The sequence below is a fragment of the Amia ocellicauda genome, chromosome 4 (assembly GCF_036373705.1).
Source record: "Amia ocellicauda isolate fAmiCal2 chromosome 4, fAmiCal2.hap1, whole genome shotgun sequence".
Classification (NCBI taxonomy): Eukaryota; Metazoa; Chordata; class Actinopteri; order Amiiformes; family Amiidae; genus Amia; species Amia ocellicauda.
In genome coordinates, this window is record NC_089853.1 from 46,896,085 (window position 1) to 46,968,173 (window position 72,089).

The 72,089-nt window shown below is 40.6% G+C and overlaps 3 protein-coding genes across 16 annotated transcripts in view; 1 reads left to right on the top strand and 2 right to left on the bottom strand.

Moving 5' to 3' along the window:
• Positions 1-15,058: 15,058 nt before the first annotated feature.
• rprd1b (regulation of nuclear pre-mRNA domain containing 1B) lies at positions 15,059-31,667 on the bottom strand. 13 transcript variants are annotated; one of them, XM_066702618.1, is made up of 8 exons: positions 30,677-31,667; positions 29,446-29,575; positions 28,675-28,868; positions 27,623-27,673; positions 25,812-25,999; positions 25,312-25,492; positions 24,817-24,992; positions 15,059-19,731 (listed from the first exon to the last, which is right to left on the bottom strand). In XM_066702618.1, exons 1-8 carry the CDS (start codon positions 30,825-30,827, stop codon positions 19,582-19,584), a joined length of 1,221 nt encoding a protein of 406 aa, XP_066558715.1. In that variant the 5' UTR covers positions 30,828-31,667; the 3' UTR covers positions 15,059-19,581. The 13 variants fall into 13 exon arrangements, with proteins under 13 accessions (XP_066558715.1, XP_066558714.1, XP_066558724.1 ...); XM_066702617.1 differs by having other exon boundaries at positions 27,623-27,676; XM_066702627.1 differs by having other exon boundaries at positions 25,812-25,933; positions 28,729-28,868; positions 30,677-31,666.
• Positions 31,668-31,771: 104 nt separating this feature from the next.
• tti1 (TELO2 interacting protein 1) lies at positions 31,772-40,776 on the top strand. Of its 2 annotated transcripts, none has more exons than XM_066702615.1 (8): positions 31,772-32,205; positions 33,074-35,383; positions 35,767-35,943; positions 36,055-36,203; positions 36,309-36,449; positions 36,658-36,862; positions 37,909-37,996; positions 38,598-40,776. In XM_066702615.1, the coding sequence occupies exons 2-8, from the start codon at positions 33,109-33,111 to the stop codon at positions 38,779-38,781; spliced, it is 3,219 nt and encodes a 1,072-aa protein (XP_066558712.1). In that variant the 5' UTR covers positions 31,772-32,205; positions 33,074-33,108; the 3' UTR covers positions 38,782-40,776. The 2 variants fall into 2 exon arrangements, with proteins under 2 accessions (XP_066558712.1, XP_066558713.1); XM_066702616.1 differs by having other exon boundaries at positions 31,772-31,997.
• Positions 40,777-45,066: 4,290 nt separating this feature from the next.
• vstm2lb (V-set and transmembrane domain containing 2 like b) overlaps positions 45,067-72,089 on the bottom strand; it is a 38,946-nt gene continuing 11,923 nt past the window's right edge. The window contains exons 2-4 of the mRNA XM_066702631.1: positions 52,995-53,164; positions 51,789-51,833; positions 45,067-46,088 (exon numbers count right to left, since the gene is read on the bottom strand). Of these exons, the coding sequence (XP_066558728.1) occupies positions 45,753-46,088; positions 51,789-51,833; positions 52,995-53,164 (551 nt within the window). The 3' untranslated portion in view covers positions 45,067-45,752. The remainder of the gene's footprint in view (positions 46,089-51,788; positions 51,834-52,994; positions 53,165-72,089) is intronic.

Below are 72,089 nucleotides of genomic sequence, written 5' to 3' on the forward strand. Positions count from 1 at the left end.
TACAGGTGGAAATACTGAGAAATCACTCAGCTTAAATTCATGAGCTCTTCTAACTGTCCTCAACTGCTGCTGGTAATCTGGGATAATAAGTAGGAGGAGGCACTCTGTTTTAAATCAATAACATGCCCATCAATAGGCTTTTCTTGACCAGCATTGTAAAAAGAGACGTTGTGCTAGGTGGGATGAATTCATGGAAAATACAGTAGTTGTGTTTTTGTTAGTCTAACAATTAAGACTGTACAAGAGGTTTGAATTATTTTTAAATCTGTATTATTGCAAGGAACTATACACACCTAAAACACAATCTAGGGTATCAAATGAAGCTTTGAGAGGACTTGATTGCCCTTTAATCTGGCTGATTTTCTCTGTATGCAGTTGAGGTTTCCCCTGTTTTCAGAGCCTCCTGTTTTCCTTCAACAACAAGAGGAAAAAAGAACAATAAAGTTAACGTTGTTGAACACTGTTCAGGAAGTTTTCTTTCAGACTATACCAAACTCAAAAGGAAATACTCTTTTTTACAGATGTGCTGTTCAATGTGTAACCCCTGTTTATGTGGGTTCCCTTTAAGAGGAATGAGATGGCGTTCATTGTCCCTGCCCCCCCAGTTTTCTCTCGTGAGTATGTGCATTCTGTTGATGACGTGCAATTTAGAATCTAGAAGTTACAATCTGGAAAAAACTCCCTGGCTGAAAATTTGGGAATATTAAAAAATAGATTGGATAGGATCCTTGGATCAATTAGTTATTAATGGACACCAAACAAGCACGATGGGGCGAATGGCCTCCTCTCATTGGCACACTTATGTTCTTAATGGAAGTTACTAATACATAACACCTAGTTGATAATACCTTTTTGTATGTGATAGGGAGAAATGTACTCCCTCAATAAATACACGGACAAGGAATACTCAGGGCACGATTTAACTGAAATAATACCAAAATAGTTTATTCAGCAACAACAAATTGAGATGGTCAGTCGGCAAGACACATCAAAAGTTTTTCTGAAGAACATACTATCATATACAAGATGACTCCCTTTGGTTGCTGGGCAACTGCATGATGTCAATGAGGTGCCCCAAACTTTATCACACATGTCTCCTTTAACTTCTATTCTCTCTATAGCCTTGGATGAAAATGTTTTTCTAAAAATCAGCTACACAGAACTACTGCACCTGTCCTCTCTGGAGCGATAACCAAAGCTTAAATTCATACATGGGTTACACAATCTTGCTGCAACAATGGTGCGAATAGAATATATTTGGCTTAAATCCATACTTATCAACAGGTTTCACAGACCCAGATTGGCCCTAGTCTTGGACTATCCAATGTTATTTTATGTAGAGTTGTACTAATCAAGGTCTAAACATTGAATCATCCATCCAGTTGTAGGACAATACATACATGTGCACATTGTGCAAAAAGTGCAAAAAAAATTCAAGCCTGACTGAAGGTGTATAAACGTGTACCACAATGCACAATGTATAAATGAACTGATGCTTTTATCACTACAAACTGAAAAGTGGTAGACTGCCAACAAAACAATGCTTATCCCCAGCCATTCTTTACAATAAACAACAGTTAAGGCCAGAAATAGATTTAAAGGTGTTGCAGAGTTTGTTGGGAGTATTTACAAGGAAGTTAGAAATTGGTTTGCATGACTTCAGGAGCCTGTGGAGAAAACCACACATTTTATGTTTTTGCATCTCACAGGGCTCAGTGCTTACATTCCCATAGGGTCAATGCCATACAGTCGCTGAAGTAACAGCAGGGTTAACTGTAACTCATTGTGTACACAACCCTGTTGTAACTGATGAAGGCTGAAGATAAAGGTCTGACTATGGACGCCTCATATACCACCCACTGCATGATCGCTGTTCTGGTAAATTAGAATTCTTCCTGTAAATGTGTCCTCTGGGCCAGTTTTCTGTCACACTTAAACCCATTGCATGAATCAAGATCAAGACTTTTCTAAAAACAATCCTATCACTGCTCATCCTTCTCACAAGCTCAGACAGGTTCTTATCATTAAGAAATGACAGTACTGCTACAGAATCCTGCTGTGTTCGGACTGTTGGGGGGGGGGGGGAATGGTTGTACACAATAATCGGCCTTTAAAATTCCGTATCCACACACACAAGTCAGAGCAAGACCCAGATTCTGCAGAATGTATTTAAATCCGCCGTGCAAGAAAATGGTCAAAAGGAATGCATTAAGCCATTAAGTCAAGTCACTCAAGCAGTGTTCACTTTAAATTCGATGTAATTGGACACTGGACATTGATTAAGAACAGCTGGGATGGTTAATCCACAATATTCATCTGTTTCAACACTTACATAGGGCAAACTTTGAATGAACTGTGCATCCATGCCTGATCTCCGCAAGTGTTGAAATTACTCCATTGCTACACACTTGACACTCTTTAGAGTCTTGATTAACACTGGTCTAAAATGTGTGAGGTTCCCATGAAAGGGAGGACCTTTCAACAGGTTTGGACGTCAGACCTTATAGAAAGCAAACCGTCATAAAATGGGTTTGTTTGCATAATCACAGTTGTTAATGTAGTGAATTGAGTCCATTTGAATGTCCAAGAACACCAAGGAACAGCATTATAATACATTAAAAGTGTTAATTAAACAAGACTTTCTATAATGAACACATGGATTTCAGACCCTGGTCCCAGAGGATGCTGCATCTGCTGTTTTTCTTTCAAGCAGAACTCTCCATGATCTTAATCTCTTTAACCAGAATGCTTTGTATTTCCTCTGAATAATAATTAAAACAAACAGTAGAAAAAGTATGCTTAAGCCAAGCAAAATGTTAGTTGGAATGAAAGCAAGGGGACAGGGGGCCCTCAGGGCAAGGACTGAAGACCTCTAATTCAGAAATCAAACTTCAACCTTGTGTTTCACGGCTGTTAAGAACTGAGCAATTTCCAAGAATGAAAAGTAACACCTGAATTGCACTACATATCAACATATTGGAGAAAATCAGGAACAAGAGTTCAGTTCTTCAACCACAAGCGTGCATTCTCACCACAACCCATATTTGAACTTGTGCATCACTGATTACACTATGTAACACAATTTGTACAGTGTAATCGTAAATCTCGAAAAAATTACTCACTTCTGCTTGAATGGCACAATTTCCTGCCACACGATTAGCCAATCCCTGACCTAATTAAAATACTCAATAAAATAAATGAGATCATCATTTCGCATTCATAAATTTCACAAACACGTCTGCAGCAGATAAATAAAACATTAATGTTTATGTTGTGGTTAATATGTTAATATGGAGACTGGTTCTATAAAAAGTGACGTCAGCGTAGGTTCGTCCGAGTACAGCCGTTTCGCTGTACTCGGGAAGTAAGTTCTCTGTGTCTGCGTTTGTAATAAACATTCAAACTGCGTATTTCGGCTGGCTCACTTCATAGTGTTGTTCACCACCGTTTTTCGCTACACATCGTCTCTGTCTTGTGGGTGTTTAGTTATTATTGATAGCTAATCCCGATTCTGTCCCGTCCGCGGAGGTCCGGCTGCGCTTTCGGTTTCAGGCTTTTAAAAATAATAGTCGTGTTTATATAGTGCTATATATATTCCGACTGCTTGCTGTGTTGGTTTTTTTGTCCACAGCGCTTTTTCCTCCACAGCAGGAGCGCTAGCAGCGGCAGTAAAATCCGCAGCCCGGCTTTGTCTGTCCCAGGCACGGCGGGTCCCTGAGGCGGACAAGACTCGCCTCATGGACGCCCCTTTCTCACCGGGCTTCACTTTTGGCCCCTCTGTGTCGGAGGTGCTCTCGCGCACCCTTCAGGTGAGTCCCCCCAACCGCGGCTCCCAGGCCACAGACCGGACCACATTCCCGCCCACCTGCCGATCTTCGCTAGCGTCTCACTGGCAAGCAGGCGCCCCACCAGGCTCGCCGCCCTGGCCCCCTGTGGCCCACGGCAGCTCGTGGTAGGAGGGGACCCGGCCCGACCCCACCTCCTCCTCCGAGCCCCGCCAGGCGTTCCAGCAGCCTCAGAAAAAGGTGAAGGTTCTGGAGTGGCCATCACAGTCTCCTGACCGTAATATCATCGAGCCACTCTGGGGAGATCTCAAAGGTGCAGTTCATGCAAGACGACCAAAGGCTTTACATGACCTGGAGGCATTTTGCCAAGACGAATGGGCAGCTATACCACCTGCAAGAATTTGGGGCTTCATAGACAACTATTACAAAAGACTGCATGCTGTCATTATTGCTAAAGGGGGCAATACACAGTATTAAAAACTAAGGGTCTGCAGACTTTTGAACAGGGGTCATTTCATTTTTTTCTTTGTTGCCATGTGTTGTTTTATGATTGTGCCATTATGTTATAACCTACAGTTGACTATGAATCCCATAAGAAATAAAATAACTGTTTTGCCTGCACACGTTTTCTTAAAATAAAAAATAAAAAATGGTGCATATATCACCAATTCTCGACGGGTATGCAAACTTTTGAGCACAACTGTACCTCAGATACACTTTAGCTATGGGTCAATGGATCTGCTTATTATGTTACTTTAAATTTAAAACCTCCTTAATACTGATCAGACCAGTGGTCTTCTCTTCCAGGAATAACAGTGCCAAAGCACTTAAAAGCGACTGCAACTATTTGAGTTCGCAGGAATTTCACTTAACTTTTAACTCCCTTCACTCTGCATAAATCCTGTACAATGAAGCTGTCAAAAGATCTGTCAGCACCCTATTGCTCCCCGTTACAGATAATTCATTACAATAATCATTTCCCATTTTGCTCAAGGTTCGTTTTTTTTTCCAGGCATATGTTTAATGCATTTTTTCTTGTGAAATGTGAATGTCCAGTCTCAGAAGGATGCCATTGTGGGAGTTTATACCAGAGAGAAGTTTCCTCCCCTAGCCACACCTGCTACCAGTGTTCAGAGCCATTATTCTCATCTCAGCTCTTACACTCCTCCTGCACCTCTCGGGGCTTTAGTACATTATTCTTGCAGTCAGATTGCAAAGGCAAAAGCAGCTGTTCCTCAGCCCATCAAAGTAGCAATTAGAATTAAGCCCTGTAAATGCACCCATCTCTCCCCAGGCCCCAAACTTTATATAGAAGCATTAACAGTTTCCCTGAAGGTCAGCTGTACTCCAGAATTAACCAAGTGTGGTATTCCAATAATATAATATATATTAATAGTTACTTTTTATAACAAAACACACAGACATTTTATGGAAGATAAATGTATGGAAGTGTATTATATACTGCTGCAAATATTAAAAAAATTGAAGAAAATACATTTCAGTCAGGTGTAAGCAGAAGTAACACATAAACATGATCTTAGTTTACTTATGTATATTTTAGTAAGCATTCTTCCTTGAATTTATATATGGAATATATATGTAATGTGTAATAAATCTTATGAAATTTTGAGGCGGAGAGCAACTTAATTCTGTATTTAGCCTCAGTTGTAAGCAGCAGGATGCAGGGAGAGCGTCATTAACAGCAGGATGATCATTTTGTGTGTCAGCTCGGTCTGCACTTGAAAATAAGGAACTTGTGGTTTTTGCTTGTGAATGCATGCAGAGGCCAGCTCCTTTAGGAAACAAAAGCTATCAAACCAGGAAATGGACAGAAGAAAGATATGGGTTGCAACAGATCTAGGAAGAGACTTTAAAATAAGTTGGATCAACTTGGACTCCTAAGCAGAGGGTTGTGGGTTCAATCCCAGGTGGATGACATTGCTGTTGTACCCTTGAGCTCCAGTTAAAACACAGCTGTATAAATTGGAAACTATGTGAAAAATAATTAGATATAATTGAAAGTTGCCATGGTTTATGTTTAAGGATATTTAACTAAATTGAATAACTGGATAGGGGCGTCTACTAAGAAATTTAAAAAAAGACAAAAACTAATACGTCTACTGATTTTTCAAGGGGAAACAATACAGATAAAATAAACACTACTCGAAGATTAACAACAGCCAACAGTGTGGGCTGCTCAGAACTATGAGGCATTGTCTTAAGAGATATACATACACAATCTCAAGCTGATGAATCAGAGGGGATTTCAGTACTGCTGGTGACCTATCCAATCACATATTGTAACACGTACGTGGGTGACTTCCTTGGTGTTCTTTCACAGGGATTCAAACAGTATTAGACAGTATTTTTCTACAAATAACTATTACAATCTGGAACCAGGAATGAACCCCCCTTTTAGTTTCTCAGACTCTAGCGCTGCTTAAATTGAAGCATACATTTTAACTCAAACTGATCTAGCAGCCCAGAGAACACTTTTAAATCAATCAATCCATCAATTTTAATTTGTATAGCACCCTTCGCAGGGTAGCCACAGACCTCTATAATAAGTAAACAGATAAACATATACATAAACCATAAACAGTTGATAAAATAAAATAAAATAAACCATTAGGCACGGAGGAGAGAAAAACTAAAATTCCTTGGATGGCAGATTGTTATAGTAGAAAATAAATCTCTGGGGGTCCATGGCTTAAGGCCCAGGACTAATGGTTGCCTCCACTACAGGCAGTATAACTCTACAGCAGCAAGAGGATCAGAATGTTCTTAAATGTATATATAAAAATACATTGACAGATTTAAATTATTTTACCAATTGGCTGCTTGAAATAGTACCTTGAACATTCCAATTCAGATTTATTTCACTTTCTCAAATGAGATGGAAATATCATACACAAATAACTATAATGACTTTAAAGTACAGTCCAGATACCTCTCCAAAAAAAGGTTCAGTGTGGTTCCATGAAGCACATTTAAGTCCAAAGTCATGGTCGGGAGTTAAAGCGAGTGGCAAGGAATCAAATATATATAACAAGGAACAGGGAGAGAAAGCTTGGAGATGCAGGTAAACTGACAAGACTTCACAGTTACAGATAGTGAGTGAGGGGTTTACACCTATCAGCCATAACATTATGACCACTGACAGGTGAAGTGAATAACACTGATAATCTCGTTATCATGGCACGTGTCAGTGGGTGTGATATATTAGGCAGCAAGTGAACATGAATCACGAGTTCAAGGTGTTGACTTGGCCTCCAAATTCTCCAGATCTCAATCCAATCGAGCATCTGTGGGATGTGCTGGACAAACAAGTCCAATCCATGGAGGCCCCACCTCGCAACTTACAGGACTTAAAGGATCTGCTGCTAACGTCTTGGTGCCAGATACCACAGCACACCTTCAGAGGTTTAGTGGAGTCCATGCCATGATGGGTCAGGGCAGTTTGGGCGGCAAAAGGGGGACCTACACAATATTAGGCAGGTGGCCATAATGTAGCTGATCGGTGTATATATGGAGCAGAGGGAAGCAAGAAACCAGGTTTGGGAGCTGCAGGTATAGGTTTCAGGAACGTTGACTGATAGAAGGGAGCTGAGACTGATAAGGAAGGGTGATAGCAACATCTCAGCAATTGTAGAGGTGCTGGACAGAGCTGTTACATTTTTGTTATTACCCAATTCATTAGCCTTATCCAGGAGGGACTTACAATGTTGACTTACATATCACATTATTTTTACATTTACACCCATTTATACAGCTGGGTATTTACTAGAACAATCTAGGTATAGTAGCTCAAGGGTACAACAGCAGTGTCCCAACCTGGGATTGAACCCACAACCCTAGACACATTCTAGTGTCCAGAGCCCTAATCACTACACCACACTGCCACCCTCTGCTGTGTGTTTATACTGTACTTACTAAAATATGCTGACATGTTTAAAGTATTTTGTATACTCACACAATAGACCTCTTTCAGAAACTCAGACTGACATATTTAGCTGTGTTATTTGTGTTTATGAATAAATAGCTAAGGTTTTCCTGGCAGGGGCTGCAAAAGGGTATAGAAGCAGAATATAATACTAACACTGAAAAACAGGGAGGACACCGAAAGCTTTAAAGGTCAAACAAATTAAGGACTTAACTTCATTCATTTTTCATTCAAACACAACCTTCTTGGTATGCTTCGAACTTCAGGCAATTGATTGCAATGGGAACGACTCATAAAATAAAATAAACGTCAGAATGTCACATCCAGGAAACAATAAAAAAATTATGAGCAGTGTTGGATAACTTCAGTGACCTTCCAGACTACATTACAATGCTGTATCTCCCTCATCCTTTACTTTTAACCCATTATCTTCCTTTTCTGGCAGTGTAATGGACAGCTTCACTACTAGCAAAGATCTGCCTCATTAAGCTAAGCATCAACATCTAACAGACCCAGTGTTATTTTTATTTTTTTTTGCAAATAATAGGCGTTAGAGAAATTAAATATTCCCTTGTAAGTGAAATGTAATGCCCTCCTCCACTTGGTATATTTCTTATGATCTTATTAGATACATTTGTTATTAGAGTGCAACCAAATAACATGAGCCAACAAGACTTCACTCCCATTGAATCCTTCTTCTGTTTCTGAGGTGTGATGTAGTATCCAAACACTGTCACGCAGATTGTGTTAACAGGCGAACACAAACTGGATGCTGGGTGAATGCTGCTGGAACTTATCTTTGAATACCTCGCTGGTGAACCAAATTTCAGGTGTCACTTGAATTTAATATCAGGTATCAGGTGTCACTCAAATTGAATGTCAGGTGTCACTCACATTGTGTGTCAGGTATCAGGAGTCACTTGGTTTTTGTATCAGGGATCACTCAAATTTAATATCAGGTATCAGTGTGTTTTTTCTGGGACTTAACTGAATAGCCAATCAAATGGCTGAACTGTCTTTACTGTTATCTCATTGGTTACAGGGAATGTCAATCAAGCCAAAGAACCAGACAGTGGAACCGAGGCAGAGAATCATCTCTCTACAGAATGTAGTCTAAATTAATAATAAAAAGCAAACATTATCTGCAGATAATTAAAAATGTGGTATTACCAAAAATGTTTGTATTTAAATACAAATATCAACCATAAAATCAGCACAGAGTGAATACAAAGTAATACAAATAATGTACATTACCTGTAACCAATTAAATAACAGTAAAGATGGTTCAGCCATTTGATTGGTCATTAAAAGGGCTGAATTAAATTTGAGTGATACCCGACACCTGACATTAAATTTGAGTGATACCTGATATTACATTCGTGTGACACCTGATACCATTAAACTGTGTACAAATTAAAAAATTGAGGTGTTCTAAAACCTTTGACCAGTAGTGTACTTCAATTTCTGAAGGAAAAAGCAAGTCTACTTTTCATTTACACTCACCTAAAGGATTATTAGGAACACCATACTAATACTGTGTTTGACCCACTTTCGCCTTCAGAACTGCCTTAATTCTACTTGGCATTGATTCAACAAGGTGCTGAAAGCATTCTTTAGAAATGTTGGCCCATATTGATAGGATAGCATCTTGCAGTTGATGGAGATTTGTGGGATGCACATCCAGGGCACGAAGCTCCCGTTCCACCACATCCCAAAGATGCTCTATTGGGTTGAGATCTGGTGACTGTGGGGGCCAGTTTAGTACAGTGAACTCATTGTCATGTTCAAGAAACCAATTTGAAATGATTCGACCTTTGTGACATGGTGCATTATCCTGCTGGAAGTAGCCATCAGAGGATGGGTACATGGTGGTCATAAAGGGATGGACATGGTCAGAAACAATGCTAAGGTAGGCCGTGGCATTTAAACGATGCCCAATTGGCACTAAGGGGCCTAAAGTGTGCCAAGAAAACATCCCCCACACCATTACACCACCACCACCAGCCTGCACAGAGGTAACAAGGCATGATGGATCCATGTTCTCATTCTGTTTACGCCAAATTCTGACTCAACCATCTGAATGTCTCAACACAAATCGAGACTCATCAGACCAGGCAACATTTTTCCAGTCTTCAACTGTCCAATTTTGGTGAGCTTGTGCAAATTGTAGCCTCTTTTTCCTATTTGTAGTGGAGATGAGTGGTACCCGGTGGGGTCTTCTGCTGTTGTAGCCCATCCGCCTCAAGGTTGTACGTGTTGTGGCTTCACAAATGCTTTGCTGCATACCTCGGTTGTAACGAGTGGTTATTTCAGTCAAAGTTGCTCTTCTATCAGCTTGAATCAGTCGGCCCATTCTCCTCTGACCTCTAGCATCAACAAGGCATTTTCGCCCACAGGACTGCCGCATACTGGATGTTTTTCCCTTTTCACACCATTCTTTGTAAACCCTAGAAATGGTTGTGTGTGAAAATCCCAGTAACTGAGCAGATTGTGAAATACTCAGACCGGCCCGTCTGGCACCAACAACCATGCCACGCTCAAAATTGCTTAAATCACCTTTCTTTCCCATTCAGACATTCAGTTTGGAGTTCAGGAGATTGTCTTGACCAGGACCACACCCCTAAATGCATTGAAGCAACTGCCATGTGATTGGTTGGTTAGATAATTGCATTAATGAGAAATTGAACAGGTGTTCCTAATAATCCTTTAGGTGAGTGTATATATATATATATATATATATATATATATGTGTGTGTTTTTCTTTAACATTACTTACCATTAAGGAATTTTTCTACTGGTCAGCCAGAATTCACTACATTATAGTCAACTGTGAAAACAAGGAATTCAGGGAATGCTACAGTAAAATATCAGTTGTACCAGGCTGTGAAAATGTCCTCCAGGAGTGCTTGATCATTTGTCTTTCATGTAATCTTATCTTTCCCGACATAATATTTTAATTCAAAGCTATGCATCAAGTGAAGAAGGCACAATATCCTTATAAGGCATATAGGACACAAGAACTAGTACCAGGAACTGGGAAAATCTCAGAGAGAAATACGGGCTAATAACTCCCAGACACTTTGAGACAGGACAGGTTTAAAAACCAAGGTATTGTGTACTGTAATATGATTACATGCCCAGGATATGGTAAAGGAGCTGGGTAGTCGACACACCAGACACAAGCTTTACGGACGGTCAATTGCTGGTCAACTCAATTTCAGTGTGCTCGTAAACTCCCACTGCTGCTGCAGGGTATCATTAAGCTACTTTAAAAAGCAAGTGTGAGGGTTTATATACAACTATATAGTGTTGTAATTACCCACCTGTTACTATATTATCTTCTGATCCCCCTCTACTTTCTATTTAAACTAATAGTATGAACTCTTGGTGAATCACAGGAGGTCTGCCAAGTCTCAATTGCAATCACAATTATATACCATGTAAATTAATATAATGTATCAATTAAGTCGAGCCATGCCAATTTTTATTATGTATTTTTCCTGATTGTTTTCTACTTTCGCAAACATATTTGATCCGCATATGGCTAGCCTCCGACAGTTTTCTAACAAATGGAGGTGACGATTATAATTTACAACCACTTAAGCATTTATTAGTATTTGATAGATTTATTTTTGTCTTCCACACAACTATGTGCTCTTTAAACTGATCATATTTGATAAGAAACAATTGCAGCTTAATTTTTCACAAACACACACAACTATATACAAATATATCTAAAACTGTGAAGAAGTGCATAAGAAAGCATGTGTCTGGCTTTGCTCACGTAAGAATAACTGATCATCTTAATTGATAGAGAAAAAATGACATGTGCAGTGCCTCATAAGTTAGAAACGACCACAACACACAGTTAAACTCCCAACACAGATGTGTGGAACTCAATACAGTTCGAAGTGAAAACCCTCACTGAACCCTCACTGAACCCAAATGCTTTTGTGAACAGAAAAATGACTTCCTCAGCTATGTAGACCAGAGATGATTTTCTAAACAGTCTGAAACCTGGATTATCCTGAGGTTGTGTTGCACTTTTCTTCTCACTCAGCAGAGTCTGAACAAGATGGTTTTTCTGCTGCTCTGTCCTTAATACAAACAAGGGTCATGGCAGTAACACACCACTAAACTGCTGGCACTAGGAATAGTCACTGGTACTCTTCCTGGGCAATTACAATTCCAGTCTGGTTCTGACTGTGCCATGCTACATGCCAGCATAATTTGCACACCCACTGTGTGATCTGGTGGTTGACACTCATTAACTGACTACTTCTATTTTGTTGAAATTAGGTAAATTGAGTCTTTTTACATTAAGTATTTTTTGTTAATTCATTGATATGAGAGGAATGGGTTTAACGGTATTATGAAAGGGGGAAAATATCCATTGGCCTTATATAGCCTGTTAGACTGATTTAGCTTTATTTGGTAACACCTGTGTTTTACTAGCTGTCTGTGAGCCAGGTGTGTTATCAGTGAAAACAGCATTAATCATCCCAAATATGGCTTAGCTCTGTTGTGCTGTCTGTGCTGTGGACATGCCGAAATGGGTTGTCTACTTTATTTATAGCTCTGGTTTTAGTACAAGGGTTGTAGTGACTGGTTGAGTTGATTACCAACTGCCAATACAGAAGGCATTGATTTACTGCTTTCAAAAAACAAACAAAAAAACACCATGCATGAGAAAAAGAGTTGTCAGTTGACCGACAAGAAGAAAGAGAAAGAAATAAAGATTAGACCTGTCAAAGAAAAGGGAGGACTCATCCTGGTAAGAGTAAGGAGGAAGACGTGTGAAATAATGTGTGGGAAGGCCCACACAGAGTGAGGGGGAGAGAGGTTGAAAAATAAATGCCAGTATGCATGCTTTGGAGGGTCTTTCGAGTCTCAGAAATGGGGAGGAGGTTCTTTAACTAGATAGTAGGGAATGTCGAAGAGATGTATATTTCTTAGACAAGTATCTTTGACAAGCACATGCAAGACTGAAGATGGGATGTTGTCAGAGCAGCCACCAGGACAAATCATGGAAACGACAGATGTTTTGTTTGGATGAGTCCATGCACAAACTAGCAAACCAAATATGTAAGCAAGATTGCATCATTAAATGGTGCTATGGTTTCTTGGGTGATCAGTGAGTAATATGGAAGGCAGTAAGACATGTTATTACAGGGCAATTGAGAATTACTGGTTTAGACTAATTTTACTTTCCTTGTAAGTAAGATGGCAAACAATCCTTCAAGTATGTTTACAATGGGGCTGTGTTAGCAAACTGGTAATACACTCACCTAAAAGATTATTAGGAACACCTGTTCAATTTCTCATTAATGCAATTATCTAACCAACCAATCACATGGCAGTTGCTTCAATGCATTTAGGGGTGTGGTCCTGGTCAAGACAATCTCCTGAACTCCAAACTGAATGTCTGAATGGGAAAGAAAGGTGATTTAAGCAATTTTGAGCGTGGCATGGTTGTTGGTGCCAGACGGGCCGCTCTGAGTATTTCACAATCTGCTCAGTTACTGGGATTTTCACGCACAACCATTTCTAGGGTTTACAAAGAATGGTGTGAAAAGGGGAAAACATCCAGTATGCGGCAGTCCTGTGGGAGAAAATGCCTTGTTGATGCTAGAGGTCAGAGGAGAATGGGCCGACTGATTCAAGCTGATAGAAGAGCAACTTTGACTGAAATAACCACTCGTTACAACCGAGGTATGCAGCAAAGCATTTGTGAAGCCACAACATGTACAACCTTGAGGCGGATGGGCTACAACAGCAGAAGACCCCACCGGGTACCACTCATCTCCACTACAAATAGGAAAAAGAGGCTACAATTTGCACAAGCTCACCAAAATTGGACATTTGAAGACTGGAAAAATGTTGCCTGGTCTGATGAGTCTCGATTTCTGTTGAGACATTCAGATGGTAGAGTCAGAATTTGGCGTAAGCAGAATGAGAACATGGATCCATCATGCCTTGTTACCACTGTGCAGGCTGGTGGTGGTGGTGTAATGGTGTGGGGGATGTTTTCTTGGCACACTTTAGGCCCCTTAGTGCCAATTGGGCATCGTTTAAATGCCACGGCCTACCTGAGCATTGTTTCTGACCATGTCCATCCCTTTATGACCACCATGTACCCATCCTCTGATGGCTACTTCCAGCAGAATAATGCACCATGTCACAAAGGTCGAATCATTTCAAATTGGTTTCTTGAACATGACAATGAGTTCACTGTACTAAACTGGCCCCCACAGTCACCAGATCTCAACCCAATAGAGCATCTTTGGGATGTGGTGGAACGGGAGCTTCGTGCCCTGGATGTGCATCCCACAAATCTCCATCAACTGCAAGATGCTATCCTATCAATATGGGCCAACATTTCTAAAGAATGCTTTCAGCACCTTGTTGAATCAATGCCAAGTAGAATTAAGGCAGTTCTGAAGGCGAAAGGGGGTCAAACACAGTATTAGTATGGTGTTCCTAATAATCCTTTAGGTGAGTGTATATGGTGAAGCCGTGTGTATTTTGGCAATCTTTGGGTCAAACAGGCAGATAATGTTGGCAGAATTTGAACCCTGCAGTGTTTTCTATAATAACAGAGTCTGTGATGACATCTGGGGAGGCAAAGGTCAATTTAAAGCATTTAAAACAACTTGTTAAATTATCTGAACAGCTCTACCCTTTCATGTGCAAGTGAGATGCTATTAGTGTCACTTTGTCTTATCTATTGCAGCATTCAAAGTTGTAAAATACGTTTAGCATCTTACAGGGGAATATATTTGGAAGGCGAAAAGGCTAGAATCTACAGTAGCAGGATTTAATATTTGTCACAATATAATACTTAAATCAAATGAACTGTATTCAGTCAGAACAAATTCATTATTTTATATCAATTGCAGCTAGGCACTGAGATCATATTGTACATTTTCATTTAGAAGAGATTTGAAAAGCAGACCAAATTTAATCAGATGTTGACCTTTAAAACAAATAATATTATTAGCGATAACAAATAGTGACATTAATAATAACACATCTCAGTTAATGGGAATTTTATGGTCATGAAAACATTTCTGGCTTAATTTGAGAAGAAAAACTCATTATTCATTTAATGGACATAGAGACCAATACATAAATAATGTTTTGGGGTGTTTTATGAACAGTATAAGCAGAATATAAAGTAACCAAATTGTGCTTGTGAATGGATTATTATTATTATTATTATTTAATTCTCCTCACAGAAAGTTAAAAGCACCAGTTGACATGCGGTTTGGATTTTGTCTCAGCAGGACAAACTTCATATTTCAAGAAAAGAATCACACCAGACTTCAGAAACTATAAATACTAAATATATTTTGTCTTTCCTACAGTATAGAAAACCCTCAAACATATTTACATCGTGAATTACATCTCTATTTGAGCAAACAAAACAAAAAGAACAACCAAACAAACATTGGCTTGGCCTACATTTAAACTGTTAAAATGGGCATATTCGATATAGACTTTGTCTTCCATAATTATCATTCAGCATCAAAAGAACAGATATGGTTGAGCACAAATACAGATAAAAGATCTAAATTCTGATAGGGTAGACTGGAGCATCCTTTTAGTATCTTTTACACAGCTGTGAACATCTGGAAGTCAAAAAATTCCAACCAAGTAACTCACGCGTTGAATGAAATAAGACAGTCACATGGGGATTCATGGGCCATTACCCAGTGCTCTTCCTTTACACTTACAACTTTTTGTTTATGCAGCTCTCTGGTGCACAACTTAAGTTGCCTCATCACCCCTTTCATTTCCTCAACAGTTACTTTGGGTTGAAATTCTTACATATTTCAAATGTAAGGGACCACAGATCCTTGCTGGCCTGAGGTCAGGTTTGTTGAATTTGTTTAGATCTTCCTTAAACGGTTCCGATTTAACTTTCTATGGTTAATGGAATTCACATGCAGGCTATTAATTGAGATACAGGGAAATGTATTACCATCTCAGAGAACTTGAACTTGTGCTAGATGACTGAGCATGAAAACAATATGGCGTATTTCTCATGAATTATTCCCAGAATGAATTTCTCTACAAATGTATTTGGTTTTTCATCAGTCCAGCAAGGGGATCTCAACAACAAAACATTTGCCATACACAGACATACAAATAAAAAATAAAAGTATTTCAAGTTTAATAAGTTACATAAACACCCACTATGTGTATATGTAGATTCTGTTTCTGTGGGAGGTTATGACATGGGAGATGCCAGCATATTTAATAAATTTAATAGGTTATCACAGACAAAATAAATTAATGATGTATATATATATATATATATATATATATACATATATATATATTGCCAACTGTGTTTATGCCTGTAATTGGAACACAAGGCTCAAAGTACTTACCCAGAACAATGTTTGAACAAATATGTATAAATATAGGTTTAGACAGGAATTTGCATGGCTTGGTTTGCCGATCATGAGGCTGCCAAGAGATCTCTGCTATCCTTGGAAATAAGTTGTGTTACATAGACACTGAATCTGGTTATTTAGAAACAGCACAATTTGTATATGAATGGGCTGAAATAAATAAAATAAATAACAGCTTCTGGGCAGTGGACTTGAAAGTGGGAAACTAACACAAGTATTATTTATTCATTATTTAGTGCTGTACTCCATCAGGTTAACAGAGAATACAACTCGGAAAACAGATTTGGCATATTTAAAAGCATTGTTTCTAACCAAAAATGAAATCAAAACATGAAAACATTTCATTCTGCACGGAAGCTCACCTTGTGCATTGTGCATCTTCAAACTCCCAAACAGTAACATGCAAGAGGTCATGTATGCTCTTGGACACAGTTATGCCAAAAGGCTTTGTCATAGTTTGCAAACTGTTAGAGACTGTAGGATCAAAGAATTGGAGAAATGTTTTGTAGGCATTGTTATCAATTTCACCAGGTATCTGTACAAATGATACACCTGACAGCTAAATATATTTGAACAACTGTATAAGTTGGTACGTTGAGGAGAGATACGCCTCTGACAGGAAAAAATACATAAAAAGATGGGGAAAATGCAATGTGTGTAAAATCCACCATTTGGGAGCTCTAAACATTCAAATGCATTTGGTAACTTTATACACACACACACAAACAATGACACAGGGTTTCAAATCCTGAACATGGAAGCAACACATATTGCCCACACTCCATTAAATGCAAATACAACAGAGTATTGTGATAGCTTTAAGGAGTGTAAGAATTGTGATCAGATGTTTTTTTGTTTTTTTTTGTTTGTTTGTTTCTTTGGTATTGCTACAGCATGGACAGCAATCTTCTTAGTTGAGAGACTTCAAATGTGTGTGTTTTGAACACTTTATTGTTTTCACACATACACAGCAGTTGTTCTTCCGGGAATATAAAATGCAGCCCATAATTGAACCTAGAGAATTCTATTTTCAGATTCCCAAAAAATTCAAACACGATCATTAAAAACTCAAGACACCTCCAGTTTTTTCCTTACCATAAACTGTGTACGCACACGCACACACACACACACATGCATTTTTGAGGTTAGAATGAAATGCTGTTCAAAATGTTTTTTACTGGATTGTCTGGGATATTTTCTCTCTCTCCTACATAAGAGAACTTCAAAAGAAAAAAGGTAGTGAATCATCTTAAAGTGTGGAAGTAAAGGATGTTGTTTTTAGGTCACGATAAGCTTTTAGAACAATGAGAAATAAAAATATATTGTTTACCAACATGAGGTCTACTTTAATGATTGAAATAATACCCCTCAAAAAAACAAAAACACAACCACACACAAACTCAAATGTGCACACTTTTTCTCCCTTGAAAATAAAAGACTGAAACACTGTACTTCGGCTTTACTATTAGCACACCTCCAGAGCTTGAAAGAAGTTCAACAATTCTGTTTAATTTTAATGATTTCCAAACTGTTGTGAGTTACTAGAAAACCTTGTAATCTTGTCTTGTCAGCTTGTTTAAAGGGCTTGATCCAAGGCTATTACTTGTTTGCTGAAATACTACAGTTTACTGTAACCTACTCCACTGCAGGTTAGGTAAACACATCCTGGAAAGAAGAGGGGGGCTATATGGTAATTTGTACACTAAATACATCCTTACTGGGAATTAGAAAAGCATACAATTCCTTTTACTGCAGCTTATAGAGGATTTTCTGTTAATAACATCTACGAGCTTTGTGCAGTTATTAAATTCATTCTTTGTCGACATCCATTCTACGGTGAACCATGTATGGAAAAAGACGCATTAGGACAATATCTGGTGGTAAACAGCTGCTTAAAACAAATAAATTAATTAAAAAAAATATATAAGGAAAACAAAAATGCCTACTGACATGCATTTTGACAGTTAGAATCAGTCAGAAGTCTCAATCTACATTTAAAAACGTATCTCACTATATGTTAAATTTGATACCCCCATCTTATCATCAACAGATCCTCTGTCTTAGTTCATGCCTGACATGGACTGGAGCCTCTTGCTTAGGGAGTTCAAGTTTTCTTCTCAAACACTGACTGTTGTCTTCCACACCCAATTTGAAAAATTACACCATTTGGTGGCCTTTAACAAAAATGTAAGCAGCCCCTTGACAAAACAGGGCTAATTTATAAGCTGTGAAGGTTAGTCATTTTCACACATCTGCTTTGCAATTGTCCTAACAAAGATAGGCTACTATTATTTTTTTAGTACAACACAAGCACTGGGATTCAGTCATTTGTTTACTTGTTTAAATGATTTTGCTTTTCAAACAAAAACACACATCGGTCCTGGTTTTCCAAAGCTGGTAAATGATTTACGCAGGAGTACGTTTTCATACAATTTCTTCCCATTTGCGTTTTTTCAAATTCAGACAATTTACGGGGGATTGGCAGCCATTTTGTGTAACTAGATAAGCTGTAACTATGTTGCATTAATGACACTAAAGATATGTACTGCCTTCAGTCAATGGTAAATCCCTCACCAAGTTTAGAAAACTGTGGCCCTTGGTGGCCTATATGGAAGTTAAAAGACTGATGGAAAACAGGGAAAAAAATAACTTTGCTGCTATCAGTTAATTTACCAGTAACCAAGTAGACGTCAAGAAAAGGGCTAGTTTGTTTTCACAGACTTTCTGTTGCAAGATGTCTCATTCGAGGTTCTGCTCTCCAAAGCAGAGCTGGTACACACAGAGAAGTCAAACACATTTGATTATTGGAGTTGGAAAGACTATAGTCACACAATGCACTGTAGATATAGCAAGAGCCCCGTAGAGAAAGCTTTTTAATTTGAATCGAGTCCCAGATACAGCATCTCCCTTGATGTACCAGTGTGTTTTTTCAGCAACAGGACTCCAATTCACCCAGGAAGCCACAGTAACCACCCCTGTACTAGAACAAAATCAAATAAAATAGACTACAAAATGAAATAAACTTATTTAAGACTAAATAAGACTTTACCAGCCTTTCTTTATGGGGGGGGGGGGAGGAGGACTTTTTTTTTTTTTTTTTTTTCATATAAAATAAAGATAAAACTATTCTCCAGGCTGCTCAAGGTAGATTTTTTGTTTTGTTTTTCCAGTTTTCAAGCTGGTGAAGCAGGAATCATAGTCTGTAATCCCCCTTTCCCTCAGAGGAACTGAAACGCCCCTCGGTGGAAATTCTCCCTGGTTTTCTACGGAAGGGCCCCCGGTTGTGAGTTTTCCAGGCTATTGACCCTCTAGCGATTGTGGCCCTCCAGGAGCGACTGCCTCAGTCATAATAAAAGCCCTGTCACAGCTTCCACCTGGAGCCACCAGCGGGGGACTCCTCTAAGGGAAAGGAACTCAAATGGACAGGTCCTCCTCAGTCAGTGGAGAAAAGGTCACCAGCGGAGGGCAGTGGTGCCAGGCCGCCTGTGACGTTGGGCAGCAGCGAGAGGTCAGGCAGGCTCTGGATGTGCGATTTCAGCTCCTTTCGGACTTGCGTCACCCGTGCCAGTTTCTGTTTGTACTCCTGGAATAGAAGGGATAGAAACAGGGGAATGAGTGTAGGACCGAGAGGCTTCCCGTTTCAGGTGAATCGGAGCAAGCTTCTTTGCCAAGCCGTATGTTACTCAATTGTCCGCCAATACAGATAGGTCAGTTAATTAGAAGAAGTCCTACATTAAATTCGCAATCTTTATACTGAATGTAATATGACACGGAGAGGCCTGACATTATAGGCAATTGCATTACATCACTAGTTTACCCAATTTTTGGCCCGAACACAAACCTGACCAGCCTAGCCAACAACAAATTTGAAGCACAGGCCCACACAAATCTACACTCAATTCAGAAAAGGAAGTAGAAACGAATCCTAACCTTATCAACAGCCTACATTTACTAGGTACTCTAACCCAGTGATTCCCAGTACTTGCCCTGGAGGACCCCCTGTCATGCTTATTTTTGTTCCAATTGAGCTCTCAATTTCTTAATTGAACCTTTAATTGAACTAATAATTTCATAAATCAGAGCCTTTTAATGATTTTAAACTGTAGGGATTTTAGGTTAAGTATAGAATTGTACTATACTTAACTTCTAAATCTTTCATTTTTCCATTTCAATTTAAAGAACAAAGTGGCTCAGTGTGTGTAGAGGGGGAGGGGGAGAGATAGTCAAAATACAATAAATATAAACGTGTGAATCCAGCAAGCCTGACAGTAAACTGCAGGGATATATTACACATATATACATACAGACAAATTAAAGGAAAAACCAACATAAAGTGTCTCAGTAAGGTGTTGGGCACCACGAGTCGACAGAACAGCTTCAATGCTCTTGGCACAGATTCTATGAGTCTCTGAACTCTACTGGAGGGATGAACACCATTCTTCCAAAAGATATTCCCTCATTTGGGGTTTTGATGATGGTGGTGGAGAGCGTTGTCTAACATGTCGATCCAGAATCTTCCATAGGTGTTCAACTGGGTTAAGATCTGGTGACTGCGAAGGCCATAGCGTATGATTCACATCATTGTCATAGTCATCAAACCATTCAGTGAACCTCGTGCCCTGTGAATGGGGGCATTGTCATCCTGGAAGAGACCACTCACATCAGGATAGAAATGTGTCACCATAGGAGAGGTGATCACTCAGAATAACTGTCATGATTTCCAGTGACCCTTCCCTCTAAGGGGACAAGTGGACCCAAACCATGCCAGGAAAATTCCGCCAACAGCATAACAGAGCCTCCGGACCCCCCTCACTTTACGGGTCAAGCAGTCGGGCCTGTACCATTCTCTTAGTGTCGCCACACATACACCTGGCCACATGTCGAGAATATGGTGAAGGATGACTCATCTGACCAGATCACTTTTCTCCACATCTCTGTAGACCAGTGCCTATGGTGCCCCAATAATGACCCCTCTTTCAAAGTCACTTGGATCCTTTCCTCTTGCCATCTTGATACAAAATTGGGGTCAGCTGGGCCTGCTCAGCATTTTTATACATGCCACAGAGCATGACAGGATGTTAATTGTTTAATTGTCATGCAGTACACCTGTATTCGCTATGTTCCTCCAGTCATTTATTCAGGTTTTTCCTTTAATTTTTCACTCATCTGTATATAAATACACACACACAATGAAAGAAGTTCTCAACTTATATATACAGATCTTACAGGCAACATCAGTGTTTGGGACCAGATGGGGATAAAACACCAGCCACAGCCCAATACTAATTCCAACTGGGTTATCCAGCCTCATAAACACTGTATATACAAACAGATATACAGACAGGGTGACGTTGGTCTTGGATTTTCTAAATGACAGACTGCCTCTGTTTCAGGATAACAGCGCAGTCACTGTGGAATGTTTGGTTTAAATTCCAGAGCTCTCATATTCGCCTGAGAGGTTTGTTAAAAAATACAATTATTTTAAAATGCCATGGATAGAGGTTTTTTAAAAGCTTTGCTTTTCCACAGAAGACACTTGACATAGTGTAGCAACTATCCTGGCTCTGTATATTCAATGACTAGTCATTTTCTGATGATGAGATACAAGAACAGCGCATTTGATTAAAATATATTAAATTAAATGGAAATAATTACAAAAACTAAAACAAAAAGATCTATTCAGTCCTTGTAATCGAAGAGAGGAGGGCTTCTGTTAGACAGTAGCTTGATTGTAAGAAGCAGTAATCTATAAACTGTTGATATATCATAAAATCTTAAACTGAAGAAGTTGAATGCTAAGTTCAGTCAAATCTTCTTGCTTAATTGGCAAAGACCTACATTCTTGCAAATGTATTTAAAGCTTGTGCAACAGGTACAGTGGGGGGAAAAGTATTTGATCCCCTGCTGATTTTGTATGTTTGCCCACTGACAAAGAAATGATCAGTCTATAATTTTAATGGTAGGTGTATTTTAACAGTGAGAGACAGAATAACAGCAAAAAAATCCAGAAAAATGCATTTCAAAAAAGTTATAAATTGATTTGCATGTTAATGAGGGAAATAAGTATTTGATCCCCTATCAATCAGCAAGATTTCTGGCTCCCAGGTGTCTTTTATACAGGTAACGAGCTGAGATTAGGAACACTCTCTTAAAGGGAGTGCTCCTAACCTCAGCTCATTACCTGTATAAAAGACACCTGTCCACAGAAGCAATCAATCAATCAGATTCCAAACTCTCCACCATGGCCAAGACCAAAGAGCTGTCCAAGGATGTCAGGGACAAGATTGTAGACCTACACAAGGCTGGAATGGGCTACAAGACCATCGCCAAGCAGCTTGGTGAGAAGGTGACAACAGTTGGTGCGATTATTCGCAAATGGAAGAAACACAAAATAACTGTCAGTCTCTCTCGGTCTGGGGCTCCATGCAAGATCTCAGCTCGTGGAGTTTCAATGATCATGAGAACGGTGAGGAATCAGCCCAGAACTACACGGGAGGATCTTGTTAATGATCGCAAGGCAGCTGGGACCATAGTCACCAAGAAAACAATTGGTAACACACTACGCTGTGAAGGACTGAAATCCTGCAGCGCCCGCAAGGCCCCCCCTGCTCAAGAAAGCACATGTACAGGCCCGTCTGAAGTTTGCCAACATCTGAATGATTCAGAGGAGAACTGGGTGAAAGTGTTGTGGTCAGATGAGACCAAAATCAAGCTCTTTGGCATCAACTCAACTCGCCGTGTTTGGAGGAGGAGGAATGACCCCAAGAACACCATCCCCACCGTCAAACATGGAGGTGGAAACATTATGCTTTGGGGGTGTTTTTCTGCTAAGGGGACAAGACAACTGCACCGCATCAAAGGGACGATGGACGGGGCCATGTACCGTCAAATCTTGGGTGAGAACCACCTTCCCTCAGCCAGGGCATTGAAAATGGGTCGTGGATGGGTATTCCAGCATGACAATGACCCAAAACACACAGCCAAGGCAACAAAGGAGTGGCTCAAGAAGAAGCATATTAAGGTCCTGGAGTGGCCTAGCCAGTCTCCAGACCTTAATCCCATAGAAAATCTGTGGAGGGAGCTGAAGGTTCGAGTTGCCAAACGTCAGCCTCGAAACCTTAATGACTTGGAGAGGATCTGCAAAGAGGAGTGGGACAAAATCCATCCTGAGATGTGTGCAAACCTGGTGGCCAACTACAAGAAATGTCTGACTTCTGTGATTGCCAACAAGGGTATTGCCACCAAGTACTAAGTCGAAGGGGTCAAATACTTATTTCCCTCATTAACATGCAAATCAATTTATAACTTTTTTGAAATGCGTTTTTCTGGATTTTTCTGTTGTTATTCTGTCTCTCACTGTTAAAATACACCTATAATTAAAATTATAGACTGATCATTTCTTTGTCAGTGGGCAAACGTACAAAATCAGCAGGGGATCAAATACTTTTTTCCCCCACTGTAGATACAATGTCCACTTATCTGTTAATAGTTTATCTACAACTTGTACAGAAAGCTGCTGTTAAATAGTTTGAACAAAAACAGAGATAAATCACATTAAGCACATGTTAACATAGTTCTGAAGATCAGTACATTGTTTTGCCATAGATCCAAGTTTTAGCATAATTATACTGACAATAATTTGAGCAGGGAGTCAGATAGTTACTGGTAGGTTATGAGAAATGTAACACTGTAAAATAATATCTGAAATTTGCTTCAAGCCTTGAGAGGGAAAGATTATATTTCTTCAGATATTATTAATCAAAAAACTAAATGGTTTGACTAGAGATTGGTACAGATACCCTAGAGGTTCAAGGGAAGGAAGCTTTCTTCCCACTCAATTTAGATGATTGCATCTGTATTTCTCCCAATGATATTGTGATATGCATTGAAGCAAAACAATGCATTGAACAAAACACAAGCCCTAGAAAAGTACTCAATAGCAATACAACATTATTAACAGCAAGACCTTTAAAAGTGATATACTCCCTAAAATTACGTTTCCAAATCCAACCTATTAAATTGGCGCTCAGAAACAAATACATATGATTTACAACAGGTATCAGCACTAACGCTTTCTGTCACCATTGAAACGCTTGAACAGGAAACCAGACGGTAAATTCTGATCTCAGTAAACAGGAAATTCTCGCCAAAGAACCGCCACCCTCCCAACAGATTAAAAACCTTGACTGTGATGTTTCCTTTTCTAAGTACCGAAGCTGCAATGTGATGAAAATTAAAGCAGTCAGTGCTATGAAAACAACAATACATAAATATGTATATGTATGTACACAGTGCCTATAGAAAGTCTACACCCCCTTTCAAAAACAGCCTGGAATTAAAATGGGGGGGGGAAAGATTTGAATGCATTTATCTATGCATCCTACCCAAGAAATTCAAATAGTAAGAAAATGTATTAAATATATAAAACTGAAACAGCTTGGTTGGATAAGAGTCCACTTGTAACAGCAACCCTGAATTATCTCGGGTGTAAACAATCACTTTCACAATCATACACCAAGTTGAGTGGCCTGCAGCTGTATTCAGTTAAATAAATCCAGCAGTTCCTGTAGGTTTCAGCTGACTCGACCAAGGAGCTTTCAAAAGAACTGCGTGACAAAGCTGTCTTTTCTTACTAATAATAAACAGCATGGACACCACAGGAACTCACATCCAGCTTCTTCTCTCGCTCAGTGAGGACCTCCTTCTGGTTGTGGATGTACTCTGTAAGCATGCGGGCCAGCTGTCTCCGGTCCTCCAGCTCAGCAGCCAGTCGCCCGTTATACTCGGCCAGCAGGAGGCAGGCCTCGTCCACTGTCTTCGACAACTTTTCCGCAGCCTCCTTGTCTGGGAGATGACCATGCAGGACAACCAGAACAAACCCCCCCAAAATTAAAAATAAACAAACAATAAAACCCGCAATTTTTTTTTAACAGACATAATAATATGAAATCTTTGCTTTTTAAACACAGAGCCCAGTTATAACACAACATACTGTCCTTCCTTTTCGTGAAACATATATGCACTTGTACTTGTTTTGAAGTTGGGAGGTCTCTAGGAGTCTGAATTTGAGAGACGCTTGTTTAAGGAGTCACACATCAGCGTACACACAGATGCACAAGAAGGAATAACTGCCCGGCCCTGTTCTCCAGGATTCAAGCCTGACCTGTGATTTTCTCCAGCAAGGAGACGTCCTGCACCTCCTGGGGAAGCGAGGCTATCTTCTGGCGAACGGCCGCATCTCCAGAGGCTGCGTTCTCCAGGTCCTGTAGGGCCTTAATCAGTTCCTCGGTCTGTGAGGGGAGAGGGGGTGTCAGAGGGTCCCTGCCTGTGGCTGCAAGGAGATTCTGTAGAGATCACAGCAGCATAGGTCACCAGACCACGTTCACATCACTGACTTTACCTGCACATCAATACATCTATAGGGGCAATAAACAAAATCCTGAGTGTAAAATATCAAAAGCTTTCTCATGACTTGACTGCTGCTGACACCTGGTGGTGAAACTGTAGAAGAAACCCACACCTGTCATTTCTGGTCTGGTCTGATTTGTAGGTCAATATGTGCTTCATTTCTGAAACAGCAGTTGTCTCCACTAAACAATAATATAAATCTCTTTCAGGCTGGAACCTGATTCGAGTATAGAGTAAAAAGCAGAGCTGCAGTACCAGCAATGGCCCGCTAACATCGTTTTCCTGTGGAGAGTAGTGTCCCCTGTAATCGTCATCTTCCTCCTCCTCTTCCTCCTGAATTTTCTGGTAGGTGCGTTTGGTGGCTTTCTTCTCCTCCACTGCAGATACAGCACACAGAGAGACAACGAGATTGTATAAAGGCCTCACATTCAGGAGAACATGGGCTGAAACAGAGAGCGTTACAATTAAAGATGCCTGTGGCTCACAAAGCATGTTTGTACACATGTATTTACACATAAGAAAGTTTGGCTATTCAGTTCATAGGAAGGCAGCTCACAGGGATGTATGTCACAATGCAAAATAAACAATTTACAAATAAAAAATACATTTACACACAAAACTGCCAAAAGTTGCCATACTTATAACAGTGCTGTTATATTTAGGCCTATATATTTTCTATGACCCAAAACACTGTGTCAGATAAATACCATTCACTTACATTTTTAAACACTTTGAGATGTTCACAAAATACTTTTTGGCCAAGATTCAAAGTGTGAATGAATACAGTGAACCTTTAACTTTTTAACTTAATTTTGCTCTCACCGTTAACAAATTCCTTTATCGGACTTCAAATGTCACTCAGTTGTGGTCAACATGATTAGTGTCTATACATCTTAAATAAATGTATGGTTTTGTATATTAGCCAAGTTAAGTGATACTTGAGGGTTTCAATGCTGTACTACGGATAATCAGGGATTGTTGCAATTTTACACCTTTTCTTTGTGATCTTGCAGTGCACTCTTAAAATGAGTTTTAATGAACCCAAGGTTCATTATGAATACAAGTGCATGTTCTCTGACAAATTGCCAAACCAACTGTCTGCAGACTGGGAAAGAGGAAATTGCAGATTTTGCTTCAAGCATTTAAATAACAAGCCTATAATTTCCATCGTTCACATCCTGCTAAAATTCTTGTTGGTCTAATTCAATCGCATTCAAGAACTCAGCGTTCATTCATACAGATGACAAGTTACACTCCTGCGTTACTCGGAGATGGCAGAGAAAAGGCATTCTCCAAACAGGAAGTATCAGATGTGCCTGTAGCTGGTATTTCTCTCACAGTTTAAGAGCCTGACAGCAGTCCTGAGAGAGCACACCCCACCTGCAGGCATGCAAGGTGAATTTATTCTGGTGCTTAAATGGGACATGTAAAAACTCACTGGGATATGAACAATGACATCATTACAGGGATATTATTTAAGTGGTGGAAAGCAATTCGTTGCACTTCAGCACAATATTTTTTTGATAACCTGCGATTTTCTCTTGAAGTGTCAGCCAGATCTGCAGATGCATACAGAGCAGACAAGAGACTACTTTACTTTCGATGGACAAAGCACCCTGAGTGAAGAGGTTTTGCAAACAAGCTCATGGAACACATCTAGTTGCTGTTTTTTTGTTGCAGCAGAGGCCTCATTTTCACTGTTAAAAAGCAACAACAAAAAATTCATTAAAAAAAACCCCACTAAACTTCAGGAACTGAAAGTAAATAAAAAGTTCTACTCAAGCAAACTACTTGTTCAGTTCATGTTTTAACTAAGGAACTGATAGTTCAATGGCGTTAAATCAAGCAAAATGGGGATACTGTAGGACTAAAAATATTGCCCTAACCAACCTTACCTACCCATGATGTGGTCAGTGGGACTGTTTGCAATTGTGTAAACTTTACTTTTTTAATAAAGATTGACTCCAGCTTAAAAGCTACTGGCTTTTCAATCACCCTGAAGTCAAGCATCCATAAATATATTTGAGATGTGATCAGGATAGACAGTGTGTAGTTTGTTTCCCTACCTTCTTCAACCTTCTTCCGGCTTGGTTTGCGCTGATTTTTTACTGCCTGTACTGCTGATACACAAAACGGGATGATATTGGGTGTCAGTAGCGTTTCCTATTCTAGAGCATTTGAATGTCTGAACTACACCAGGATACACCAAGACAAGGGTACAGCGTACAAGAACAGGGAAAGAAAAAGAACAGGGAAAAGAACTCATGGTGCACAGATCGATCCTGTTTGGATGATTACAGTGCAGAAGTGGTCAGATGAAAAAGAGCTGTAGGACTGTCTGATTTTAACACCATAACTACATGTCCTGAATTCAATAATAAGCTAAATTAAAAAAACAACAAAAATCAAACACAGATTCAATAATTCTTCTGAAGTCTCTCTCATCTACCAGTGTATATTCACTTTGATTCAGTTCAATTTAAAACTTGTATCCACCTGTGAGACACACATTCATTCTGGTGTAGGCAAAAAGGAGATATTTCAGCAGCTATCCTTCAATACAATAAACAACTGAACTGTGTGAACGTTGAAAGACATTATTCAGGACTAAAGCAGTGATTCCCAGCCCCGGACCTGCAGGACCCCCTACCCTGCTGGTTTGAGTTCTAACCAAGCTCTCAATTACTTAATTGAACTTATTAAAGAACCAACTGTTTTATTACACAAATTAAAAAGTCAAATATAAGCAGATTGTTACCTCAGTTAAGGTTCAATTAAGGAATTAAGAGCTTCGTTGGAACAAAAACCGTAATGGGAGGGCTCTTCCTCGACAAGGGCTGCGAACCCTTGCTATAAAGCACTACAGAACGGTCATTTATTTCAACCTTTGCTGATAAAATGAACACACACATTGACTATAAAAATTCAAATACACATACAACCTTTCAATATGCAAGGTTTCAACAGCAAACACACACAAATATAACATTACAAAAATAATACACAGATAGTATTTTCAGTAGTGCAGTTCAGTTTAGTGGACAGTAAGCGCGCCAGTCCTGACTACTGTACACTGGGCTCTATCAAGAGAAGCATTGAGAGAAACGGTGGGACCGACCTTTGAAGCGCTCTGGTTGGGAGTGTTTTGCTCGTCTGCCTCCTGCCTGCTTACCCTGCGGTTTCTGTTTGGGGCTGTTGGAGTCCTCGATGGCCAGCTTGAGCTGCTGGATGAAGTCGGCCCCGTATACGCTGCGCTCCTGCCAGATGTTGAGCAACCGTTCCAGGTGTTTCTTACACCCGTCATCTGCTTCTCTGAGGGGCAGAGCAGAGGGTCAGTCAGTGCCAGCTCAAGGTAAATAAAACCGGTATAACTGACTATTTATACACTTATCAGTCACACAATAAATGCGAGTATAGATTTTTTTTTTAACTCTCAAATAAATGAAAATATGCAAAGTTTTAATACAACATGGCACAGAGCAACATCATGCTTTACAGATAAGAAGTTCCTTACCATTCGCAAATGATGTGGCGAATCTCTCTAAAATGAGAGCCTGTTAATCTTACCCAGACATTAACAATAACCCCCACTAGGTAACTTTTCAGAAATTTGGTACACATGGAATAATAATTAGACTCTTTTTATTTATCATTTTAGAGGAATGTATGGTCTCCTGTATATTCAGGATCACCTGGATGTCAACCTGCCCACCTTGCTGTTTCATGCTCATTCTTTGATATCATGGAAATAAACACTAAAGATACCCACAAAATGATAACTTCAAGCACTCACTCAAATTCTTCACGGCATTTACAAATCAGAGTGCTCTTCTGCTTTGAAAAATGACCAGAAGACCAGATACTGTAATGTAATGTGCTGTGCACATACCTAGCTACATGGGAGCAGGCATCGACCAGGACGGTCTCAAAATCCTTGGTAAATTCGGGTCCTTTCCTCTTGCTGTTCTGGATAACATCATTGGCTAGGTACAGGAAGGTCAACTTCCTGTTGCTTTTGGCTAGAACAGAGGATAGAAAATGTCACAACTTTCACTTAAACTTTTCTTCCGCACTCCCCAGAAAGGCATCAATAGGATGATGCATAGAGTTTGAATGCTTTACCATCAACTGTACAAGTGATGCACTGCTCCTCTGATTCTTGCACTTCAAAATATTGCCTCTGTGAGTCACTGTTTAAGTGAATATTCCATAATTTAATCATTTACTTCAAAGACTCAAAATGTACCTGTGTTGCCTGGTAGAAATCTGGACAGGATCCTGCACAAGATCTTGTACATGATCCTATTGAAGGATCCTACAAGATCTTAAACAGGATCCTGTCCAAGATTTCCAACAGGGAATGTCTGCATGCATTTATACACTAACTTCAGAGTTTACCTAAATATAACCGGGCTTATGATAACTAGGCTTATAGTAAATTATGCAACGGCTCTTAACTATAGTGACTTAAATCATAAAATAAATGTAGACTAATAGCGCCAAAAAAATAAATAAATAACTCGATTGTAGGTCTGTCACCCTACAAAACATTCAAGTAGCTATAAAACAGACTCTTTCTTGAACAATTAAAATCGTCCGTGCACATACACACATATACATATCATTTAAAAAAGGTTCCAGTTCCTATATAAACCTACAATTTGCATAAGGCAATAGTTCTCCACAGGACAAGGACAATCCTACATGTACATTTTGCACAATATGGTGAATAAGGTGTCATTTATAGTAGGAAAAAGAAACCAAATCAATAACGCATGCTCTGTCTAAATATAGGGCCCGAGTCTGTCCTCAGGACGTGACAGCAAGAGCCAGGCAAAATGACAGCTGCTACACTACCCTCCTTAACGATATTACCTCTAAACAGTCCCAACACTTGATGAATAATAACCTACCATGTCATCAGTGACCAAATCCAAGACTTGGACTCAAAGCTGTCTTGGTTTAGCAACTAAAACATGTCACAAACAACCAAAAGCAAAATGGGATGCTGCCACATTTAGCAAACGTTGAGGTAATAAACCAGGTATACAAAGAAAAGATCAACAAGAATGATGCCAACACAAAGGGTGTCTGAGTATAAAAATCATTATGATCCTCACCTTTCTTCATTTCCCTGTGCCAGACGTGCACAATAAGAGACGAGTGCTTTCTGTGATGGATGATCCACAGGGACAGGGTCTGCACACTCTGCTGGGAGTTACTCAGCTCCGACAACTTCTTCTCCAGCGCAGACTCGGAAAAGGACGACATGTCTCCTCCACTCGTGGATCCGTCTGAGGTGAACTGTGTGATCAGGTCGCACACTACACAGCTAGTGTGTTATCAGTAGACTACACGCTGCATCAAACTAAGTTGAGTCCAGGCTCCGGTGAAGCAGGGATCCTGGCAGGATGGTCCCTCCAGTTCACTTTAGAGGACCTAAAACTCCCTTTTCTACTTTTTAAAGCTCAGGTGGTTTAGTGAATGATCGAAATGCATCGACAAAACATAGACAATGTGTTCAGTAGTTACTCTGCTGATGCAAAAACAACACCGCTTCTCGGAAAACCAGGAACAAACTTTAAAGTTACGCAAAATGCACTGGTTTTCAATATGCACTGGTTTTCTAACCGCAAATCCGCCTTGCGTCCGATTGACCTGTACAAGACATTTACAATCTTACTCTAAACAACTCTTGCCCACATAACAGCCTGTTACGAAGGGGGCTCTTCAGGCTACCATACGTATGATTTGGGATAAACTGGCAAACTTCCGATCATAATATATCGATTACACGCCACATTTATACAAACACCTCATTCTCAGTCTTCTCCGAGCTGCCCCTGTGCTCGCCGTTTGCCCCGATATCCCACTTGAGTTTCCAAACTGTAATGTTATGTTGTAGTAGTAAAAACAAACACCTGGATCTGTTGCCAACAAGATGGCCGTGTGACCTTTTACCCACAGTTCATAGAGCAGAGAGACACACGTGGTCAACACGAACGTAGGGAAGTAAGCATCCAATGTATGTATATATGAATTTTATATACGCTGCATATTTAAACAAAGTTCTTATTATTATCCATTGTCATAAGAATAATGCAATCACACAGCTGCGACTAATGCAACATGAACATTTTTTTTTGGGGGGACAAACAAACTAATACATCAGTACAGCTAATTATCCAAGGATGACGGAGGGCTATTTCTTTTTTTTCATTAATGATGGAATGCCGGTTAAAAAACAAAGAAAACAACAATGTTTTGTCTATTATGACTATTGTATGGAAATGTTCTGCGCCCAAGTGCACTGGAGTGTAAGCGCGTCGCACAGAGATGACGTAGTTCAAAGTGGCAAGGTTCTAGCAGCAGCACTGTAGTGAGCCCATGCTGGCAGTGCTCGCAACGCTAAAACTCACCGTGGGCATGTTACAGTACAAGGTACGTAGCTGCCTGATGAGATCTTGATAGGATACATTATATAGAAATGAAAGGGAGAACAATAACGTGAGAAGTATTAACCGACATTAGTCATGTGCATTGATTTAGACAGAAAGTCTGGTATATCATCACAGATTAGTGACGTGAGTTCTGCTTCAGTGTATTAATTATGAATTCAAATGCAAGATAATTTAAATATCAATACAAGGTAAGTTTGAACAATTATTCGAAAGACATTTTAATTTAAGAAAACTGAATATGATCTAACAACAGGTACCACGGTAATAAATCACTATATTATATACTATACTATACTATATTAGTAGGATTTAATTTCTAAGCGAGAGAGAGAGCGAGGGAGAGAGGGTATTTACAAATCGATCAATCTTTAGTATAAATTGAGACAGTCGTTCAGGTGCAGTCGTATAAGTAACCAAAGTGCACAAATTAACGGATGGTTTAAAATGCATTTATTTATTTATTTATTTATTTATTTCTAAGATGTCATGTAAAGATCAGGAACGTTTCATTCGCACACGTAAAGGACATTACATTTGAAACATATTACATTTTTCCAGTAGTATTTTAACATCATCATCTCGAATGTGCCTTGAAATGGTTATTCAAGTAGTTAAAAAGTCTGTGTGAATGGTGCCTGTACTGCTATACAAGTAACGAAAGATCTCAAATGCAAATGCACACACTTCAGTGTTATAACATCACATGAAAACATGTTTATTTATGTATTATTATTATGTATGAATACGTTATGTACATATATATTAGCCGCAGATTTTCACTTTGGTTGAAACATGTTGGTGTGACCTAATCATGCATATTTTAGAAGTCCATAAAACAGATGAAATGCTATCCAGTCTGGCAGTGCCTTTTTTTAGATATTACATGCATTTCATAATACAAAAACTTCTATATGAAATAACTCACCAATCACAGTCTTCTAACACGCATTGTGCTGCTGTGCTCAGACTGGCACCTAGTTTCTAAACCTTGAGTTCTTAGATGGACACTGTTATACATTAATCTGAAATCACCCCCCCCCCATTGTCCCCTAACAGTAGTGTTTCCGTGCGCTGGAGTGGTTTGCCTAAGCATGGCGTTAACTGATGACCCCAAGGTGGCCTTCGGTGCCCTGCGGCCGGTGTGCGTGCAGCTGACCCGAGAGCAGACGCTGCGCAACGTGGAGCAGCTCCGCGCGCAGCTGCAGGGGGTGAGCGAGGCAGCACTGCAGCAGTTGCAGGACTACGTGCTCTTCCCTCTGCGCTTCGTCCTCAAGACCCCAGCCTCCAAGAAAGAGCGTCTGATCCAGGCCGTGGTGGAGTGCATCGGCTATGTCCTCGCCAACACCTGCGTGCAGAAGTGGGACCTGCTGCGCGACCTCTTCTCCGAGCTCTGCCTCTGTCTCTGCTCCCCAACAGATCCAGGCAAGCCTGCTCCCGTTTCGGACGAACTGAAAACGGCTGTTCTCCAAAGCTTGGATGCCCTCTTGCATGCAGCGTACGGGGACATCCTCCCTCAGCTGTATGAGCCCGTCATGCTGCCTGGTTTGGGCCTCGCCATCTCCCTGCTTTTAGAGCTGGCAGAGCGGGAGAAGTCAAGACAAGTTCAGGCAGTAGCCCTCAAGTGCCTCCAAGTTCTCCTTCTCCAGTGCAACTGCCCAGAGGGACACTGGTCAATGAACCAGGAGGAGAAATGGAAGATGGGGAGCACTTTCGCCTCCTTCTTACCCGGGATCAGCCGTGGCTTGTCTAGGGTCATCACGGGTGATATGAAACAAGGGCACGTTGTGGCAGTGAGCGCGATGAGAGTCTGGTATAAGACGGTAGGCCTGGTGATGGCTGACGAGCAGCTCTCCGACAACAAGGTCAGGGAGAAACCGGCAGCTGAGCTGGGGAGAGTCGGGGAGCTGATGGTGCAGAGGACGCCAGACTGGGCTAAGGACACTTCAGGAAAACTGGCTATACATTTAAAGAAGATTATTGCTTGCACTTCAGCTCACCAGCATTGGAAAGTCAGGCTAGAGCTGGTGGACTTTTCAAACCACCTCCTTTGTAGTTGTCACAGTTCTTTGGGGGAATGTATCGGCCCCCTTCTGGAGGCTCTGGTGGGTCTGGTGAACGATGAAAATCAAACGGTCCGGGAATGGTGCGATAAAGCTTTAAAGCGAATAGCCCAGCAGAATTTGACAGGTGGGAACCGGACACTTACAGACGTTCTATCTGAGAACCTGCATTCCCTCACCACGGCCCTGCCACGCCTGATTAGAACATCAGATGACCAGCACAAGTTGTCCACTCTGAATGTGTTCCTAGGTTACCTGAAGATGCTGGGGCCGCAGGTGGCAATGGTGCTCAACTCGGCGGCTCACCTGCAGCGGATCTCCAAAGCACTGATGCAGGTTTTGGAGCTGGATGTGACTGATGTCCGAATTGTGGAGGGGAAAAGCTCTGGGATCACAGATGAATCGGCGGCCTTGCTTTTCCAAACGAGGCCTCAGAGAAAGCACTTCCAGTATTTCACGGACGATCAGATATTCTCCCTGCTTCGGCACATCTGCAGGGTGCTCGGCTACTTTGGAAACCTCTATCTCTTAGTGGACCACTTTATGGACCTTTATCGGGAGTCATTAATCTACAGAAAGCAGGCCGCCTTGGTTCTCAATGAAATCATCAAAGGAGCCGCTGGCATTGATGTGGAGGTGACTGAAGAGCAATGCCCAGCAAGCCACGATGATCTAATGGCAGCAGTAACTTCCATCATCGAAGAATATACCAGCCTGTGCAATTGGCATTTAACTACCTCTCATGAGGAATCTGAGAAAGGAGACTCTTTTGGGCAGCCTACAGTGCTGTCCATTATGAACAATGCTCAAGGAGGTTGTCTCCAGGTTACTTCGGCGAGCAAAGTATCAACAATTCGTCAGATGAACAGCAACATCTGGCAGGTTTGCATCCAGCTGGAAGGGATTGGCTGTTTTGCTCTTGCTCTGCGGACGGAGTTTCACCTGCTCTTGATCACGACGCTGTACCCTGTGTTGGAGAAGGCTGGGGATGAAAGCTTGCTGATAAGCCAGTCCGCTGTGGACGCCATGAGGAACATCTGCACTGCTTGTGGCTACGGCTCTTTCAAGGACCTCATCAACCAAAACTCGGACTACCTGGTCAACGACATCTCCCTCAATCTGCAGCGGCTGAGCCGGCACCCCCACACTCCCTGTGTCCTGAGCGTCATGTTCACTTACTCAGATGCCAGCTTGCTCCCGCTAGTAGGAGACATTATCCAAGATGTGCTGATGGCCTTGGACCACTGCTACGATGAGAGAGCGCCCATGTTTTGCACAGTCCTGCATTCACTCATGAAGGCATTAGGTAAGCTTTAAAGTCTTTTCCGCCATATTAGACTAAACCAGTAAAGCTTACGTCTTGTTTTGGAAGAGCTTTCATAGGTAACGTAAAGATCTAGACAGTGCTCATAAATGAAAGCAATGATTGAATTAATACATCTATCAAGGGTTTTGGGTGAATGAATACCAAACTCAATCTCTTCACTTCATTGGACCGAATTAAAGATAGAGATAGACTTATTACCTGCAAGATTTGGTGCACCAAGAAACACATTTGCCCTCTTTTTTCCTGTTTCTTACACATAGAAAAAAGTATGGCTGCCCTGAACCGAGCGCAGATGTGACTTGTTTGAAAGTTCATATAACTGATAGCTCGTGGACACAATTTATCTGTGCTTTTGAGAGCAGCAAGGTGGTTCCCGACCGAGAAAAGGAAAATGAGTGAATCGGACCCAGGAGTTATGAAGGACGCTGCGGGGGACGGGAAGGGCTTGTTGGATGTGAAGCAGTTTTTCGTGGACTACCGCCGACAGAAAGAGCTGGCGGAGGGCAATTTTGCGGACGAAGAGGATATCAGCGATACAGGTTGGGCCTTTGTCAATGACTCTCGACTTTCTAAATTTCAAACTTGTTTAATAGCAGAAAATAGTCTCTTGCCCTAATGGTAATCCATGATCCTGATCAATGGCTTTCTAGAAGTGCCTCTGACTGCCCCTGAGCCTGACGTAGATATGGAAGCCCCCGATGTGAAAGCTGCTCTCCCGTCTCACATCACCATAGCCAAGGAGGTGATGGAGAGGAGTATCCATCTGCTCTCAGACCCCAGTCTGCGGCTCAGGCTCAAGGTAAAGGAGCAACTGGGAAGCCACACTCTGTATCGACTCTTGATCAGACAACAAAAGCAATGTAGTAGGCCGTCAGTTTCAGTAAGTGTGGTGTTGTTGTTGCAGGTGCTGGATGTGCTGGAGTTGTGCGTCAGGGTGCTGCAGGGCGACGAGAGGGAACTCCTTCCGATGGTGCATCGTGCCTGGCCCCCCCTCCTCGTCAGACTCACGAACGATGACCCCCTGGCAGTGCTCCGAGCTTTCCAGGTACAGGGCAGTTTTATCCCCTTAACCAAACTGTGTGCCTCAGATGGATGGATCTATCTGTCTAGTGTATGTATCTATCAGGCTTTCTGTGTACATATGTTCTGTGATGAAGGAAAAACTACAGACAAGGTCTCCTGATGCTACTGAAGATTTATTTATTGTTCTAAGGCTGCTGTCACCTGTAGTCAGTACTGTATGTGTGTTCTAGGTGCTGTGTACCCTGGGAGAAACCTGTGGGGATTTCCTCAGGAGGAGAGTGTCTAAAGACGTGCTCCCACGCCTCACTGCCTCCTTAGTGAAGCAGGCCCCGCTCAGTGCCAAGGCTGGACCCATCTTCACCCACACGCTGGCCTACAAGCTGCAGCTGGCCGTACTGGAGGGGCTGGGGGATCTGTGTCTCCGACTGGATCTAGGTAGGCCTCAAAAGCAGTTTTAAGGATCTCAAACTGTTTACCGCTTTGCTAAACAAATTAGGCTTATTTTACAAGATTGTAATGCATTCTTTCAGCAGAATGCAGAAAAGGGACAGAATTCAGGTCTAGCAACATATTGGTCAGTTAAAGGCTTTTACTTATGACAAATTAAAATGGTACCTGGACTCGGTTATGCTCGAGAAGGCTAGTTGTTGTGTAAAGGACAAAGCTGGTTTTGAGATCTAAATGCTGAAAACATAGTGCCACTAGATGTCAGACTTGAGTTACCGAAGGACTTGCAGCACTGCGTTGGCATAATTTGGCCTCTGATTCCTTGACCAGTCTTTTTTTCCTGTATTTTTAGATCACAGTTGCATTGGTCAAGATTGCTCAAGGTCTGAGCAGATTTTCTAATGCTCGTGTCTGGCATCCACCACCTTTCTACATATCAGACGAATAGCTACATTTATTAGATATCACATTTTTAAAGCAACACTCTAGCCCCTCGTGTGGAATGGGCTAATTAAGACACCCCCATAGCTTTTATGTTGGAGCTGATACAAAAAAACACTGCAGTCTGTAAACACATTTCTTTGCCTTACCGTTGGGAGTTCTCCTTGGAACAGTCGAAATGCAATTACAGCCAGCATTATGAAACGCAATAACTCTTTGATTTTCCTTTTGCCTAAAAGCTGTGCCGTGTTGTTCCCTTGTTCTTTTTATTGAGTCGAGTCATTTAGCTCTTAGAGCACCAAGGACAGGCAGCGCACAGAGGTGTGGGATTGTGCTCATATTATTTCCATTTATTTTTCTTTTGAAGTACGAGCCCAAGATATTTTGAACTACCAGGCAGAAGCAGTGACGTTTGTCAGGCAGATAATGTCAATTTTAAAGCAGGCTGCATGCACTGTGTGCGTTCAAATGTTGTAAATTAAAGTGTGTGGAGTTTTTCCTGGGGTACAATGTGTTTCAGCTTGTTAATCCTACAAGAAAAGTGAAAGTTTTGTTTGATGGAACACTGTGAATTTGTATCCCTGTCTCTGTAGCGGACTCTGACCTGGATGCTGTTTCTGAAGCCTGCTTACCTTACCTCAGTTTCAGGCAACCTCCCAAACTACAAGAGGCCTGTCTCAGGTATAGCAATAGACATTTTCATTCTTTAATTTAATTATTGATTAAATTGTGATTTTCAGTTTCAATTATTAATTTGTTGGGTCAAAGTCCAGTAACGGCATGGACTGGCATAGTCGAGGACTGGTTTCAGTGACACATCTGGTTGAACAGAAACTGATAATTCAATATTGGGGTGTGAAATGGGAGAATTGCATTCTTGTAACAATGCTTTATTGCAGGGGTTCACAATCCTAGTCCTGGAGGACCCTCTACCCTGCTAGTTTTTGTTCCAGCCAAGCTCTCAATTACTTAATTAAACCTTAATTGAAGTAACAATCTGCTTAGATTTGACTTTTTAAGTTGTGTAATAAACGAGTTGGTTCTTTAATAAGTTCTTTATACAATTCTATACTTAAAACCCCTACTGTTTAAAACAATTAAAAGGGTCTGCTTTAGGACATAATGAGTTAAATTAAGGGTACAATTAAGTAATTGAGAGCTCAGTTGGAACAAAAACCAGCAGGGTAGGGGGTCCTGCAGGACCAGACTTGGGAAAAACTGCTTTATTGTGACATTCTTTTAACCTTAGCTTGTGTGATTGTTTTCTCGTTGTTGTTTTCAGTGTTTTTCAACATCTAATACAAGTGGACCCAGATGCAGTTTGGTTTACACTGAATGAGATCTACTGTCCATATGTGTATGAATCCACACATCCAGACTTGCACACGCTGCTGCTGAGTGGCATGGGGAAACAGAGGAATGAATTCACTGACAACATCCTCAAGCTTCTGGAGTTGATAGCGTGACCAGGACCAAGTGCCCGGGTTGATCCCTGAAGGGAACCAGTGGCATGCTGGGAAGTATTATATTGCGCTGTTGGGCAAGAAGCAAATGGAAACCTCTTTCATTGCAGTGTTGGGAATGTTACTTATGAAACCCCAAAATACAGAGAGATGGACATATTTTGGTGGTGGACCAAAAGGGGTTGAGCAGATACGGATACGGATATAGTCAGCAGACAGCGGGAGAAAAGCAAAAAACAAATCTGTTATCACCAGAAGCTTGGTAGCAGGTACTGACAGCCCGAGCTTTGAGGTTGAGATCCCTTCATGAGCTGAGGTGTCCGTAAGGAAAGCGTGGCTCAATTAAGAATGCTGAACGGGCTTTGTAACAGTGCTGCATGAAACCATAATTGGATTTTTCAAATACTCTATAAATTATTTAGATGACCGTCCCTGTACTGCATAATGCCAGTGCCTGGGGAATAATTGGCTTCAGTGCAGCAATTAAAGTCTTTTTGGCTGAAACCACGACTACAATCCCACCTGGAGAGGAGCTTAGAATAGCTTTGTTCAGGCTGGGGAGACAGGGGGTTCTCACAATGTATACACACAGACTGGCAAAAAAAAAAAAATTATAGCCCTACTTGCTAAGGTGCACTTCATTGACGTTAAATCATTAAATTTGAGTAGTACCAGTACTATAAGTCATTGGGAGCACAGTTATGGAATAAACTGCATTCTGTCATTAGCTTTAAGCCTTCTTTATTCCCCTTTTCCTCCATTTTGTGCAAATCACAGCGTGGTTTAAGGGTAAAAGTAAAATACAAATGAGCAGACTACAGTTAAATCTGTTTACAACCATTATCGCTTGGTATGAGCACAGGGGTAAGCCACTTTTTACAGATAATGCCCTGAACTCAGGAGAAAGTCACAGCATTTTCACCCTCCATTTTTACACTTAATTAAAGTTACAAGTACTACTCCAGGGTTGGGGAGGTAAAAGTACTGTGGCCTGAATAAAAGCATCCATATTGACATTATATTCTTCCTCTTTATTTTCCCACAGATGAAAATGGTTTGGATTGATTTAGACTAGGGCAAACACAAGGAAATTAAATGGATGGATTGATTTATTACCCTATGACTATTATAGATGTAAGCTTCTGGTCTTTAATTGGATTGACTGAAAGATGGTAAACACGTATGTATCAACGTGGGCTGTAGGCAATATTGGTCTTGTAATATTTTATCAAAGCAAATCTTATGGCGGATTCCTGTGGCCTGTTCTCTGGTCTTAACAACGGTGTCTTCAGCGAATTCCAGATGAATTATTGTAATGGAAAAAGTCCCTCATCTCTTCCTTGATTATGCATCACTAGAGCCGACATGTTTTCAATGCGTCTTCGCAATTCAAGGTCTTTTTCATTAGTTTGAAGGAGGCTGTCAGTGTTTCAGGCCATTGCTTTTATTTTTTCAGATTCCTGTTAATGTGTTTACCTAGGTTTCTTTACAGCAAAACGAATTGCTTCACAAAGAAATGGTTACGTTGAGGATTATATCACTGACTTATTATTAAGTATTCAAATTCAAAGTATTCAAAGTGATAGATGAAGCGCACATGAATTGAAATTATAACCAATTCCCCAATTTGGTCATTCATATTGGTAGTTTCCTATTTATTTGTACATGTTTTTTATTCTAATTATTTAAGAATAATAAGTTTACCTTTTGGATTTGATGTCTGCCGTAATTTTGCAGTCTCCTCCTTTTGCAGGAGTTCCCAAGCATGCTGCCAAATCTTCCTGCTCAAGATCTTCCATAGTATTGACATCCATCTTCATAATCTTTCAGACATTTTGGGAATTTTAAAATAATAATAAAGTCTCCTGACACAGAAAGCGTTTCATTATAATAATGGAATCTTGATGCTAATTTCAGTCAAAATATTACCAGAAGGCATCATGATACAATAATAGTCTGTAATGAAACCCCCCGAAATAAAATGCATTTGGAATTGTTTTGACTCTCATGATTTATTGAGATTATTTCCTTTTTCTTTGTAACCCCCCATATTGTAGAGGAGTCATTACTCTTGTTAATGAAAAACATAATTCATTTGAATACACTTGTTCACTCGTATTGATCAGTAATCCTCAATGGGAGAGGTCATGTGTTACCAATTAAGAGAAGACGAATGACAAATAACAATATTCAAGATACATTTCATGTATTTCAATTAAAATGTTTAGTGGTAATGATGGCAACTTTTAATAAGCAACAGTGTTCAGGAAAGGTCTAATACTTCATGTTATTTTTAGTTAAAGGACAGTTAAAATCTATCCTGTTCTCAAATGTCACCCGACAAGTTCCTAAATTCAGTGACTTAGTCTGACACTAATTACAAGGAATCTGCTTTTATTTTACTTCTTACACTTTATTTATTTTTTTACTTTTACCTATCAAATGAATTTGTGGCAGAAACCTTTAATTAATCAGACTTTGTAGGCTGTACAAGATGAACCCAGGAGGTATGGATTTTGTGGGAAAATAATGAATGTGCTCAAACCTTTGTTTTTTCTTCCACTCTTCTCTGATTCAATCTTGCTGACATGAGTAATAACAAAAAAAAAAAAAAATCCATCTCCATCTTACTTTTGTTCACATTTTCTCAGGTATCTTGTATCTCTCTTTTTTTTTGCCCCCCAAGAGGTTTAGATTTCTACTAGTTCTCACCTCAAACCTAATTCTGGGTCTGATAAGAGAAAAAAACACACTAGCCTCTTCACCTCCTCCATATTGGTCTTGTATAGAAACGGTGCACCTCATTTCAAAAGAGAAACCGCATGCATCCCTTATTGAACTATTTTGGTTGTCCTGATAACATTTAAGAGAGAACCCCTCGCTAGGAGAGGCAATAATTCTAAAGTGGACAATGTGTTGTCAGCAACACAAGTTTTTTATTTAGGTTTTATTTTTATTGGTTTCTGTTTTTTCACCCTAATACGGTGAATTTATCATCAATGTAAGCACTAACTACAGGCGTAATTGATTCCCTTTGTGATGAACATTAGCTTATGAATGTGTTGTTTGTCTTCACATACAGGGGGTTACAGGACCTTGGAAAGCAGAAAGCCGTTTTGAAAGCAGCATTGACATGATAATGAATGCGGCTCCTGAGCACACCCAAATAATGTTGGCACATATGTTTTCTCAGAGCACAGCAGTAGTTTATCTCGTCTGTTCTTTATTATTTATTCTGCTGCCAGCTCTGACAGCGCTTCCGTTATTTATCAGTTGCTAAAGCCAAGCAGGGCACGAACGCTGTAATGTGATTTCCACCAAATCACATTTGATAAGTGTGTAGTTTAAGTTTCTAGTAAATGTGACAAAAGTATTGTGTGGCACATGAAAAACGATTTAGCAAATAAAATAAAGACCCTTTCCTTCCGAGATTTATCAACACCTATGGTTGGGTGGTGTTAAACGGGTCCATTATTACAGATACGTTAATGAGCTTGCATTCCCAACGGACAAACATTTGGTGATTGAAATAAAGTATATTTTTTCTTCCCCAAAGTTACAGTAGAGTGATACAACTTTTTAAAATCATTTTCCCTAGGGCACAGTTGAAAATAGAACAAAAAGAACTAATTACTATCTACAATTTTAAAATGTTTTTTTCTAAATGTATATTTTTTCATTGTAAGCTTTATTTTATCTTTGCAGGGCCTTTTCAATGATTGGTTGGCAGATATTTATTTTAATGTCTCATAAACACATATAGAACTACATGGTACTTATATCAACTCCACGAAAAAATGCTGGGTGTGGTGTTTTTTTTTTTAATCTTCAAATGTCAAATGACATAATAGGAAGCTGATTATATGAACACAAACTCAGAGAGACTCCAGCTCCATCATCCCCCCACCCCCTCCCCCCATCCCCCACTGCCTCAACAAACAAACAAAAAAAAAAAAAAAAAATCAAAGTCTGTCCCTTGATGGAGTAGACACACCATTAAATACCCCAAGAGCTAAACTTCAATTACTGCCATTAGAAATGACCCAGAACAGCCCGTTTCACTCATATGAATGAAAAAAAAAGCCGTAAAAAGCCCACAGTATGGTTTGTGGAGTGCATCAGCAGCAACAAGAGGAAAAAGCAGCGCTTCCTGGATAAACTCAGGGAAATGGAACTGCTTCTGTAGACCAAGACCATCAAATATGATATCATAAAAAAATAAACATTTGTGATTCTGTTCTATGAAAACACCACTGGCATATCCATTTAGGACTGTTTCCCTGCCTTTTATCAGTTTAAGTCAATATATGTGCTAAATTTTGTACACCATGACGAGAATAGATTTGCCATATAATCTGTTACTTAGCATTCAAATGTACCTAAAATGGTGAGGCAGCTGTCAAGTTCAGTGCGTTAACTGCTCTTGATGTAAATGTGTTTCAGAAGCACATGCATTTTAAATAAATAAATATACACTCACCTAAAGGATTATTAGGAACACCTGTTCAATTTCTCATTAATGCAATTATCTAACCAACCAATCACATGGCAGTTGCTTCAATGCATTTAGGAGTGTGGTCCTGGTCAAGACAATCTCCTGAACTCCAAACTGAATGTCTGAATGGGAAAGAAAGGTGATTTAAGCAATTTTGAGCGTGGCATGGTTGTTGGTGCCAGACGGGCCGGTCTGAGTATTTCACAATTTGCTCAGTTACTGGGATTTTCAGGCACAACCATTTCTAGGGTTTACAAAGACTGATGTGAAAAGGGAAAAACATCCAGTATGCGGCAGTCCTGTGGGCGAAAATGCCTTGTTGATGCTAGAGGTCAGAGGAGAATGGGCCGACTGATTCAAGCTGATAGAAGAGCAACTTTGACTGAAATAACCACTCGTTACAACCGAGGTATGCAGCAAAGCATTTGTGAAGCCACAACACGTACAACCTTGAGGCGGATGGGCTACAACAGCAGAAGACCCCACCGGGTACCACTCATCTCCACTACAAATAGGAAAAAGAGGCTACAATTTGCACAAGCTCACCAAAATTGGACAGTTGAAGACTGGAAAAATGTTGCCTGGTCTGATGAGTCTCGATTTCTGTTGAGACATTCAGATGGTAGAGTCAGAATTTGGCGCAAACAGAATGAGAACATGGATCCATCATGCCTTGTTACCACTGTGCAGGCTGGTGGTGGTGGTGTAATGGTGTGGGGGATGTTTTCTTGGCACACTTTAGGCCCCTTAGTGCCAATTGGGCATCGTTTAAATGCCACGGCCTACCTGAGCATTGTTTCTGACCATGTCCATCCCTTTATGACCACCATGTACCCATCCTCTGATGGCTACTTCCAGCAGGATAATGCACCATGTCACAAAGGTCGAATCATTTCAAATTGTTTTCTTGACCATGACAATGAGTTCACTGTACTAAACTGGCCCCCACAGTCACCAGATCTCAACCCAATAGAGCATCTTTGGGATGTGGTGGAACGGGAGCTTCGTGCCCTGGATGTGCATCCCACAAATCTCCATCAACTGCAAGATGCTATCCTATCAATATGGGCCAACATTTCTAAAGAATGCTTTCAGCACCTTGTTGAATCAATGCCACGTAGAATTAAGGCAGTTCTGAAGGTGAAAGGGGGTCAAACACAGTATTAGTATGGTGTTCCTAATAATCCTTTAGGTGAGTGTATATATATATATATATATATATATATATATATATATATATATAGACATAGATATATAGATATATAGATATTGTTTATATTACAGTGACAACTTTATTTTGCAGGTGACAATGTTTACTGTATTGAAGCATTTGCCTGCTATAATTCATCACACAAGCAAAATATGAAACTTTCAGTCTCCATATGGGAGAAAAGTCTGTCACCTTCTTATCTTAATTCAAATTTATGATGAATGTTGAGATCACATTTGTGCATGGGATACGGTTCAGAAATATTATAAAAGATAGATACATTTTCTGAATGGGGAAACTTCCAAGTGTGAGTAATCTCATTATTTATCAGCAAATATATTCTCTCCCAAAACATGTTCCATTGCTTATCCCTAATCAAGCAATGGCAGAAAACACTTGGAAAAGAAATGTATTTCCCAGGCCAGCAATTGTCTACCTCGAAACTTTATATATATATATATATATCAGTGTAAATAAATAAATAAAATATAATTTTATTTATTTATTTATGTATATATTTATCTTATTTTTTATATACATTTTTTATTTTAAATCACAAACCAGGCAAGGTAATATGGTGACATGGAAACCAATCAAATGCGGGTTTTGGGTTCATGTACAATTCATTTAATGTGATAAAGGCATATGTTTTGGGTGAGACCAACATTCTAAAATAATTTTAAAAAGGTACATTGTTCTTTACATTGATCTCTTACAAAACATCAAAGCAAAAATAACAGAAAAAGGAGAACCCTCCCAACATACAAAGCTCAATAAATATTTTGTCCATAGGAAAGCGTAAAATGTTAAAATTCAGATTTTTGTCCATCCAGAAGCAATGAAAAGTGTGGCATTTAAAAAACGAATCTCTCCTCTTTGTGTAGACACTGAATCACCCCTTCACTCCTCTCCCATGTTTGGCCTCACCCTAGAACGATATAAAAATTATGGAATACGACAAAATAAATAAATAAAACAACTTTTTCCGGAGCAATGAGGAATATAGAGTGACTGAATCTGAAATTCATCATGCCAATCCTTTTAGCCATCTCTGAAAGAATGAAAACATAATGGAAATAAAAATATATATATATATTAATAAATAAAACTAAACCCCCCAAAGTCCAGTTGTCCTTCCCACTGATGAACAACAAACATTCTTATAAAGATATTTAACATGCAGTCCTTTTTTAAATTTTTGTCGTCATTTTGATTTCTTTTATACAATTTACACCGAAGATTTGCTTGGCTCTTGCTGGCTGGGTGGCACTACGGGACACGGCTGTCAGTGCAGTCATTGTCGCTGTCTGCAGATCGTTTCTTCAGTTCCCTGCCCCCTTTGTGGTGGCTGTGAGCCTGGGAGGGAGCGTGCTTGGCGCGGTCATTGGCGTGGCTGCCCGGCTTGGTGTCCTGAGATCCAGATCCGGGGTGGTGCAGTCCAGAGCTCTGCTCAGGCTCCACTTGGAGGTAGGCCCGAACCTTGTGGTGCCTGGCCTTGCTGTCGCTGAAGTCAATCACCCGGCACTCGTATGTCCCCTCGTCGGAGGGCTTGATGTTGGACAGACGCAGCTTGTGGGAAATGTTGCTGCCCGCTACCTTCACCACCTGGATTCAGGATGACAACAGAGGGGGATTACAACCATAATGATTGATTTGAGGAGTGCAAGGAAAGGTTAAGAGAACTATGCATTGATTTTAACAGGATGTACACACCCACACACCACTGGTCCTTTTAGAGCTTTCCCATTTATTTTCAAATATATATTCACATTTATTATTGCCTTGCACTGCTAAAGAAATGCATCTGACCATTCAGGTTTACCGCACACAGGGAACGGTGTCTTGTTAATATCTTCCCTCTTACTTCACCTATACTTAAAGGTTGGCCAAGTTCTCAAGGTTTATTGCCGGTTCCTACAATTTTATTTGAAGTGCAGTTGTGAAATTAGATTAACAACCTCTGCCTGGAAGTCTTTATTTTTAGCCAAGAAAGCCTGAGACTAAGAGGCTGTGTGATTTCCTCTTATCTGCCCTTTGGAGAGAGGCCACGTGTACCTTATTCATCCTCACACTGTCAGACTGGAAATATAGGGAAAGTGCATAGTACACACAGGGAGATGCACTGTTCCGAGCTGCAAATTAAAGTACTCACAATCCTTCATTTGAAACTGTTATTCAATTATTAGTTTATTGAATACATTATCCCTTATTTATCAGTGATATATTTTCAGAATTGGTTGAATACTTATTGAAGAAAGAGCTCATAAATTTAAAAGGGGAAAGTTATAGCACCAGCCCAAAACTTGGGCTCCAATCTCCTGTCATTTAAGCTCATTTTTGCATGTTGTTGGAGATTCTGTGTTGCTTTTTCCCCCCACAAAACTGACACCCATTGTCACACAAAATGACATGCGCTGTGATTCGTGTTGCTAGAGTGCCACTGGCTGATGGCTCAATCTATAAGTGATGATGGGATTGTTTATATGTATGTTTTTACAACACGGGAAGATATTGGATTTCAAAAGGAAACTGCAAAAGTGTACTGAAGCCTTGATTACCATCATAAAAGCATAGATGAACAGCTAAATGCAAACACAACTTGGTTAATCTGCAAAACAGTTATTTCAAAGCATAGATAAGCTTGGAGACAACAACAAAACATTCTTCTTCGATGGCAGGGTATATATCCTCTTGTGCTGTAGCGCTGTGAAAAAGAGACAGGGATGTCCACAGAAACAAATCAGAACAAATAACATCCCGAGGCGCTGGGGTGCCTGCTGTGTTGAGCTCCATCAGTCCATCCATTTTGCAAATTTGAGCTCTGCGAACATAAAACAGCTCAGAGAGATTCACTTAAACTTCAACCGGCCTGCCTTCTGTGTTGCTCAGGCAGCCATAGAAATCAGACTCGTGTTTAAAAAGACAACTGCCACACAATAAAAGCAGGAGCTCCTAAGAACTAGCAATTAGCGAAGTTCTCCAAAATGCCTGGTCAAATGGGAAACAAATTGGAAAGAGGGACAGGCTGGAGGCCTCTTTTAGGGGTGACCATGTGTACATGTTTGTGTGTGTGTGTGTGTGTGTGTATCTTGAAATAACATGTTTTTGTTTGTTTGTTTGTTTCTTTTAATGGGTTAGTGGACATAAAGAGGACATTGATGTCATTACGAGACTAAAAACTGTGAAAACAGCCTTGTAGAAGACTGGATTTAGTACATTTCCCCAAGAGCTAGTTGTGTGTGAACAGATGTTTGTCAAAAATTGGGATCTTCAGCCCACTGTGGGTTATCAAAGCCTAAGATTATTCACCTGGACAGAATTTGGGCTTTGTTGTTGTTCGTGTTGTTAACGGAACACTGTTAGCTTTGCTATTGTGATTTCACATTGGCATGTTTTAACTGATAACTCAGAAGGGATTAATTCCAGCAATTAGTACAACATAACAGGATTACATGCTTATGATTGAAAAGGGAAAGGGATTATTAAGGGGTGTGGGGGGAAGATCCTGGGAATTTCCTGGAGCTTCAAAAAGGGTCTGAAAATGAGATAAGAGCAAGATAAGTAGTGGGGGGAAAAGGGGTGATGTTTATAAAGAAAGTAAAGACAGAGATGCGTAACTCTCTAGCATAAACGGCCTGAAATAAGTTACCACCACTAAAATATTTCATTCCATTCTTCTCCTCCAAAACCACACCTAGAGGAGAGAGTGGGATGTTATCATAAAACTGTCTTTTTGCCATCTGTGGTTGGCCACCAGCCAGGCCTGTACTGTAGAGCAGTGAATTGCAGGGTTTCCAAATTATATAAGGAGTTATACATCATTGGGTTGTTTAAGCTACAATAACACACCTAATTTTGTATTGGCCTTGGGAGATATTAAACTGATGCATGGTCTAATGCATGAACCCTTTGTCATAAAATGTTTTAAATGCAAACTGAAAGTGAATGTGTTATACTTACAACTTTAAAAACTTTCACATAGAAAGTAAAGGACAGACACATTAAATATATACTTTAAACAATGTGGTTATGCATACAACTATATTATTCAGATTTGTTTTTTTCCCCTTCCTTAAAAAAAAACATCAAGTCAACATACATTATGGAGATCTTGATACACTGAATAAAGCAAAGCCAAATGACTCTTACATTTTTCACACTGGCAGACATCCCTTTAAGGCTTTAGGTGACTGTTCGCTAAGAAACTGGCCCAGCTGGCTTAGAAGTATATAAATTGATATTTGCTCTATGAATCTCATGTAATTTTAAACCTCATATAATGCATATTCCTAGCTTATGTCTGACCTTACATCTTGTGACCCAAACACTGAGTGTATTCATCTTTTCCCCAGCGGAAATGCAGTCAACATAAATTATGTCTCAGAACAGAAAACACTGGAGCTCTCATGCAGACTGGAAGATCCCCTGCATTATAATCCCTGTCTTTCTCTAGACACCAGTGGAAATAAATACCACCAAGTCCTTCAGCTAAGGAGACCAGATGGTCCCACACTCGCTGGGACTCTCAGAGACAGTTCAGCATTTGCGAATCCCATCCAAATTGGGCCAAAAAGCACATAAAAGGAGAAATAAATGTATTAGGTCAGATCAGAAACTCTCAATTGGAGTACGTGCCCAGGTAACTGAGGAATGGATTAGTTTAAAAAGATGTTGGAAGAAAACAGCCTTTCAGTTTCTGCAGGCTTGTGTCAATATGTTTAGTTTATAAAGTGCTTTTTCTCTGCCTGTCTTGCTGTTGCTATTGACTCAGCAGAGGGATATAAGTGCTACTTTAGGGATATCAGACTACTTTTACCCCGCATAGAGGCCGCCATGCCCCACACATTTTAAAGAAGAAGTGCTTTAGGAACAAATGATCACCTGCCAGCAATAACCAATTCCAGCATCAGCAAAACAATTTATACTGGATGTGACATAGTATTGCACTGCAGAATGGGACCTCATGCTTTCTTTTTAAAAGGTAAATCTTCATTACTTTAACCGAAAAAACTGTGGCATCTAGTTGCATTCTGTATTTTGATGGTTTTATGAAAATGCTGTAAATTGCCTCATAGGAGATAGCAGTGTCAAACCCTGTGACTGAGTTGCAAAGTTATCATGATCAATTTATAATAATAATAATAATAATAATAATAATAATAATGGTGAAAACAGAAGCCAAGAATGGTGATTCCTGACATTCAATGTAAAGAGTCATAGTAAAAGCAATGCCAAAAAAAAGAAACGTCTTTTAAAGCATCTGGGTAAATAGATTAGGTGCTAGAAAACATTCTGCAGTGTTTAGAACGCCATGATTTTCCAGTAGACGATGAGATGAAATGAGAAACTGCACCAGCTACGCCATGTATCGTAGAGTGTGATTTTGATCTAAACATAAAGCAATGAAATGGTGCAACTGCAGTAGTAAAGACAAAAAAAAGAAAAGAAAGGGAGATATTGAAATAAACAAAAACATTCTTCTCCATCATTATTTTGTCAGCAACAGCAGCAAATAAAAACCTCAAGGTGTTTGGCAGCTAAAGGTTGGCTACTGGATTTCCCCGACTGCTGTAAACGTGTAATGCACTGTTAAATCTAGAGAACTTTAATATGCCTTCAAGTAGTTTAGCTGCACACAGAATGAAGTTAGAGCAGTGCAAACACGGGAGGGGGGTGTTAAGCCGTATTGACTGTGTAATCTGGGTCATTCGCTGCTATACATAGGGAACGACGCTCTTCCTCGGTTTCCTCCTGCTGAAATGAGAGTAAAGTGGCCCGAGTGTGTCAAAGTCAATAACACAACAGCCCTGCTGTAATTGAAATACAACTAGCAGCTCTTACAAAAGCACCTTTCCAACAAAATGTCCATCTTAAACTCTAATTATGATATTGTCAATTTCATGCCAAGAATACAGGTTGTTCTTTTAACATGTACCTCCTTTTTTCCCCCCGATACTGTGATATAAATACAACTATGACATCAAAAATATGCCTTCAGTGATGGAGATATGTAAGTGCCCTTACAATCAGACTTCTCCCAGAAAGTAATTTGAGTCAGGCGGTTATATTGCCAGGTTTTTGTTCATGCACTGTTTTGGAACCGAGCGCACGCTTCTAATTATCACAACTTATTTAAGATTATGAATTTGGATTTGTGTTGCGGGATGTAAATTGCCTTCTGCTGGGTTTCTGCCTCAGCGTAATTAAGAGGAGATGAGGAATAATCATTAGGAACACCCATGTGGAGAGAATAAAATCTACATTTCATACCGCCCAAAGCCCGGCCACCTGGGTGTGAATGCTTTTGTTTTGGAGAGGGATGAAATATACAGGAAGATCATAACATTAGGAGGAGCTGTGTGTGCAAATCTGCAGACAAATAGTATCCTTTCATACTGAATTTCCAATGATTATTATGATTTTTTCTCTTTCCTACTTGCCTGTGTTTTAATATGCATCAGTACCGTTTTCATCACATACTCATGTTTTATATGTTGCCATTTTAAATATTAAGCACGGGCTGAATACAGTATGTGAAGGTGAGAGTGACAGCAAACAGGTTTTCGAACCATGTGACCGTCTCAGACTATGGACTCATGTACTGACAAGACTGTAGCTTTGATCATTGGACTCTGCTCACAAATGGAAGATGGTTTTTCTCTTCTCCTAAATCCACCCCTCATCTTGTTGATTCTGCAGAGTTAGCACCCACCTCATTAAACAACCTTGTGCACTTTGTGGTTTTGAGAGATTTGTTGGAGAATCAATTCCCTCTATCTTGTAGTAGCATAGAAACTAGTCACGTAATAGTTGCATGACCCCAATTTTACGGTATTACAAACGCAGTAAAAGAAAGCATTCAAAAATGACATGCTCTCGAGATCACAGTATGGAGCGTTTTGTGTAATGTATGCTACCAATACAACTAGATCTGGCACCCTGGCAGACATCTTATTTTACAGGCCAAATGAAAACAAGGGTTTTCCCAGAAGTACACTTGCCTATTATTGAATGACAATTTCACATTTTAAAATACTTCCTGGCTTAGGGCAAAATCAAGGCTTCAGTACATCATGCATCCCAGTTGATCACAGACCTCATTCCCTGCCAGAAAGACCTACTCCATCGTTTTCTCTGTGACCCCTTAAATAGAGTTAATTTGACATTTCCACACACGCTTGTACTTCTACTGTTACAATTCCCTTCATCCATTCTAGGGCTACACTTCATGGCCGGTGTACAGGTGCACATCTGCAATGTTTTGAATTAGGATACTTTACTTTACAAAAGGAAAAACAAACTCACGCTAATTTTGGTTGCATCCTTTGAGTTCTCCTCCTGGGGTATGATCTGTGTTAAACAAAAGAACAAAAATAATGAAACTCAGTAGCAATAACCAACTAATAGGAGATAGGTGGAATTACATCAGTTTCTGTGGGAAGAATGGGTGTATTGGTATGGATGTACTATATGGTTAAATAATATTTACTTTCATTACAATATTCTTGAAGATGTTGGGATTATGTTTACTGCCTAACAAATCACTGTGGACTAACACCAAACCTGAAATGAATTGCTTAAATATAAGAATATTGTAAAGATCCACTCTTTGATGTCACAAAATGTTCTACTGACGTTAAATATCCCAGACAGTGTCGAGTAAGATATTACTTTTTTTAGAAAAAAAAATTGATCCTCTGGAACATTTACTGCCGCATTCTTTTCAATGCAATAACTACTTTGTCACTATATTTTCCTTTTAAAAAGTATAGAGAATATGGTCAGCACTTTTGAATCGCAGATTATCCCGCAGATTATATACATTATATGATTATATGCAAAGTGCAGTGTGTTCTCTTGCTAACAACCCTGAGTCTAAAACTGCTACAACATTGAAAATTGGCAATTTTATCAACAAATTATTGAGTGTCTGGGTTGACTAAGGCAAAAATGATAGTGCTATATTAAAGAAAGCTTCAAGATAAAATACACAGCATAAAATACAGTGCAAACTTTTGGGCTCTAGTGGGTATCATGATTTATGCAGAAGCGCCGTTTCTTTAATCTTTTTATTTTTCATCAGATCAAAGTGAGTGATGACACAGCAGGAGATTGGCAACTTCCCATCCTCCAAAAGTCTGATCTGTTTCTCAGCAATGCAATGTTTAAACTGTGTATACCAAGGGACTGGTGCTGCTTCCAGAGCGAATGTTAAAAAAAGAGATACCCATACAATTACAGAAAAAATTGTTTTGTTGTGTCCTGTAGCACAAAGGGTGGAAAGGTTTGATTTATGTAGGTCAGTTGTGATATCTTTAAAAAAAATGTACAACACCTTCCTATCATAAGGTATAGTTCATCAAATGATCTATACCTATAAAGTATATGACATACCCAGATAATACATTATTTTGTGTTGTGTTCGTATATACTCAACAGTTTCGGAATATACCACTCTAAAGGTCTTAGATAACGAGTGAATGAACTCATGAATATGCACAGTGGTTTCACCTGGTTGGTGGTCCAGGTCTGCTTCTCTGTCCAATCCTTGTGATTCCTGATGTACCACCACTGGATCTCCAGGGAGTAGGAGGGGGAGCCAGCCCCCCGGAAGGAGCAGGCCATCTCCACATCCTGGCCACTGCGTGCTGTGATGTCATGGGGGACCTCAGTGAAGAGTGCTGTGGAGGACGACAACAAAACGAGAACAGGACCATGAGAACACCACACCAGCAATGATGGCGGTTGTCCATCATGGCTGGGAAAGAAGTTGTGTGGGAATTTGATTCAGGTATTCAAAATTCATTATAAGGTAACTGACTGATAGACAAGATAGAAAGGCTCAGGGACAAAGTGTTCAATGTAGTTTAAAGGCATTCAGATCAGAAAACAACCTTTCTTCATACAGAGGGTTGTGGGGGACCTGGAAGAAATGCTCTAGGCAGATTTGTGAAGTCAACTGCTTGAGACCATTCAAGAGTGGAGCTGATGCGATTCTCACATCGTTAAGTTACTATCTACCAACATATAATGATGGTGTGAATGATCTTCTCCTGTAGGCAAGCTTTCTTGTCTTTATCCCCAACCCTTGTGGCACTGATGTGACTGTACTGGACGGGTTTGGAGAAGAATATCTTTCTTAAATGGCATATTATGAGGTTATTTTGAGGGCTGTTATTTTATTGTCTGGTTTCCTTTCTTTCTTTCTTCAACTAATTGGATGCAGCTGGTTTCATACATTGCTGTTGCTTCATGAATCAATTGACTTATTTAAATTTAGACTTCAGACACAAGGGAGCATTTTCCAAATGCCAAGTTTACTGCATTTTTTTATTTTGGATAAAAGAGAGGACCTAAGGGTTATACCTAAAGAGAGAGGTTTCAAGTCCCTGCAGCAACACTTAAATTAGTATTCTGATTTTTTTATTACAGTTGTAAACCATGCAATCTTAAAATGTTTAGCAGCCAGTCATTTGTATTAACCTTAAACTTCAAGAGACTTCAAGAGTTGTGTGTCTACAGTGTCTGAGGAAAAATAAAGAAAGAAATCCCGGTGTGAGCCAAAGAGCACAGGTGTAAAGATTGAATTTCTCGGACCTCTCTCTGATTCAAAGAACCATATAATAGCACCGAAACAAGTCAGAGGAAAGTGATGGATTTTAAAGATTTGAGTGTTTCCTCTGGATTTAGTCGCGGTGTTCTGCTGCACCCCAGTGATCAAGCTGATAGTTGCCAAACTGACAATGTCTGCCGATGGGCAAGGGAATCAATTTCAAAATCAATACGCACATGTCATCCACAGTTTGGTCAAGGGGCACATCAGAGAACTTCTTCAGAAAATTAAGGCCCCAGCTGAGGAACAATTCAGGGACTAAGGGGCACTTGATTGTTGTGTAAAGGAATAAAGAATGTTTACGGATAGGAAGTTGTCAGGAGCTGAATTACATGTAGGAGGAATGTGATAATTGCTCTAAGGTAATGTCTAACATTTACACTGTATTAATTCAATTAAGTAGATCAGCGCTTGGATAGACATGCAGATTAAGGGTTTCAATTTGAAAAGTAATGTCACTGACATACTTTTTTGTAGGTGTATCTTTAAATTTTAAATTTAAACCATTCCTTATTACACCTTCCTATTAATATTGCCTACCCAGGCTTTATAACACTGACAGGGAGTCTGCTTTTACTGCCTTCATTTGATAATAGCAGGAAAAGACTGTCTCCAATACAGCTGTGGTCTTCCCAAGTGAAAACACAAAAAGGTTTGTTGGTAAGGAAGAACAGATAATGCTTATGCCAAGACTGTTAGGGAATTCATAACATGGTATTAAAAAAGCTTACCAAATGAGCTGCATTTCCCTACTAGACAAAGAAAATGGTGAGGACACAAAATAGGTTTTTAAACATGTGAAACTGTGGCCATCATGTCTGAATATCATTATAAATGTCTTCATTATGACGTCGTTCCTGGCAATTGCAGAGGGACACTCTGAGGCTGTGCACTCAACCCAGTGAGAAGAAATACAATCACGTGACTTGTATTGGCTCTGCTCAGCTCCAAACAGGCTCTTTAATCTCACACTGTAGAAACTAGCCTTTTGCAAATGAAGACATTGGTCGAGATGATCCCCACACATCCACCTATTAACTATAGAACAGACAGAGACAAAATCCTCTTAACTGCTCCCTTAAACAGATTTTTAATTTGCAACTAATCCCCTTGATAAAGATGCAGCCAGAGAGAGGGCTACTGCCTCTTCTGGGTTTGCTTGGGCTCGAGGCAAAGCATTCTGGGAAACTCTCCCAGCTCTGATGCAAAACAGTCTGTAAGTGACTGTTTCTGGTGAGTCATGAGACACATTCCTCACTTTTGATTGTGTAGCTCATTAGCTTCAATTCATCCTGCTGGAAGTCTGAGTTATTTATTCACTGGCAGAAAACAAACAGACAGAAAATCCTCAAAGGAAGACGAAACAAGTTTACTTTAGAGGATTGAGGTCTATAACTGTTAGTTTTGTAGCATCAACTTTTGTTTTATAATTGCTTCTCATTCCACATGTCCACAGGAAGTATGGAAACAGTACTGATTGGTAAACAGGATAAAAGCACTTCAAAATACAAAAGTGTTTCAAAATATACAACAGCAATGTATGCTTCACAGTCTCTGAATAAACAATATACTTTGCCAGTATAACTTTAGAGGGCAATGAAAACCTATAACAACTAGGACATTTACTGTTAGAAAACTCTTAAAACAAAATGCTGGTCTTGCACCTACACTCAATGAATAGTATCAGATAGCACTCTCTTGTGATTCAGTCAGCCTCAGTCACTGCAATGCAATGAGTAAAACCTCAAAATTAGAAAAGGGCTATGAAGCCTTAACAAGGATGAAGAAATGCAATAAGAAGCAAAATTATGTTGTCGCCCCCTTGTGTTATAGAGTGATAACGAGGAATGTGTAACAGTAAATTTGTTACAGTAAAATTTTCATAATTTTTCTCCTCACATTGTAGAAATAAACCCATCTGGAGCAATTGGTAACTTCCATGACTTCCATTTTGCATTATTAATTCTCAATTGTTTTGTCTTTGTGAACAGAAGATGACAGCTTAAATGTAGCAAATCAGAAGTACTAACTGGTTCAAAACAGAGAGTAGAACTGAATTTTCACTGGGCACCTCTGAATAAAATAAAATGCATTAGTGGAAATAATCATTGGATTCCTTTGACTGGATATCATCAGAATCCAGTACATATATTTCATTACTGTTTTGATGTCTTCAATACAGCAGTTAAGTGGTAATTTATTCAGTTTTCATACAATGGAGAATTCCCCTCCTTTGTCCGGTAACAAGAGTCCTCTCTCTCTTTGGATGAATAAGGGAGAAATAAGAAGCAGGATGAACTGGATCCCATTTTGTAATCTAGACAATGAAACAAGCTTTTAATAACAAATGTACTCAATGCCCAGTATCACTGGACTTTCAAAATTGAAAAGATTAATATTTTAATATCTGACGACTCACAAACTTCAAATTCTGTATTTCCCGCCCATTTCGGGTTTTATATACTTTCATGGCCTTTTAAATATAACCTTCTCGTGGCTTTTTATCCCATAGTTCAACTGAAAATCATACTACAAACCCATACTTTTGTTAGCCCTCACAGCACTGCATGAACGAAAGCCCAAATACCACAATGTTAATGCAAAAATGATCATTTGTGATGCTGTTTTATCTCGTAATACAGAAGGGTTATATTTTACACTTTTTCATTAGTGTAGTGAACATTAATGACATTAAAAGTTAGGTCATGTTAGAGCATTCAACACTTCACACAAGAATATAAATAGTATACTAAAAGCACTCACAATTGAATTGTATTTACTTTGCAAATGAAAGTATCCTGTCCTTTAATTGTGGCTATAATACTCTTTTACATTCTACCACCTAGAAATATGAAAACAAGCTTACTTAACAAAACAGCCTTCAGTTCTTGCATGTGTGAGCTGTAAGTCTCACTAAAGAGGTGCAAAACAGGTGCTTTAATGTTAGTCTTACCATGCAATTTCATTTTTAAGAAATATGCACTTTCCACTTCCTCCTCTCAGTGTGATCACCATAATCCAATGGCAAGAAACAAACTGCTGTATTGAGGATCAAACATCAATTATGACATATGCAGGTGTACAATGGATGCTGTACAGAATACATTACTTCTCCATAGGTTATTATATCATTTTAGTGTCTACACCTACTGAATGTTCTTTACATAAAAGGACCATGTACAGATCTGTCAAAAACAATTATCATGGCCAAACTGAGGGGACTCGAGGCCAGAAGCTTATTATTATTATTATTATTTTAAAGCATCACAGTCTTGATATAAGAAGTGTTCTATACAGATGTAATAATAGAGAGAGATAATAATAATAATAATTTTAATTCACTAGGAGTGAATATTTTGTCTTCATTATCCAGAGACTCTAAGGGATTCTACTGATGGAGTATAGAAAATAGCCTTAAGCCACAATTATCCCTCTGACAATTAAAAACCTATTAGACTTGGTACAGGGCTAACCAAATTAGAGGAATTAAAGGAATACTACATAACAGAAGAAGAGGAAAAAAAAAAAAGTGTCAATCAGGGTTCCTGTGTGGATATCATCCCGGCCTCTTGGGAATATCTACTGAGCAAGTGTTCGGAAACTGTGGGCCTTTATTCTTCTGTCTTGTCGCCTTTTAACACAAACAGGGACTGTGCTTTGTTTCTCACATGGCCATGCTTTGAACCTCAAGCCCACTGACATGGGGGTTCAAACAAATCACGAGAAAAATAAAAATAAAAGGGCAACCGCCAGATAATAGCAGTGGGCTGCTCGTCGGGAGTACGGGGAATGCACTTCACACACTGCTTTGAAATGTGAGGCACGTAAAAATGAAACGGCAATCAAGTCAAGCCAGGGGAGGCTTTGACTGCATTCTCCTCTTTAAATGTAAGAACACCCTTCTCAGCCCACACTGGCTCAAGAGCACTGATCTTTAGGCAAAACTGTAATTGATATTCTATCTCCACACAGGATCAGTGACACTCTGAACCAGGGAAGTGTGCCAATGCTCAGAACCCCCCTGTGGGGTCTGCCCTGTCTGTCTGCTGCTGTACTCACCCATGCAGGAGGAGGAGGAGGAAGAAGTGGGGGGGCTGGTAACACGCACTGCTGCTACACAATAGAATTAGTCCTTGGCAGATCTGCATTCTGCACCTGAGATGCCATTTACCCATGTCAGTGCATTCTAACCTCTCACCACCTGCTATCTTATCAGGCTAGTAAGAGGAGGAAGAGAGGATTTCTGTATGTTACTTTCTCATGCACTTGACAAGCTGAAATCAGAAAGGAGAAAGAATGCCAATAAGATTAGGGTTGTACTCCTGTCACACTTCAACATGGTCCGTGTGCGCTGCATTACACAACACATCAGGAGATCTGTGCTGCAGAATGCCTGCATCAGGTACCTCACGGTGTGTTCGCCAGGAGGAGATTTAAACAGGCCTGTAAACTGTACACGGTTTGCATGTTATTCCCTATTCCTCAGAGTTTAATTGTGGTCTATTCCACATGATGATGTTGATATGAGAATTAGACCCTGCAGAGCCACACCTAATGGGTTCTTGTCTGCAGCTCCACTCCTGTATTGCCATAAACATAGAATAGCGTTGCCAGACTCTTGCTCAATGCTGTAAAGAGGAACAATGGTGTCTATTAGGATGTGGCTTATTTTTTAGGCTGCTTCCCTGATGCTGCAGCTCCTAGGCCCTCTCCCGGGTGCCTGAACAGCCCTGCCAGTTAAAAGTGAGTGGCAAGCCTTCTGCTGAAAGAAAAGGGGGGAGACTAGGATACTTCAGTGCCGAGATAAAAGGTGCACATCATTAAAATACATAACTGCAGGAGGAACAAGAGCGGAGCCCAATTAAACCCAGCTGGCTAAAGATGGATAGGCTGACTGGGGAGACTCCAGGATGCTATGCTCATTTCTGAACACACCAAACGCTTTGGAATAACTGCTAAATGGATTTTAAATAGCTTTCAGATGTGCATGGCTAAGTCCCTCACCTCACATTGAGTAAGCATGGGCAGTATGAGTAAAATTATTCGGTACCAATGGCTAGCAAACTAGCCTGTCCATTTTGAGCATGAGATGCCTAATCTCATAAAACGATAGGCTGTGACCTGCACATGACCCAGGCGACTGTCACAAGACAAACGACCATCCCATTCCCTACAGTCCTGATGGAACAAAACAAAAACAAAAACAGTGCTATTTACAGAAGGACAAATGCTTCCTAAACTACAAATGTACATTTTGTATACAGGGCCTCTCGTATCATTTCATTTTCCAAAAAGTTGGTGGATTAACAAATTTGGTGGAGTAATGACAGTAAATGTCTTATGCATTGATGTAATGTCAGTCACCTTTTTGGTTTTGTTCTCATTATTTTAACTAATTAATTGGTAGTTTGTTAAGAGGGGGATATAAAGGCACAGGAGGGAGAACACTGTATTGAGCGCCATGCTGAGTGCCACTTGAGAAATGAGCAGAAGCTGAGAAGCTGCAGAGGGAGAAAAGTACATTTAGAAACTTACAGATTCAGAGTTTGGTCAGGTCTGAAAGGGACCTTGAACCAAACTAGCGGTTTTCTTCCATGATTGCAGCTGTGTGCATATTGTGCAGATCAAATCAAGTAAGACAGACAAACCCCTCTCTCTAAGCAGTTTTAACATTTCCCCCTCAAATAATACTGCATGGAAACAACATTTAGTTCTATCTACCTTATCTTAACGGGGTGGGACATTAGAAATAAGGTGTTATGTTTTACCAAGAGGGATACCTTTGACATTTGTGTACAGTGTATTATCAGAACCTAGAGGGGGTGTGTGCTTTAGTTGCCAATTTGGTAGTTGGCGCTGCCTATGGGGGTTTACAGGTGTGTGTGAGTTATCTATATATTATCTAAGGTTATTATTTTACTTGTTGGGTGGTATTTTGCACATTGATTTCTATTGGCTTTGAGTGTGTGTAATTTTGAGTAAACTAACCAGTACTAAATACAAGTACTGAGATTCAAACCTCTTTAGCAGATGGCGGTTTGTGAATTGGTGGATTAACGTGTTGTTTTAAAATGGGAATTAATTAATTCTTGGTGATTTTTGGCAGAATTGAGAATTTGTTGGATTAATGAGTGTGGGATAAACGAGAGTGGATTTGTAATAAAATTAGACAAAATCCAAATTGTTCTTCCTGCTTCTAAAATGAACTCCATCATATACCACATCATTGTTGTTTTTATTTTTTGACTTGTTTAATTGTGAAAGACTTGTTGTGGTTGTAAAGATTTTGAACACTGGCCACTTATCTTGGGAGAGGGGAGCACCCATGTGAGATAAAACCGACAAATCCTAAACAACGTGGGCCTGTTTCAACTGACGACCTGTTTCCTGACTGTAAACATGTAAGGCAAGGTTGCAAAGTGTTGTGTACATTCACATCTAGAGCGTACTCTCCTAAATTAATATTGCAAATCCAGAAGCAGCGATGAGCTTTTGGGGGGGGGGGGGGGGGGAGAAATGGAGGACAATGCTCTTTACCTTGTCTCCTCTAGATTCATCCCTCACTCTGCATCCATTTCTCATTTACTCGAGACGATTATGGGCATTGTGTTTCTGTAGAGTGAACACGCTCCGAGCTTCATCACATGCTTGTGATTTCAGATCCCCCGCTGGCTCTGGCAGATGTTCAAAGCCAAGAAGAATTAAACCTTGCCCGCAGTGGTTAGGCTAGGTGACTGCCGCTTCCCATGCCTTAAAAATAAAGCTGAGCACTGCTCCACCTCCTCTTCTACCGGCCCTACCGAATCCCCGGTCCTCCAACCCCCCTTGGGCAATGACTCTGGTGCAAACTCATCCAAAATTCTCTACCTCTTGCCCTGCAAATTCTTGATTACGTGAAGTCTGGCGGCCAGATTTATCCAAGCAAATATACAGTGGGGGAAAAAAGTATTTGATCCCCTGCTGATTTTGTACGTTTGCCCACTGACAAAGAAATGATCAGTCTATACTTTTAATGGTAGGTGTATTTTAACAGTGAGAGACAGAATAACAACAACAAAATCCAGAAAAATGCATTTCAAAAAAGTTATAACTTGATTTGCATGTTAATGAGGGAAATGAGTATTTGACCCCTTCGACTTAGTACTTGGTGGCAAAACCCTTGTTGGCAATCACAGAGGTCAGACGTTTCTTGTAGTTGTCCACCAGGTTTGCACACATCTCAGGAGGGATTTTGTCCCACTCCTCTTTGCAGATCCTCTCCAAGTCATTAAGGTTTCGAGGCTGACGTTTGGCAACTCGAACCTTCAGCTCCCTCCACAGATTTTCTATGGGATTAAGGTCTGGAGACTGGCTAGGCCACTCCAGGACCTTAATGTGCTTCTTCTTGAGCCACTCCTTTGTTGCCTTGGCTGTGTGTTTTGGGTCATTGTCATGCTGGAATACCCATCCATGACCCATTTTCAATGCCCTGGCTGAGGGAAGGAGGTTCTCACCCAAGATTTGACAGTACATGACCCCGTCCATCGTCCCTTTGATGCGGTGCAGTTGTCCTGTCCCCTTAGCAGAAAAACACCCCCAAAGCATAATGTTTCCACCTCCATGTTTGACGGTGGGGATGGTGTTCTTGGGGTCATTCCTCCTCCTCCAAACATGGCGAGTTGAGTTGATGCCAAAGAGTTTGATTTTGGTCTCATCTGACCACAACACTTTCACCCAGTTCTCCTCTGAATCATTCAGATGTTCATTGGCAAACTTCAGACGGGCCTGTACATGTGCTTTCTTGAGCAGGGGGACCTTGCGGGCGCTGCAGGATTTCAGTCCTTCACGGCGTAGTGTGTTACCAATTGTTTTCTTGGTGACTATGGTCCCAGCTGCCTTGAGATCATTAACAAGATCCTCCCGTGTAGTTCTGGGTTGATTCCTCACTGTTCTCATGATCATTGAAACTCCACGAGGTGAGATCTTGCATGGAGCCCCAGACCGAGGGAGACTGACAGTTATTGTGTGTTTCTTCCATTTGCCAATAATCGCATCAACTGTTGTCACCTTCTCACCAAGCTGCTTGGCGATGGTCTTGTAGCCCATTCCAGCCTTATGTAGGACTACAATCTTGTCCCTGACATCCTTGGACAGCTCTTTGGTCTTGGCCATGGTGGAGAGTTTGGAATCTGATTGATTGATTGCTTCTGTGGACAGGTGTCTTTTATACAGGTAACGAGCTGAGATTAGGAGCAGTCCCTTTAAGAGAGTGTTCCTAATCTCAGCTCGTTACCTGTATAAAAGACACCTGGGAGCCAGAAATCTTGCTGATTGATAGGGGATCAAATACTTATTTCCCTCATTAACATGCAAATCAATTTATAACTTTTTTGAAATGCGTTTTTCTGGATTTTTTTGTTGTTATTCTGTCTCTCACTGTTAAAATACACCTACCATTAAAATTATAGACTGATCATTTCTTTGTCAGTGGGCAAACGTTCAAAATCAGCAGGGGATCAAATACTTCACTGTATATATATGACACAGCAGTCAGAAGAGAGACCGATCATAAAAAGAAAGAGGAGAAGAGGATACATAGATGAAGGCAGTAGAAGCAGAGAGCGATGGTGTCAATACCACAGGCAGCTCCTCAAGGCAAACATTAGGGTTTAAATAGCGTTTCCTCCCACCAGATTTCTAAACCTCTTTCTTAGTTACTTTAGTATTATCATTTAATCTGGGGAATGTTCTTAACAGTCAACCTTATCTTTAGAGCAGCTTCAGTGTTCATGTCTACCTATATTGTTCACCTGATCAAATGAATCGTTGTAGCGGATGGTATTATTAATGACTGACATTGCTTTGTCAGTTGAAGGTTTTACTGGCACGGCATCCATCACCTAATTGTTTCAGCATCATCAGTGCTTCTATAGCACAATGTAAAGAAACGTTTAGAGCCTTCATAAAGATGTCATTAGCAAATTAATTTAGATAAACCTCTAAACACCCATCTATTATAGTTATTTACACAATAAAAGATACATCTATAAATAACATATCAAGGGGGAAGTAAAAGGTTTATAGGGAAATAAAATATTAGTTTACTGTCCATTAAGTATTGTAACGGGTTGGGGGGCCCGTCACAAGAAAGGGCTGTATGTAGGCGGGGTCTGGTCTTGAAACACACAGTAGGAAGGCAGGCAAAGGGTACAGGCTTGCTGTTGTTTTAATGTTTCCCTAAAGGGCAGGCACAGTGTCAAAAAGCAAAACAAAACCTAGCTCTGTCCGAGCACTAACTAAACGTAAACAATCCCTAACTACAAAACAAACAATAACAATAATGGAGCTGAACACCGGGCAAACAGAAGCACGACAGGGGCAAGGCAGGTTCGTAGTCACAGTCCGTAATCAAAGTTCGTTACCAATGGGAGGTTGTCAGACAGTCCGGGGTTTAAGAGGGAGGATGGTCCAGGTCCAGAAAAAGGGTCGTAAACCAGTGAATCCGTCAACTGTGAACTTATCTCTTTTTTCTCCTGCTCTTCCACTCTCACGCTCTCGCTCTCGCTCTCGCTCTCGCCTCTCTCCGTCCTCTTCTCGCCCTCCTGTGCACCTTGCTACCCCAGCCAAGCATGCACACACTGGTTCCCTTCCCGCTTCCTTTTATAGGGGAAGTGGTGGGCGGGGCTATGGCCATCAGGAGCCCTGCTGGCTTCTGGGGTTTGGAGGAGAGGTTTTGTAGTCTCCTCCACTGAAAGACCCGCCCTGACCACAGCCTTGCCTCTCACACTGCCACATAGCCTCCCCCTCAAGAGTGAAGCCAGGGGCACACACGATGACGGCCATACCACGGCTAAGCCCCCCTCCAAAAGACACAAGGGGCGGGCGGGAGGGCCGAAGAGCCAGCTGGGGTCTCCATCTGCTGGGTCATCCTCACGGTGGAGGAACCAGGCTTGTCTGGTGGAGACTTCTATGCTTCCACAGCATCACTTGGCTCCCATTCCAGTGCTCCAGCCTGGAGACACAGTAGGTCCTGGGCACGCTGGGGTGTCTCCATCTCCTTTACTGCAGCCAGGAACTCAGGTCGAGGACAGGAACTCTGGTTGTCTGGGAGACCTGATGGAGGAAGCACAAGAGTCTCACCCTCTGGTTGCTGCGACTCCTCTGTCTTCCGGGATCCCGACTGAGTTAACTGCAGCGTCTGTGGGTGCTGTTCCTTTTCCGGCTGCTCTGGCTGCTCCGGCTGCTCTCCACATTCAGGGCCTGGTATAATCTTCCCCTCTGATTCAGTGCAGGGGACAACAGGTGATGCCTTCTCCTGGATTGTAGGCACTTCCTGTTCTGGTGTGGCCTCTGAGGAGACAGACGGCGACTCCCTCCTGAAGTCATCTTCTCCTGGTAACTCCTCAGTGCTCAGGGGCAGACTCTCTTCTGCCATACACGGTAGCGGATACTCTTCCACCAGGTATGGTGGTGGACACTCACCCTTGGAGTGGGACGAGGAAGGCAGCACCTCTTCCTCATCTTCAGGATACTCGGGGTCCTCCCTCCGGGGTGCTGGACACTCAGGTTCCTCCCTCTTCGACACGGGAGACTCGGGCTCCTCCCTCCGGGGCTCTGGACACTCGGACTCCTCCCTCTCCGACACGGGAGACTCGGGTTCCTCCCTCTGTGGCTCCGGCGGCAGGAACACCTCGGCCCTCTGTGGCTCCGGTGGCAGACATGGCCAGAGGCTCTCTTGCTCTAGCCACAGCAGGTCCTCTTCTTCCTCTCTCCCTGGCAGGTCTTCCTCATGTACCGGCCATGGTGGAAGAAGCAGTTCCTCATCTTCTCCTGGTGTCTTTTGCCAAGGCACCAGTTCCTCCCATTTCAGGTCCTCCTGCTCTGTCTCCAGCTCAGGGACAGACAGAGGTTTCTCCTCTTCCTCCTCAGGCTCCAGACAGTACTCTTCCTCCCACTGCAGCTCTGTGAGGGAGGGAAACTCCACCTCATCCTCAGGCTCAGGGAAGGCATTTAACTCCACCCCTCTCTCTGGGGTGGAGAGGGAGAGAAGCTCGACCTCCTCTTCCATGCAGGATGTCAGCGACCTCTCCTGCTCTGTCTCCAGCCCGGGGACAGAGAGAGGCTTCTCCTCTTCCTCCTCAGGCTCCAGACAGCATTCTACTGGTAAGGCTCTTCCCCCTTCCCAGTATTCCTCTCCGTCAGGTGAAACATGCCCAGGTTGTCCAACCTGGAAACACCACTCTTCCCCTGCAAGGCACACTGGACAGACCTTGCAATCAGTGGTTGGGGAAGACTGCAGTTGAAGAGGCCCTTCCTCTTCTCCTTCAGGCTGGAAACAGGGCACCTGCGAGAGCTTTGCCTCCTCTGGCTGCATGGCCTTGTCCTCCTGCTGTTGCTGGCTCCGTTTCTCCATGAAATCCAGCAACTCCTGAGCAGCTGTCTTCATGTCAGACTGACCTCCTTGGATAACCTCCAGCTTGTCAGGAATAGACAGGTTCAGAAACTCCAACAGGAAGGTGCAAGTGGTTAGGTACAGGTACTTGAGGCCTTCTGTCTTCAGCCACAGTGGAGAGCTGGGATTAAACATCCAGCCAGCACCGATCTCCACTTTGCTTTCCACCGCCGCCATTTTGTGTGCCTGCCTTTGTTGTTTGGCTTTGGATTTTCGGCCCATTTTTTTTTCCAAATCAACCTTGCTTGTGTGTCTCTTTTCTTGATCCAGACCACACAGCCTATGCCCGCATTCTCCACCAATTGTAATGGGTTGGGGGGCCCGTCACAAGAAAGGGCTGTATGTAGGCGGGGTCTGGTCTTGAAGCACACAGTAGGGAGGCAGGCAAAGGGTACAAAACAGGCTTGCTGTGGTTTTATTGTTTCCCTAAAGGGCAGGCACAGTGTCAAAAAGCAAAACAAAACCTAGCTCTGTCCGAGCACTAACTAAACGTAAACAATCCCTAACTACAAAACAAACAATAACAATAATGGAGCTGAACACCGGGCAAACAGAAGCACGACAGGGGCAAGGCAAGTTCGTAGTCACAGTCCGTAATCAAAGTTCGTTACCAATGGGAGGTTGTCAGACAGTCCGGGGTTTAAGAGGGAGAATGGTCCAGGTCCAGAAAAAGGGTCGTAAACCAGTGAATCCGTCAACTGTGAACTTATCCCTTCTTTCTCCTGCTCTTCCACGCTCACGCTCACGCCTCTCGCCTCTCGCCGTCGCCGTCGCCGTCTTCTCACCCTCCCGTGCACCTTGCTACCCCAGCCAAGCATGCACACATTGGTTCGCTTCCCGCTTCCTTTTATAGGGGAAGTGGTGGGCGGGGCTATGGCCATCAGGAGCCCTGCTGGCTTCTGGGGTTTGGAGTCTTGGAGGAGAGGTTTTGTAGTCTCCTCCACTGAAAGACCCACCCTGACCACAGCCTTGCCTCTCACACTGCCACAGTATATTTACATTTAGGGTAACAGTTGATTGAATCTCATCACACAGGATGTATGTATTTATTTATTTACTACTTCATTTGAGCAAAGTATGTAGGAAAACTCAATGTGTGTATGTGTGCCACATTCCCAGAACACAATTTTCAAATCAATTGCCTTACAAATCATGGGCAATACTGTCACAATACTTTCTAATGTACGTACCATCATAGTTACATTCCAAAAGTGCATGCACAAATATATAATAAAAACATACATACATACATAAAAATAAAAAATATATATATTCCCATGCCACCAAACTTACAAGTTCTGTGAATTTTTAAAAATAATTATTAAAAAATATATATATATCTTCCTTATGGGTTAAAATAAGCTGAAAGATAACAATTTAATTTAATTATTTAATTTACAAGTGGTCCTGCTAAGCACTGCTTTGAATCCTACTTTCAACGCCTAAAAATAGGCCAAAAATCAATTACATTTCGGTTCTTATTGCTGCATGGACAGCTTCTTGGCAGGAAGTGATATATAGAACTTCATACCCTTCCAGCTATGTGGTTAATATCTAGAAGCTGTCTCTCCATAAGACACAGAACCCAGCATTTACAGCTTCATAAATGTCAAAATTACATGCTTCAGGGACAATTTTGGAAGAAATGACGGGAGAAAAAAAAAAAGACAAAACTAAACAAAAACAAAAATAGCTATTTTCTAGAAATCCCCATGACACAAATACAGATAGCCAAGTAGAAACCAATGAAAAGGAGAGTGGGGGAGATGGGAGAGAGGAAGAAAAACACTTATAAAGGAGTGAAGACAGATAGAAGAAGGGATGGAGAGAGAGTGATAGTGACAGAACATACAAAAAGAGGATGAGAAGGAAGGATGATTGGGAGGTAGGTAGAGATTTTGTTTTTTTAAAAAGGTTATTGGAGAGGAGCAATGGAGGCCGGGGAGAGAGCTGTCACACCGACAGCATGACTTTTAAAAACAAAGGAGTCTTGATTGCTGCTGGGCCCTAAACACTGGCACACTGAAAATTACTTTTCCTGCATAAAATACATAATGGATTAAGCCAAGGCCTGGCAAACATGAAATTAGAAAGTTGCTCCTCATTTAATAACACTCCTGGAAACACGTAGGAAAAACTTCCAAGCCTGATCTTCAAACCAAACCAACTTTTTTTTTTTTTTTTTTTATGGTTTACAAATTGGCACAACAAAGAATTGAGACCAAGTCAATGGGGAAATTCATGGAAAGCATAATTTGTTTGGCAATGCAATTCACAGATTGTATGCCACAGAAACGCTATATTTTCCTGGCAGAATTTTGACCGAAGCCAAAGAGAGGCAGACAAACATATATTGGACAGAAGGTGCTATCGGCAATCATTGCAAGGATGAAACAAGTGTGTTCTTCCTCATTAGTACAAGTTTCAATTATTTTCTCCAAGAACACACCGAGTAAATACTACACCAAAAGGGACCCAAGTCACATTCTTACCCCTATTCCACTCCGGATTTTATAGGAAGAACAGATCATTAATGAGAATCGAGATGGTGAATTCATTAGGGTCAATTAGTTTTTGTGAAGAGTATTTAGTAGCTAATTAAAGAATTCCAGACAGTGAGAACAAAATAATTAATTGGAAGGCCCACACGAGAAACTGATGCTGTAACCCAGACCTTTGAGTTCCTCCTCCTTCCCGATATTAAAATATGGGTACGTCTGCTTCAGTTCGCCGAGCCTTGTATTTCACCTGCTCTCTGCACATAAAATTACACATTAAACTGAATGGATGGCCCAGGAAAACCACTTAGAAATATCCTATATATTGTAGATGTATGCAAGGCTACAACAATCCGCGGTTACATATGCATTTTCAAAACCTGCAACAATTTAAAAACCAAATGCGTGCCATCTGTACTCTCCATCACCCCCACCTCATTTCTTATTTGTTGCATTATTATTATTTCAGTAGTAGCACACACATTCTCGTTAAATGCTGTTGTTTCAACTTCAATTATTTATTGCCTGGATACGTGACCGTTCCCTTGAAAATAGCTCCTGAAAAGAAAATATCAGCATAGCTTTTTTATTCAGTCTCTAACGTGATGTGGAATGTAACCAATTGTAAACCCTGCATTTCCCTCAGATTTTAGACTATTCCCTCCAGGTGGGACTACGAACATAAGGAATCAGTCATTCCTGCAGATAAGAAGTCGGGTAGCCATTGTAAGTGGTCAGCAGAATCTCACTTCCCACAGGAATCCAGGGCAGCAATTCAAAAGTAACAAGGCACAAGTCTGTGTGTGTCTGTTTGTGTGTGTATGTTAGTACAATGTCTGGCTGCACTATTTTAAATGAACTGCTGCCACTGTAATTGACAGGCAGATGGGCTAGCTTCCAATAATCCAGTTGAGAAGAAATCAAAGCATGAGTTTGAATGTCTAGATCTTTGCTCCACACTATTGTTCTTATTTACTTATTACGTTCCTGGGTCATAATAGGCGATTTCTTTCCCCTGAATGGAGTCCATGGGCATACTGACAATTGTTTTTTTCCCCAAAGGTTGTTTCTACTCGTTCACTATCCTGACTAAACAACAGAAATTATCCCTCTCTCTATGTGCGTCAACCCTGGCCTCCACAACTTCCCTATTTCAAGCAGAGAGACAATCGGGCATTTCTCCATATTCAGACTCTCACCAAGACACTTCTGTTCAGGTATGCACCTGGTGAACTGAACATCACCGCAACACGACAGGGCTGTCAGCCTGAAACCAGTTAGCATAATGCGCCCACGTTTGTGAATCTTGATTGCGCTTTGACGTCTGCTACTGCCATCTTCACCAATGTGCAAAGGACATCCCAGCAACTGCTTATTGACTCTCTCCAGACTAAAAAAAAAAAAAAAAAATCAGCAGTCCCATAAAAACAATTCTCAACAATCGTCTGGAAATAAAGAAGGCCAATGCCACCGTTGGGAAGAAACAATGACACCCTCCTTCCACGTGCAAACGGTTCCTTTTTCATTAAATTATTTCATGGATTCTATTTTATCAGATAAGCAGTGATTTTTTTTTTCTCTTCTTTGATTACCATCACTAATATGGCTGGATGCTTCGCGTTAACCTATGCATAAGATGGAGACAGAGAGAAGATGTCCGAAACAGCCTCAGTGAATCACAGAGTCAAACCAAATATAAACAACATGGCAGACGGGTAACCACAAGTTGACTGCAGCTACTGGCTTATCTAGTGTGGATGCTGGACTGAGAGAGGACCCATTTACTGGGAATTAAGACACACTACACACTACAAGCCTTGTGGTGCTTCACACGTGCTCCCCATAAAAGGAAAAGAAAAGGAAAAGGAAAAAAAAACTTCTTGTTAACTGTAATTTGTAGCTGCTATAATAGACAACTATAAAGCAGTTCTAAAGGTACCACACAGTAACTATAACAGGCACTTAAAGTATTAAATGGTTTTAACACTCTACAATATTACCTTTGACGTTTTAAAGAGCCTTGTAAAACTGGAAGTCCACGGCAACTGTGCGATCATACTAGTTTTAGCATCGCTCTGCCCAGGAAGATTGCCTCCATCTCTCACACACACCTCCCAATTTTCTCATTTTCCCTTCATGGCAGTCTGGTTCAAACTGCCCACAGCACGCTCCAGGTGGCAAGAGGCTGTGGTGTCCATCTGCTTTATGGAGATTCCTCCCTCAGCTAATGAACTCTGTTTTAAAAGAATATAATATCAATCACATCTACATTCCTGCTGAGGTGATGTTACAGACCTCAAGGCAGCTCTCCTTTGTCACCAATCCCTGTATACAAACATGTCCAATTTGCAAACAGAGTAACTCTTAATTTGAGTCAATATAATATTTAGTAACCAGTCCATGGAATACAAACACAAAGATAAGGTCCCACCACATTTATTTATTTAGATCATACAAAAACAGAGAAAAACAAGTGCATTTCTTCAATTCACGATCATCAACACAGATTTCAATACATTGTCCTATTTGTCAGAGGCAAGAATGAACAGCAGCCTAATTGTGTTATATTGAGTCTGTTACCATACCATTGCCATTACCAGTTTTACATAATAAAGGGAAAAAACATCATTACAGATTCCACTGCAGCTTTCCTGAGGTGTCATTGATATGCATTAGAAGAGCAGATGCCCATTTTGTTGCAAAGAATCCATTGAAAAGCCAAGTAAAAACAATCAAGTGGTTTCCATGCTGGCACAGTGTGAATTCAGCTTTTAGAGTATTTATGCACAATGGTGTCACATTTGTAATGCCACTGAAAGAAAGAAAGAGAACAATGCAAGGAAAATGAACTGGTCAGAAATATCTGTGCAACAACTTGACTTGAAAAAGCTGTTTTCTGGTATTGACAAAACTTATAAACATCAATACAATTAAACTAAGACCACAAGGCTGAAATCAACCAAGACCAGTCCGGCTATAAATGCAAACTAATCCAGGAGAGCAGAGTGTAGGTCTAATCCTTTGAAGGGTTTAGGAAGGGGAAAATAATATTTGAACTATAAGTGTCTGTAGTTTTAGAATTACAGTACTAGCCAATTTCATATTCATATACAATGTTGTTACTTGGTAAGCCTGAATGAACAAAGCTCTCTTAGTTTGCTTTCTAGATGAGAATATGACACATTTGACTGATGGGATGCAAACCACACTATTGAAAAACAATGCAGAAGTGATTTGCCTGTTGCACTTTAAAAGCTCCAAGCAGTTTTAGAAAAACTTGTTCTTCGTCGCCAAGAAAAGACCGAGAGTTTCATCTTTGCATTGTTTTTTTAGTTACATTTGCTGGAGAACTTAAACCAACACCAAGACCACTCTGCAATTATTACTGGTTAAAAACAGCTCAATATTGAATCCAGGAACGTCATTAACTCTTTAACTCTAACACCTTGCATAGGAAGATGTGGTCTAGTTCAATTTGCAGTGTTGCAGGGGAAGCTATATGCCTGACACTGCGCATGAGCATTGTAATACTTGTACACCTCCAGAAGAGGTTTCTATGAATTCATTTATAATGGGAAATTCCATCTCCCTAGAGTCAAAGCCAGGAAATGTAATGTTGAACACTATCAAATACTATCTCCCTTCTTGAAAAGGGAAAACATCATCATCATAATAATAAAAAACTAAGAAAGAACATCCTACAATTTCTTTACTGAGCGCTTAGGCTACTAAGATAAAAATCGGATATCTGCCTCTGTTACAAAAGGTATCACCACTTGCTATCTAATCTCTCCTCCTAAGCAGTTGGGGCTTAGTCTCCAAAAACAGAGGCTAAGGAGCTGCGGGCAGAATATCGAAGAAGACGGGCTGGAATTGGAAATCTGCCGAGAATATAAAGCTCCCTTAACGTCCAGATTGTGTTAGAAATCCCAGCGGGTTTGTGCTCATCACAGAGAGAAAGATCTGTGAGCGCTGCAAACATGCAGACATTGAGTCCGGGGGATTTAATGGAATTACTCTTCTTTTTTTTCCTCTCTCTTTCTTCTTTCCCCTCCCTCTCCTGT

Coding starts and splice junctions, on each gene's coding strand:
- rprd1b (XM_066702617.1), bottom strand. CDS start 30,827: ATGTCGTCCTTTTCCGAGTCTGCGCTGGAGAAGAAGTTGTCGGAGCTG. Junction 29,576..30,676: donor GCACAGGGAAATGAAGAAAG/GTGAGGATCATA, acceptor CCTCTGTTCTAG/CCAAAAGCAACAGGAAGTTG. Junction 25,493..25,811: donor ATGTTAGCGGGCCATTGCTG/GTACTGCAGCTC, acceptor TGATCTCTACAG/AATCTCCTTGCAGCCACAGG.
- tti1 (XM_066702615.1), top strand. CDS start 33,109: ATGGCGTTAACTGATGACCCCAAGGTGGCCTTCGGTGCCCTGCGGCCG. Junction 36,204..36,308: donor GTCTGCGGCTCAGGCTCAAG/GTAAAGGAGCAA, acceptor TTGTTGTTGCAG/GTGCTGGATGTGCTGGAGTT. Junction 36,450..36,657: donor CAGTGCTCCGAGCTTTCCAG/GTACAGGGCAGT, acceptor TGTGTGTTCTAG/GTGCTGTGTACCCTGGGAGA.